The sequence below is a fragment of the Pecten maximus genome, chromosome 1, assembly GCF_902652985.1.
Source record: "Pecten maximus chromosome 1, xPecMax1.1, whole genome shotgun sequence".
Lineage (NCBI taxonomy): Eukaryota > Metazoa > Mollusca > Bivalvia > Pectinida > Pectinidae > Pecten > Pecten maximus.
In genome coordinates, this window is record NC_047015.1 from 58,883,839 (window position 1) to 58,955,927 (window position 72,089).

Consider the following 72,089-nt stretch of genomic DNA (forward strand, 5'->3'; position numbering starts at 1 on the left):
CAGTTATGGTTTGGGCGGGAATCTCCCATGGTTTGAAGACGCCTTTGGTGATAGTCAATGGGAATTTAACGGCCGTACGCTATCGGGATGAGATCCTTAGGCCCCATGTTGTGCCGTTTGTTAGGCAGCATCATCTAACCTTTCAGCAAGATAACGCGAGACCACACGTTGCAAGAGTCTGTAGAGACTTTCTTGCGACACAGAACATTGTTCCTATAGATTGGCCTCCATATAGCCCCGACCTGTCCCCAATCGAGCATTTGTGGGATGAATTAGACAGAAGAATTCGAAATCGCCGTAACCCCCCAAATACCCTCCCTCAGTTAGCAAATGCACTCGTCCAAGAATGGAATAACATTCCAATACGGAAAGTCAATGCCCTGATGAACTCAATGCAACAAAGAATTAGAGATGTGATAACTGTTCGAGGAGGACACACACGATATTAGGGCACGGTTTCAAAACTGCTGCCATTTCAACTTGGATTCACGTAGGGTACTACCAATCATGACCTTCTAGCAAAGTGACCTGTTCTTAAAAATCTCTAAACATTTAAAGGATGTTACATCAATATTCAATATTAACTATTACATATGAAATTTAAACATAATGCTCACAAGTATTATTTTATTAAACCTACAATTTGAAGTTGCGTTTCTTTTTCGTTTCAGTATATATACAAAAAGAGGTAAGTGCTATATCTGTTATACCATATTGGCTTTTAAAATCACTAAGAAGGCAGTTGTGAGGTTTCTACTATACACAGTTACCGCCCTTTATACTCTAATGTTAAAGGCGCGTTCAACATATCCTTAGATAATTACTGTAGCATATACATCGAATATATTTACAATTTATACAAAATATACAGGGCTAACGTCTGGTACATTTTTCCTAACTTTATACAATGTCTATATCTTGAGTCTGGTTTTAATTTCCTCCCTCCCCAACCCGCTAAGTTGGCTGAGTGACAAACCACCCTAACTTTTCATATCTCTAAACTTTCTCAACTTGTATCTAACTTCCGGTCTGACCTGGGCAGTTCCGTTTGGATGCTTGCCCTTATATTATATTTTCCTTTTCTCTTCTCTGATTTACGATGCCATTCCTATAAATGAATATAATTCCTATTTTATATTATGAGCAGACTGTTAGCCTAATAAATCGGAGCTAACATTGTTACTTGGGCTAGTAAAGGCTAGCCCTACCCGGACAAGCCGGGGTGGGTAAATATTCTACCCCATATTATAGTGGCGAATGGAGAGGCAGGGTCTCTCCTAAGCACTCACCTGTTAGGCTGTTTTCAAGCCTCCAGACTGATTTGAACGTGCAATGCACGAGCTTTTATAAGTCCCGCCAATGTGTCTGCGGATGCGATTAGCGGACTATGGACCAATCAGAATCTACCTTTCACACCTCGTTCCTCCTTCCGGTAAAATGGCCGACCCGGCAACATGCCTGGCCTATGTGTAGAACATCCATCTTCGATATGGCTAATTTAACGGCTGTGGCTCCTGAATACCGTCATGATTCAAGTTGGTTTCATCTCCGCTAACTAGCGAATACTCGATTAGGAGCTGACAACTCCCGGTAAGCATGCAATACGACTCTGTTTATCGTCAGACCTGTGACCCAGTTTCGCTAACTGTTACAAATATGTAGACTTAGATTTGTTTAAATGTGTGTGAACTGTTAAGTGTGAATGCGCCGGCAATAGTGTGGAAGATGGATGAAACTTCATTGGATTATATAATGTACCTTCGGGATTTTCATTTGGATTAATAAATATAAGTAAACTTTATATCCTGCGTCGAATTATGTTTATCGCACCACAACCATCCCAAAACGAACTTTCACGTCCCGTGATTATGGAGAGCGGACGTTACAATTGGTGGCAGCGGTGGGATGGGTTTAAAATGTGGTTGTGATAAACTGGAACTAACACTTTGGATGTAACAATTCGACGAAAAACTGTGATGTCTTTCGTTCGACGGAGTTTGGTACGATTGGATTCATACAACTCGTCAAATCCTGTAGTGCTATCGAGAGCACGAAAACTGTGTGTTTTAAGTCCGTTGCTTCTAATTTACAAAGGAACGGCATATATTCGGAAACTTTGTTCCGAAATGGATTTTAACCCTAGAAGTGCTTGCCTCGAGCTTGTGGATTTATCTCCGCTACCCACATTATATAGTTGTGTGTTTCACCAAGGAATCTTGAGTAATGGAACGTTTTGACTGTGTGTTTAGCAGTTGTGTTCTCTATTATATTGAAGTTATAATGAGAGATCTATTTACTCGGGATATGATGCAGGACATAGGTCAGGGATTTTCGGAGGATATTTACCCTCGGGAAGCTGAGGATTTTTCTAGCGGTTTCCGAGTTACTATGGAAGTTAACTCATTGTGTTTTCTCGCGTTAATAGTGCTTAACGGAGAAGTATTTAGGAAATTAAAAGTGAATATTTTCGCTACTTGGAAGTTAAAATCCGACAATTTTCCGGGATTATATACAGGATATATACAGGACATGTATAAGAAATTTTATCCAATGAACCGTGAGTACATTTAAAAATCATCGAAATATTGTCGAATAACGGTTATAAAAGCTGTGACGGTGTCAAAGAACTAGCATTTTAGACACATGTTTTTGACCTTTTAGGAAACTATGATCGTTCATAGATTGTGACAACTCTCAGACTAAGTAGTAAAATGAGCAGGAACTTGATCAGTGTATCGTGTGTCAGTCCTAGATTCGGGAAGGCTCAAATCAGGGAATAACCAAAGTCAAGTATCGCCAATTTCTGGACCTAAAACAGTACGGTTGATGGGGTCGACCATACGGGGAAAGCAAACGGTGGTGCTGAAACAGACATTGGGAGGAAGTAGTAAAGTTTAAAATCTTCCGCGCAAAGTCGCAGACAGGAAGATGTGAAAGCTAAATTCGTGATGTTCAAAGCAATGCGGATAGAAAGTTGATAGCAAAATAGCCGTTAACTTAATTGGAAATTAGACTCTGGGGCCAGGAGTAATTCCATGATTGAAACATCTTTTGGCGTATCATCGAATACAATGTAACACCAGAAGAACGCCCTGTGTTAGTACCGTTTCGCACGCGATTTGAAACTACTTATGTCATGGAGAAATGTACATTATTCAGAATTTGTGAAAATGTGAAATTGAAGAGACAAGTTTTAGCTCGTGTTTTTGGCAAAGAATATTAGGAATTCCTGGAGAATATATGTTAACATAGCAGATGATGTGAATCCTACACGTATTTGGTCGTATAGATGATATTTGGTCGCATTTAGTGGAGCTGTGGTTTAATTCGCTTGTACATTGTATTTATTAATTTGACTCTTTTCATCGATGTCAGATTGAGCCAAGTCCGCGTTCGTTACGTCTCAGATAATGAGGATGTTTAGATGATTTTGGACTTTGAATAGTGCCAATCATGTGTTCCAGGATGGAGTAGGCGCTAAGTGGAACGCTAGTGCATATAATACTATATATATAGTGCTTCATCTGGACGATAATTGTGTACGCGAAGGATTTTAAACAGTTTTGGTATAGTTTGACCGCTGTTTGGTAGCCTCGATATCGCGCGATATTTAAGGGGAATAATGCAACTTCTTGTGCACTGAAGTTTTAGATCCTAGGACAGGTGGTTTCTCAGGATAGCATTGAAAATCCTTCGAAAATCGCGGCAGTTGAAGCGATGTTGCTCCAGTTTAGTATATTACCGAGTTACAGCTATAGAGCGTTAGATCTCGGACTTGCGTCAAATTATCGGAAATTCGTGTTCGGTTTCGCATTAATAGCGAAATGTCTGTGTGACCTCGCCAGGAAAAGGTGTTTAAGTGGTCAAATTATGGACTAAGAAATGCTCAGTGTATGTTTGCATTCAACGAACTGACATAACGACATATCTGCTCCGATTCTCGGATATCCAAGCATGGAAAGTGGAATTTATATTCTTGACACGGACGCTAGTAACATTGTAAACTCTGGATTTACATCAAGATACGTGAAAATTAATGTTTTTCGAAGGACATATCCTGGAAACAATATTCAATTGGAACTCGGTGCATTAGCAATCAATCAATCAATCAATCATATTTTATTAAAGTGTCACATGTCAATACAATCATAATAAAACAGCATTTGAGACTTAGCATAAAATTGATATCGACATCCAGCCAATTTTGGCTTATGAGACACTATTAGAACATTATCTATATACACTATTAAATAAATATATAATATCATACCATATATCAATACGAATCAGAAATCATAATAGACAAACTAAAAGTACAAAGATCTAGTTCTTAAAAGAGTCATTATCGGTTTTAAAATATAACTGCATACGCACATATATGGACGGAATGTATAAATAATTAAAAATGATAGCAACTATATTATGACTAGTACTTGTTTGAAAATACACTTGTACCAAAGCCAGTGATGGGAGAAGCACGAGAGTGGTTGAGCCTATCCCTACCGACAAGTCGCACAAATCCCATCACTGAATACTCTTTCAGAGTGACAGGTTAGATATGGTATAAATATCAACATCTCTATCATTTATGTACATGCTAATACTATCATCATAAAATTTATAAATTTATACATAAGATATATGTGGATATCATTATGACTAAAAAAAACATAGACAACATAAAATAATTATAAAATGCGTCTTAACTATATCAATTTTATGAATTAAAAGGCTATTAACAGACACGGAAAATAAGAAACAGATATTAAATAAATTGCATAAGCGTTCTTCTTCTACGTAACATTAAAAATACAGTTTTGGCAAGTAAAAATTGGACATCTGAATTTGTCATTAATAAATTAAACTTTCCAATATGATCACAATTTTTAAAATTTACATCACTATGTTCCATTTGATTAAAAAGATTAACTCTTAAGTCACTATATGTATTACAGACACACAAAAAATGCATTTCGTTTTCGACTACATCCTCACAGAACGGACAATATCTCTCGTTTAATGGAGTAGGAGGTCTATTGTAGCGACCAGTCTCTACCATTAATGGTGCACTACCACATCTCACCTTGGTTAGCGCGCTTCGGTAAGCTCTAGGCATGTAAATGTTCACATATTGCTCGGTTATTCGGTCTTTCTTATAAATCCTATAAGTCCGTAATTTATTTCCATTAGGGTTGCCACGGTCATTCCACATCTGGCCAAGCCACTCACTTTCGTCTTTATGTCTAATTTTAGATTTGATCATGTTCATGATTTGTTTCGTGGGTTTGACTCCAGATCCTACGATGTCTTGGGAATCATATTTGCGGCTGAGCCGAAGTGCCCGCGAATCCCAGGAAGTTCCTCTCCGCTTGGACCACAAATGAATTTTATTGAGTAAACGATCACTATTAACAGAGTTAACTCGACAGTATAGACGAAATACTTCGATGTGTTGCTTACTTTGCGTAGATAACCATCCCATGTCTCCAAACATGCCGACGTTAGAGGTGTTCTTGGATGCACCCATAAAAACTCTCATAGCGCGATTTTGGACATTGTTTATCTCTTTTCTTTGGGGCTGTCCCCAAATACCGGAACAGTAAAGAAGGACAGGCTCAACAAGACTCTCATATAACTTTGTGAATACTGAATAAGTCATTCCACCGGCACTATAAAACTTAGAGATGAGGAGACCGAGGGCTCGGCTTGCGGATTTAGACAGTTCTTTCACCGCGATGTTCATATCGGCGTAATCGTCGAACCAGAGTCCTAAGTATTTATAACGGTCTGTACGTTCAAGAGAGTGTCCATTACAGGTGAACGAAAACTGAGTAGCAGGTATACTTTTATGTCTAAAATGCATGACTTTAGTCTTTCCAGCGTTAACAGAAAGGCGCCATCGAGAACACCAAGATGAGACAATGTTCAGAAGGGATTGGAGACCCTCTTCTGATGACGTCATTAACACAATGTCGTCGGCGTAAAAGAGACAGCTAAGCAAGACACCATCGATGTCAATACCAAATTCTGAAGCGTTAAGTTCCTCAATCAAGTCATTAATGTAAATTGCAAAGAGTGTTGGGGAGGCTAAACAACCTTGTTTTACCCCACGTGACACAGATAGCCAATCAGTGTGTAGGTTGTTGACGCGCACGCAGCAAGAAACACCATCATAAAGAGCAAAAACAGCCTTGAAAATCTCACCTTTTATTCCAGTCTGTAGAAGTTTATACCATAAACAGTCTCTGACGACCGTATCAAAGGCTTTGCGTAGGTCTATAAAGCATGAATAGGTCGACTGTTTAGCGTTGATGCGATTTTTCACGACGCTGTATAGCGAATACACGTGGTCCTGACAACTTCTATTCTTCCTAAAACCATTCTGCGCGTCGTGTAGGATATTATTTTCCTCTAGCCAGGAAGAAAGACGACGGTTGAGGATATCGCAATAAACTTTACAAGGAACGGACAATAGGGTTATACCTCGGTAAGACAAAGGGTCCATAGGATCAGTACTATTTGGTTTGACAAGAGGGTTGATGATACCCTGCTTCCATTTATCAGGGACGATTCCATGGTCGAAACAATAGCTGATCAATGAGAACATGATATCCACGCAGGCGTCGTTTTTTAACACTTCCGCCGGAATACCGTCGACTCCAGCCGCCTTAACTACTTTGGTACGACATATTGCGTCCAGCACCTCCTGTCGTTGTATAGGTGCGTTGAGGTTTGATACATCCTGGTTGTTGTTTAATGGCACTGTATTATTTGTAACACGACCCTTCACCATCTCAAGGTGATCATCATCATACGTTGTAGCTTCTACGTCGTTTGGCGCGTATAGACTTTCGTAGTCTGTTCGCCAACGTTCCAGAACATCGTGTGTGTTACTAATGATGTTTCCGTCGTCATCTTTAACAAATAGAGGTATATGTGAAGTTCTGTGATTAGCGATTCCTATATTCCCGATATCCTTCCAAAAATCCCTTGAGTTAGGTTGCTCTAATTTATCATGTAGATCATTCACTTGTTTTGCCTGAAACTGACGTTTGACTTTCCTGTGTAACTTATCGAATTCTTTCCGTTCTGTACAAAACAATTGCTTCAAACGGCGTTTTTGAGATTTATTAGTATCTATACATCTAAGCCAAGCACGCTCCTTGGTAGCAACGGAGTTCCATTTACTCTTCAACTCATCGTTCCAATACGGTTTTGTAGTCGGTTTTACGGAAGAGTCGATGTTGGTTTTCGCGTGGACTCTCATACCGGCATTGTCCATATTAAGATGTAAAAAGTCAACAAAATCGTCATATGCAGAATTAACATCTGCTCTATTACTTAAATGGTTTTCCAGGCGTTCAATAGTTGCGTTTATATTGGGTAGGTATTGGTGTCCGAGTAGGAAGTCATTTGGAACTTTTTTGGCGTTATATCGGGTGCCAGAAGTCACGCTACCACCAATCTCGTGATTACACTGCATATTGGAAATATTAACATTCACGGGAAGTAGCAGAGCGCATTCCAATAGAGAGTGATCCGGGTATGACATAACTGGAATTCCGTCAATGCTCTCAATCACTGCAGACATAGTCCTGACTTTAAAGTCCGTAACGGATTGCAGCTGATCGTGCGGTACAATCATATAATCGACTACCGATCTTCCCCTGGCGGATATACATGTGAAGTTATTATCATCGTCATTATAACGGCCGTTCAGAATAAACATGTTTGAATCAATACAGAAGTCAACAAAATGATCACCATAAGAGTTTAAAGTAGTATCTATGGAATGTCTGTGTTGAACACGGTCAACGCCTTCGATATAATCGGATAGGTCACCAGTTCTAGCATTGAAATCTCCAAAAATAAACACGTGACCTTCATTTTGGTACATGTGTACTTGATGTAAAAGTTCTGAATAGGCAATGCAGGGATCATGTGAATGAGTTGAGTTTTCAGGGGGGAAGTAACACACACACACAGGCAGATGGTAAAATCGTCAGACTTAGATCTCATTTTTATCCAATAAACATCGTCTTTGTCTTTATTTAGATCAGATACAACGAAATAGTTCAGTATAGATGTTTTCAGAAGGAATCCTACCCCTCCAGAACCGCGTTTGGCGCGCGTATGAATGTTAGCTCTGTTGTGACCAAAGAAACTATACCCATCAACGGCTATTTGTTCGTTGTTCGTTAAAAACGTTTCACACAATGCAATAACGTCGAGATTAAAGTGTTGAATAACTGTACCTCTAAACCGAGAGTTATCATTTTCATGCCTGGACCAACCGTTTACGTTCCAACCACCTAGTCAAAGACTGGCCTAACGGCGCTCAAAGCAATACTTCGAATTAACTCGGTAAACGTGTTCACAAAGTTTACCAATCATTCAGTACGGCACGGAAAACGGTAGTTATATCAGCAAAACGTCAAAAATTTTAAGGAAAACTCTTATGATATTGGAAATAAAGTACGCAGATTCCAACATAACAGTAGGAACTAAGGCTAAGTTAGTCCGTGATTGGACCGGACCGTGGACAGTAGTCGCACGGTTTGCCCATCAATTCAATTCAATTTTATTCCAGGGGCCTTACAGCCCAAAGGTTTACATAGTTAATTGACATTAATGAACATGTTGTAATAAACATAATTTCACATTTGGAGAGTGATCGATTGCGACGTAAACACAATTTTAAATATATGTTCTTATTAATTATATAAGTATTCTTTGAGTCAAAGTATTACACAAATATTGTGAAAGACACCGATATGTATACTTTGCATATAGATAGATATGTATGTGTACAGTCTGCAGTACTTGTTGTTCCGACTGGAATAAACATTACATCAATACATCTCAATAGAAATGAAATATAATATTTGAAACGAACACAACAAGTATTTACTTATAATGCTTCTGACCTTCGTTTATATGCAAAATGAATACATTTTCCAAGATTACTTAACTCTTTGACATTTTTCACACTCATGAGTTGAATAAGTTTTAAAATGCTAGGTCTACGATAATAGTATGGTTTCAAATATTTAGTACGTAAGTCTATGTAAAAAGAACATTTTAAAATAAAATGGAACTCATCCTCAATATCAATATTATTGCATAATGTACATCTCCTATTTTCTCTTGTTACATTCCTGTATCTTCCACTCTCTTTATTTAGCTGATGCGACGATAATCTAATTTTTGATATGCACTTCTTGTATCGGTGATCGATAGGTTTCCTTAAATAAAATTGCAAGCCAAAATTGTCTATCAAATGTTGATATAAATAACCTTTTGGAGAGTTTCGAATATTACATAGCAGTTCTTGAATATGAATTTCTTGGAATTTGCTTTCGATTAATTTGTAAGTAATTTTACTTTCAAGAGTGCTGTTCCATAAATATCCTAATCCTAGTTTTTCTAGTTCTAGTTTAATATTCACTATCCACTCATCATTATTTAGTAACCTGTGTCCATAGCATGCTCTCAACACACAGTTATCAGTATCTTTAATTTTAGTCCAGTATTTCAAAATTTTCAATTTTCTAACTATATACATAGGTAATCTGCCTAATTCAAAATAAACTAAATCGTGACTAGTACTTATCGAAACACCTAGACTTTTTTTACAAAACAGTAAGTGTACTTTTTCAACCTCGGTAGCTTTGTGAAAGCCCCACACTTCACTAGCATAACTTAAAACACTGGTAACGTAGGTATCAAAAACTGAACATATCGTTTCTATATTAAAATAATGGTTTTTCATTTTATTCACAAGTCTGAAATACGCTTTTCTCCCCTTTTCTGCGGCATGTTGCTGTGTTTTACTAAATTTGCCATTATAGTTAAAAAGCATACCAAGGTACATGTAGTTAAATTCGTTCACAACTTCAATTTCTACCTTATTATAAAACCATTTCTCATCTTCTTTTAAGCGTCCACCATTCCGAAATATTACAATTTTTGTTTTCTGAACATTAAGTTTGAGTTTCCATGTATCATTATATGTAAACATTGCATCGAGCATTGACTGCAAAGCGCTCGGTGATTCTGCAATTAGAACCGAGTCATTGGCGTACATTAATAAAAATATAGATATCATACCCAATTCAACAGATGGACAGTTTTCATTGATGAAGTTGGTTTCACAATCATTTACGAAAAGACTATACAAAATTGGCGATAAAATTTCCCCTTGAAAGAGACCGATTCTGTTAGGGAAATATTCTGAAATGCGGCCATTATATTTTACACGAGATTTGACATTATCATACAATGATTTTATTATCTTTAGTAACTTCCCTTGAATTCCTTGTCTTATTAACTTACTCCATAAGCTGCTTCTATCTATGAGGTCAAAGGCTTTTTTATAATCAACAAAACAACAATATAATCTTCGCTTATTTTTTAAAGTTCTACTAATTAATGACTGGAGTGCAAATATTGCATCTTTAGTTGAACAACCCTCTTTGAAGCCGAATTGAGCGTCAGAAATAACATTTTTGTCTTTATCCCATTTCATAAGTCTTCTATTAAGAACAGATGTAAATAATTTACCTATACAACTGACCAAAGTTATGCCTCTATAATTACCTGTGTCATTAACATCACCTTTTTTATAGATTGGAATTATACAACCACGTGACCACATTTCTGGAAAAAATCCGGAATCAAACAATTTTCCAAAAAGTTTTGTAATGCAAGGAAGTAAAACTTCTTCAAAGTCTAAAAATAATTCATTAAACATAAAATCTTCGCTACAACTTTTATCACGTTTTAGCTTACGAATGGCTATATGTACTTCATCTTCTGTAATTGGCTTATCTAGTTCTTCGAAAACAGCCGACTCTACATTTTCGGATACCATACTTGAATTCTCAGTTTCGTTAATATTACTATCTCCCATGTTTTTGAAATGTTCGACAAAACCTTCTAGGTTTATATTTGACTTTGGTTTACTATTTCGACTCTTTGAAAAGTATTTGTAAAACATTTTTGGGTTTGACTTTCTTAAATACTCTACCATATCACCTTCTTGATGCTTGTATTGTCTTTTTAATCTCGATTCTAGTTTCTTATACTGAGATTTTTTCCTTACGAGATTAGTATGATTTTCAGCCGAATGATGTTTATTGAATTCAGACAAAGCCCTTTTATAACGGCTTAGTGATGTGTTATTTAGAATTCGTCACTCCGAAAGATCACAGCCAGTTGTAATACACAGTGACAATTTGAAGCCTTACGGAGGTACACGTACAGGGGACAGCGCGACCGACGCCAGCCCAGCGGGAGCTTCCACCCCTACCAATAATTTACCTAAGCGTTTGGACTCGCCAGGTCCAACGACTGACCAGTAGTGGACACCCCTTGTTGTCAGGACAACGCGAACTTGGCGAGCCATCGAAACTTAGATACCTCAGTTTTAAACCTCAAAGGACTTACGAAGATCATCGACTATTGCCCTTTATGGACGCATGCCAAGTAGGGATGAAGATTGGATTACGTAGTTAATCATCGACTATTGCCCTATATGAACGCAAACCCCTGGGGGATGAAGAATGGATTTTGTTTTGAATCGGTAAAGATTTCAACTTTTTGAAGTGACTGAACTTATCTAATTCAAAAAGTGATGTTCGTTGAACTCTTATTTTGGATCCTTACCAGAGAAAGAATAAAGTTTTATGAATCGCGAACATTCAGGACTTTTAAAGGATTATTAACTTTTTAATAGGAACTGTGCAAAATGATCAAGGGATTTAAACGTTGATACTTTGATCTGATGTTTGAACTGTGATATTAATTCAAACTTTCGACTTGGATTAGAACATTTAGTGAAATACGGAAATTCGTTACTTTTGGATTTGTAACTTTGAAATGGACTGAATTATGCAGAATTACCAAAGGATTATTACGTGCGTGGATACTTTACAGTGACATTATATAACTGAACTTTGTGATATCAAAAAGTGACTTAATAATTTCCGATGGATATATTATTTAGGACAAACACACTAACTGTGATTATTAGTTATTGTTTCCGTGGATCACATTTATACATGTGAATTTTTGGAATTTATTTCACTGTGTCAAAGGTAATGTACGAATAGCATGTTCATTAATATTATAGTTGTGAGTATTGCCTCCAATGTTAGATTTCTATCTTAGATGTAACTCAAATTAAGGGTTATGGGTGGATTTTACCTCAATATTGTAGTATATCGTATTAGTGGATACGTATACTTGGGGTTTGGACGTTACAACTAAACCATACATATATTTGTTATTTCGTATCAGAAATATGCTTGAAAAATGATACTCGATTGTGTCCGTGTAGCCAAATAGGTAGGATATCGTTGTAAAATCGAGAATTCATATACAGTCTGATGACGTTTTATGTGTGCAGGAGTATAACGTGTGATAGAGGTGTATACGAAGAGTACGGGTTGTATGTTTTTGTAGACTAGGTACACTTTTGAAACGTTACGATCGCGATAAACCAGTAAAATGTATGTTAATATTTTGGTAGACATTAATTTTACGATGTTTGTTTGAACTTCGCGGATAGCCGCCAGGAGCTCGTAAGCGATCGATGTTAGCTATAGGCTTATAAACATTATTTTTATTACGCAAAGAAGTTTTAGTGCCAAAACCTTTTAAAATGCGTGTAGAATGTCAGGAAATAATATTTGACATTGAAGTTTAGACTCGTACATGTCGTAAGAAAAGTTTTGTTAATGCAAACGCAAAATGGTATTTTAATATGTTTTATGTTTTCACGTTAGAATAGATAGATATATGTTTTATGTTTTCACGTTAGAATAGATAGATTGCTTTTGTTACGAAAACTATTAACTATGTATAACGTTTGTGGGGACACAAACTCTTCGAAAGAAGGGGGTTGTGTAGTGAACTAGGAAATAGACAAGTTTTATATGTTATATGTGTTCAAAGTTACCTAGAGTAGTTACAGCTATACGCTATAGTCAGCCAAATCTATTCGAGTTGCTTCCCTTAGATCAGTAGTTAATTAACCCGTTTTAGGTTTACACCCTTCATTCTATATCAAGGTAAAATATAACCAAACGGTAGCACCTGAAAGCCAGTCGTTATTATATTAGGTAGCACACGGTCTGTGGGACTGGTGGTCAGTGCCTAGGGCTGTAATTAGAAATGACGTTATGGGGTGTAGATACGCCCATATTTCGGGGTAAAGGTCACGATTGGTCAATTGACCACATCCTCAATTTATAAATATTAATTAACTTTCAGGAAGTATAAAAAGACTTGCGCGTTTTGCATAAGCAGATAACTCCGCCGTAGCCGGTCCCAAGCCCGTGTTGAGAAAGGAGGAGGGGAACACCAACTGACAACACCTAACAGACACCCCGGACTCTAACCTAGAGTCGCGAGTAGAGGTTGTAACCTTAATCGAGACTTTAAACCAGCAACATCAACAGCATAAGCAGTTTTCCAGTAGTGTTTTGGACTAAACGGGTCTGAGTGCCGTTTGGATGTAAATATGTAGACTTAGATTTGTTTAAATGTGTGTGAACTGTTAAGTGTGAATGCGCCGGCGATAGTGTGGAAGATGGATGAAACTTCATTGGATTATATTGTACCTTCGGGATTTTCATTTGGATTAATAAATATAAGTAAACTTTATATCCTGCGTCGAATTATGTTTATCGCAACACAACCATTTCACGTTCCGTGTTTATGGAGAGCGGACGTTACAATACTATCATTACGTTCCGTAAGGAACGATAACGAGTTATCGTCCCTTACTACACTTCATTCTTTATTTATATGTGATTCTATTGTACTGTTTATGCTTTACTTGAATAAATGTTATTATCATAGCCGAAACGGTCCGATTCTATTCCGATCTTACCCGATCCTGCCCGATCCTGTAATTCGTCTAACCGTACAAAATCACCTCCGCCTTTACAAGCGTCATTTTCACAGAGATCAATCAAGATGACAGAAGGCGCAAGTTTCAAACAGGTAACACATTAAGAATGAACACATTTCACCCTTGTCGATTACGCGAACGATATAAAGGCTAATCAACATTGTTAAGGTAGCATGGTAATTCTTTTGAATTATCTATGGCTGTGCTTTCTTTCCGCTTGCAAGGGTTTCCTCTAGCCCGACACCCAGACACCATGTCTGTGGTCATAGCGAAAACTTGGAATTCTCCGTTTGGTGTCGGTAAGATTTTGGTGCAAACACAATGAAATCATGAGTGACACAACATCTACTTTAGCTATAATTCAATCACCTATTTGGTTATTTTTCAACTTTAAATTTCTGATCGAAATTCGGCTACTGAAGTACTGCCAAGGACCATGATTGTCTATCTGTACAGTCACGATGACACGTGTTATTGAGTTGTATTTATCTATCTATATCCATATTTATATATGTAGATAAAGATCTCGGATGTGATGAAGTTAAAGATGAAGAACTGACGTTGTACCGCTATATATACATGTAGTCGAGTAACTTTCCAGTGTAATACTAGCTCTGGACGACGGACGGACAATTTCTGACAGATGGTCCCACATCAGTAGTAGATTCCCCGTCCCTTAATACTTTTAAATCTAGGCTCAATAAGCATTGGGTCAATCATCCAGTAAAGTTTTTACCTTCTTGCTACTAATGTATATATATAAAAGTTGTATACGTGTCCTCTGCGCAACCTGCAAATGAGTGTACAACCATGAAGATGCGTCGACAGAAGCCACAAGCTTACAAGGACGTCGAATACTATGAACTATGAACTATGGTCGTCGTCAGTCAGATGGTCTGCCGGAGAGCAGTGTAGACAGGGTATGAATGCTGAGTGTACATGTGACTGCCATTCTCATTACATCTGTGGGCCCTTCCTTTGAATATGATGTCTAAATCTATTGTCAAGGAAGTTTTGAAAGTTTTTTTGTGTGACAGAATATAGGAACTTCCCTAATTGCTGGATCAAATCATAAAAACAAAATCCAGTTGTTCAACATGTTGACTTTTAAAAGTTTTTGAGTATGAACTGAAGTTATCCAGTTTCAGTGTATTGGACAATGCCTTAAATGGACACAGTCAAGATTTATTTGGAAAAAAACAAATCAAAATCAGTGTATTTAATACCATGATATATCTTAGTTAACCAACACATAGTGATTAACTTCAAGATAAGTTTGACTGTTGAAACACTAGATATATCTTGTGAATATGCAGTATTCCATGTTAGTATATGTTACCTTTTATCTAAGCCCTTAATAATTTACATTATTGTCATTTTATAAAATAATTATTACCCTTCTATAAATGTCAATATTATATATTGCACATCAATGTTTTCCAAATGTTAATGGATTTTTTCTCAGATAAATTATATCAAAAATACACTATGATTATTAAGAGTGAAATCTCTGCTGATATTTCTGTCGATTAAATATTTGGTGAAAACTTTTTAAGGATGAGCATATATATAATCAATATGTACATGTGCACAAGCTGTATTATGTTGTTAAATGGATTTAGGATCAGTGGCGTAGGAAGTCGTCAAAAAGTGAGGGGGCGACGTTCAGTTGTACGCACTAAACAAATCGTATGCCATCTCCACTAAGTTAGCCAATAATTATCATTTCAACATCCCCATGATAATTTATGTAGTACAAAATAAGTTATTTAGTGATTTAGTGATAATGCGTGCGCCATAGGCGCGAGCCAAATTTTTTTTTGGTGAGGGGTCTGAGCTGGTCCAGGTCATTGCCCTGGTAGGGAGTTCCAGGGGGGCAAAGCCTTCTGGCGGAAAATTAATATAGCAAGTATTACAATAATTCGGGATCAGGCGCAGATTTGTTTTCCAATTTTAAGGCAATAAAAAAATTGTCCACCCCCTAGTGAATCACAGTAACCCTAACAAAAAGACAAAACAAATGGTGATATACAGTACTTATATGGAGGATTATATTGAATGGTTTCCAGTTTGATATAACATATAATTGACGAGTATGACAGAATATCGATATTTTCACGAGTGCGCCATTTTGAAAGGACTGATCAACGCAATTAATTTAAGCGTTTTCTGCTACTATAGGAGAATCTGTGTATGAATAGCTAGCATCAAGTCTTGTATATTGTAATGTTTTTGGAACTTGATGATTTGATGCTGGTTGTATTTGGTGATAATTGATAGATGTAGGGCTATATAGAATGTTATGATTATTTATGAACCATAATTAGGCCAAGCGACATATTTTTCAGCGCATATACATGTATAGCTACGGTTAGGCTGATAGGGATATAAAGCTGGCGGGTTAGTGTAGCTACGGTTAGGCTGATAGGGATATAAAGCTGGCAGGTTAGTGTAGCTACGGTTAGGCTGATAGGGATATAAAGCTGGCGGGTTAGTGTAGCTACGGTTAGGCTGATAGGAATATAAAGCTGGCAGGTTAGTGTAGCTACGGTTAGGCTGATAGGGATATAGTGCTGGCAGGTTAGTGTAGCTACGGTTAGGCTGATAGGAATATAAAGCTGGCAGGTTAGTGTAGCTACGGTTAGGCTGATAGGGATATACTGCTGGCAGGTTAGTGTAGCTACGGTTAGGCTGATAGGGATATAAAGCTGGCAGGTTAGTGTAGCTACGGTTAGGCTGATAGGGATATAAAGCTGGCAGGTTAGTGTAGCTACGGTTAGACTGATAGGGATATAAAGCTGGCAGGTTAGTGTCGCTACGGTTAGGCTGATAGGGATATAAAGCTGGCAGGTTAGTGTAGCTACGGTTAGGCTGATAGGGATATAAAGCTGGCAGGTTAGTGTAGCTACGGTTAGGCTGATAGGGATATCAAGCTGGCAGGTTAGTGTGTATTTTTTATTAGAAGTTTTATAATTGTCTTATAGCTTGAAATCACAGTGTGGTTTTTCTGCAGGTACTCCGGCTTTCCTCCACCTCCAAAACCTTGCACGTCCTTAAATGACCCTGGCTGTTAATAGAACATTTAATAAAATAAACTAAACCAAACAAACACAGGGTATTATGATGCAACATGATGATACTGTAATAGTAAACAGTTAGTTGAGTATTGCCAAAACAAAATATATATTGATGTTTGTCAATTAAGTATGTATTGTTATTTGTATTATTTAATCTTTAGCTTGATAAAATGTTCCCAAACTGATATAAACAACTTCTCTGAAACTAAGTATAGCAGTGTAAATCCTGTTAGCCAGGTAAATTATGTAAGTGCTCTTAATTGCGATTTGGGTTAGGGTAGGTAAGTGTCATACTGGCCCAGCATCAAGATGGTCAGATGGGTGGCTCCCCACAGGGACAGAGATAGGATTGACACTTTACCTGAATAAATAGTTGTTTTTGTATTTTGAATTAAAGTTATTTTTTTCTAATTGATAATAATCATTTAGACAATACTATTGGTATCATTTGATAGTGCAAGTTATGTAGTTTATGGAACTGTTTTTATTATTTTAAACAATACAGTAGTTTGGGCACTGCATTGATCTATATGTCATTGAGGTATCTGATAAGTACTTAAAGTCTAAATTGAATTAATATGAAATGTTTGAAGTAAAATGTAATTAATATAGTTTTAAACTAGAGTGTCATCTAGAGATGCTAGATTATAGATTTTGGATATCAGTATTGGTTGGTAAATAATGAAGTCTAAAGATGATAGAGAAACACAGTACTGGGGATTCAGAGGTCAACCTGTGGATTGGTAGGTGGCCTTAGGGGGTGACTTCTCTGAGGGTCAGAGAATCTTTATATGTATGTGAGATGTATGTGCGAAAAAGGAAAGGGAGATTAGAAAGGAAAGAGAAGAGCGTAATAGATAGAAGAGAAGAGACGGAGAGAGAAAAAAGAAGTGAAGAACAGAGAGAGACCTACAGAGAATGATAGAGAACAACAAGGACAGAATATTGGAGAGTTAGAAAGAACAGAGATTTAAGAGATACAGAAATAGAGAGGATACTAGAAAGGAGAATGTTGTGAAAATTGGATATATATGTTTGGATGAATAAGAAAATAAAGAGGAAAAACCTAAAATTGGAATTGGACTTATTTATAAACGTGACAACAATTATTAAAACGCGACAACATAAGCAATGGACTGAAGGTCTGATGAATTCAAAGGTGACTGTGTAATCATCGAAACGTCACGCTCTTAAATAACATATTGGTTGTGTCCAATATAACTTTTATCATATTAGCAAGCGTACAGTTCCGAAAATGACTGACAGACAAATATCTTGAATTTGGCAGTTTAACTATTTCATCTTCATTTCTCAGAAAGCACTTCTTAGATTTTTCAAATAATGGTTTTCCTTATTATCACATGATTATGAGGGAACAAGTAGAGAAAAAGTCTGTAAAACTGATAAAGTCAGTGGTGGGCGCCAAGATATAGGTATACACTGTACGGTGAACCTGTGGTTGCCACAATTTTCTCTTGGTTTCAGTGATTTATGGTCACTGTGTCCTGGCTGTTGAGCAAATCTGACCTAAGTTTTTTATGTAAAATGTGGGGAGCGTATACACACTTCTCTTATTTCTTAACTCAGGCTGATAGAATTAACATGTGGAAAATTATGCAATTTTACAATGTATACACTTATTTATATTAATGAAAAATAAAATAAACACACAAATTTTAATTGAATTACTCTCATTAAGATTAATACTTAAGTATCAGGTGGCACATGTTATATAGCTCAGATAAACATGGTTTGATTCCCCAATCATAAGTTAATCAAGTGTCATAAGTTAAAGGGAATCCACATGTACAGGGGATGTGGACGATCACTGCCCAATAATGGGCGTTTTATCTATGTATTCATGTTTCGATCCTCCTACAGTAGTAATACTTGTCGTGTTAATACAGTAGATAACAATTGACACATTAATGTTGTACTTCCTTGATTTCTTTCAGCGAACTATCCAGATAATTTTGCAGGATTTTTTTAGAGATGAGAAAACAAAGGGTAAGTTCATTATAACCTTGTTGTTGGTATGTTACTGATCCCACCACTGTCACCATTACCTTGTTGTTGGTATGTTATTGATCTCACCACTGTCACCATTACCTTGTTGGTATGTTATTGATCTCAGCACTGTCACCATTACCTTGTTGTTGGTATGTTACTGATCCCACCACTGTCACCATTACCTTGTTGGTATGTTATTGATCCCACCACTGTCACCATTACCTTGTTGGTATGTTATTGATCCCACCACTGTCACCATTACCTTGTTGGTATGTTATTGATCCCACCTGTCACCATTACCTTGTTGTTGGTATGTTACTGATCCCACCACTGTCACCATTACCTTGTTGTTGGTATGTTACTGATCCCACCACTGTCACCATTACCTTGTTGTTGGTATGTTACTGATCCCACCACTGTCACCATTACCTTGTTGTTGGTATGTTATTGATCCCACCACTGTCACCATTACCTTGTTGTTGGTATGTTATTGATCCCACCACTGTCACCATTACCTTGTTGTTGGTATGTTACTGATCCCACCACTGTCACCATTACCTTGTTGTTGGTATGTTACTGATCCCACCACTGTCACCATTACCTTGTTGGTATGTTATTGATCCCACCACTGTCACCATTACCTTGTTGGTATGTTATTGATCCCACCACTGTCACTATTACCTTGTTGTTGGTATGTTATTGATCCCACCACTGTCACCATTACCTTGTTGTTGGTATGTTATTGATCCCACCACTGTCACCATTACCTTGTTGGTATGTTACTGATCCCACCACTGTCACCATTACCTTGTTGGTATGTTATTGATCCCACCACTGTCACCATTACCTTGTTGGTATGTTATTGATCCCACCACTGTCACCATTACCTTGTTGTTGGTATGTTATTGATCCCACCACTGTCACCATTACCTTGTTGGTATGTTATTGATCCCACCACTGTCACCATTACCTTGTTGTTGGTATGTTATTGATCCCACCACTGTCACCATTACCTTGTTGTTGGTATGTTATTGATCCCACCACTGTCACCATTACCTTGTTGTTGGTATGTTATTGATCCCACCACTGTCACCATTACCTTGTTGTTGGTATGTTATTGATCCCACCACTGTCACCATTACCTTGTTGGTATGTTATTGATCCCACCACTGTCACCATTACCTTGTTGGTATGTTATTGATCCCACCACTGTCACCATTACCTTGTTGGTATGTTACTGATCCCACCACTGTCACCATTACCTTGTTGGTATGTTATTGATCCCACCACTGTCACCATTACCTTGTTGGTATGTTACTGATCCCACCACTGTCACCATTACCTTGTTGGTATGTTATTGATCCCACCACTGTCACCATTACCTTGTTGTTGGTATGTTATTGATCCCACCACTGTCACCATTACCTTGTTGGTATGTTACTGATCCCACCACTGTCACCATTACCTTGTTGGTATGTTACTGATCCCACCACTGTCACCATTACCTTGTTGGTATGTTACTGATCCCACCACTGTCACCATTACCTTGTTGGTATGTTACTGATCCCACCGCTGTCACCATTACCTTGTTGTTGGTATGTTATTGATCCCAACACTGTCACCATTACCTTGTTGGTATGTTACTGATCCCACCACTGTCACCATTACCTTGTTGGTATGTTATTGATCCCACCACTGTCACCATTACCTTGTTGGTATGTTATTGATCCCACCTGTCACCATTACCTTGTTGGTATGTTATTGATCCCACCACTGTCACCATTACCTTGTTGTTGGTATATTATTGATCCCACCACTGTCACCATTACCTTGTTGGTATGTTATTGATCCCACCACTGTCACCATTACCTTGTTGTTGGTATGTTATTGATCCCACCACTGTCACCATTACCTTGTTGTTGGTATGTTATTGATCCCACCACTGTCACCATTACCTTGTTGTTGGTATGTTATTGATCCCACCACTGTCACCATTACCTTGTTGTTGGTATGTTATTGATCCCACCACTGTCACCATTACCTTGTTGTTGGTATGTTATTGATCCCACCACTGTCACCATTACCTTGTTGGTATGTTACTGATCCCACCACTGTCACCATTACCTTGTTGGTATGTTATTGATCCCACCACTGTCACCATTACCTTGTTGTTGGTATGTTATTGATCCCACCTGTCACCATTACCTTGTTGGTATGTTACTGATCCCACCACTGTCACCATTACCTTGTTGGTATGTTATTGATCCCACCACTGTCACCATTACCTTGTTGTTGGTATGTTATTGATCCCACCACTGTCACCATTACCTTGTTGGTATGTTATTGATCCCACCACTGTCACCATTACCTTGTTGTTGGTATGTTATTGATCCCACCACTGTCACCATTACCTTGTTGTTGGTATGTTATTGATCCCACCACTGTCACCATTACCTTGTTGGTATGTTATTGATCCCACCACTGTCACCATTACCTTGTTGTTGGTATGTTATTGATCCCACCACTGTCACCATTACCTTGTTGGTATGTTATTGATCCCACCACTGTCACCATTACCTTGTTGTTGGTATGTTATTGATCCCACCACTGTCACCATTACCTTGTTGTTGGTTTGTTATTGATCCCACCACTGTCACCATTACCTTGTTGTTGGTATGTTATTGATCCCACCACTGTCACCATTACCTTGTTGTTGGTATGTTATTGATCCCACCACTGTCACCATTACCTTGTTGGTATGTTATTGATCCCACCACTGTCACCATTACCTTGTTGTTGGTATGTTATTGATCCCACCACTGTCACCATTACCTTGTTGTTGGTATGTTATTGATCCCACCACTGTCACCATTACCTTGTATCTTTATCATTTTACAGTTACTGCGGATGCTGCTGCATTGGTTGTTGAAGTAATGAACATTTTCGTGTCAGGTAAGTGATAAATGACTTAATATAATAACTTATATTTAAGCAACACATCACTTTCCTCCACAATAGCTACTGACCTATATATCTATTTTCTAAATATAATAATCTCTAATCTCTAGATCTATTTCCCCACTATAGTGATATCTAGATCTATTTCCCCACTATAGTGATATCTAGATCTATTTCCCCACTATAGTGATCTCTAGATCTATTTCCCCACTATAGTGATATCTAGATCTATTTCCCCACTATAGTGATATCTAGATCTATTTCCCCACTATAGTGATATATAGATCTATTTCCCCACTATAGTGATATCTAGATCTATTTCCCCACTATAGTGATATCTAGATCTATTTCCACACTATAATGATATATAGATCTATTTCCCCACTATAGTGATATCTAGATCTATTTCCCCACTATAGTGATATCTAGATCTATTTCCCCACTATAGTGACCCCTAGATCTATTTCCCCACTATAGTGATATCTAGATCTATTTCCCCACTATAGTGATATCTAGATCTATTTCCCCACTATAGTGATCTCTTAATCTATTTCCCCACTATAGTGATCTCTAGATCTATTTCCCCACTATAGTGATATCTAGATCTATTTCCCCACTATAGTGATATCTAGATATATTTCCCCACTATAGTGATCTCTAGATCTATTTCCCCACTATAGTGATATCTAGATCTATTTTCCCCACTATAGTGATATCTAGATCTATTTCCCCACTATAGTGATATCTAGATCTATTTCCCCACTATAGTGATATCTAGATCTATTTCCCCACTATAGTGATCTCTAGATCTATTTCCCCACTATAATGATATCTAGATCTATTTCCCCACTATAATGATATATAGATCTTTTTCCCCACTATAGTGATCTCTAGATCTATTTCCCCACTATAGTGATCTCTAGATCTATTTCCCCACTATAGTGATCTCTAGATCTATTTCCCCACTATAGTGATATATAGATCTATTTCCCCACTATAGTGATATCTAGATCTATTTCCCCACTATAGTGATCTCTAGATCTATTTCCCCACTATAGTGATCTCTAGATCTATTTCCCCTCTATAGTGATCTCTAGATCTATTTCCCCACTATATTGATATATAGATCTATTTCCCCACTATAGTGATATCTAGATCTATTTCCCCACTATAATGATCTCTAGATCTATTTCCCCACTATAGTGATATCTAGATCTATTTCCCCACTATAGTGATATCTAGATCTATTTCCCCACTATAATGATCTCTAGATCTATTTCCCCACTATAGTGATCTCTAGATCTATTTCCCCACTATAGTGATCTCTAGATCTATTTCCCCACTATAGTGATATCTAGATCTATTTCCCCACTATAGTGATCTCTAGATCTATTTCCCCACTATAGTGATCTCTAGATCTATTTCCCCACTATAGTGATATCTAGATCTATTTCCCCACTATAGTGATATCTAGATCTATTTCCCCCACTATAGTGATATCTAGATCTATTTCCCCCACTATATTGATGTATAGATCTATTTCCCCATATATAGAGGACCATGTGTAGATGTGCATGCCACTTTATTTTTCTCAAAATTATGGTTGCTATGGCAACTGGTCACTATAAACAGGTTTTCTGATTAGAACCATAACTTTAAGTTTGTCCGGACAACTCCTCTTAAACTGAAGGGCTGATTTCAATGAAACTTCACACAAATATAGAGGACCATGTGTAGATGTGCATGCCACTTTATTTTTCTCAAAATTATGGTTGCTATGGCAACTGGTCACTATAAACAGGTTTTCTGATTAGAACCATAACTTTAAGTTTGTCCGGACAACTCCTCCTAAACCGAAGGGCTGATTTCAATGAAACTTCACACAAATATAGAGGACCATGTGTAGATGTGCATGCCACTTTATTGTTCTCAAAATTATGGTTGCTATGGCAACTGGTCACTATAAACAGGTTTTCTGATAAGAACCATAACTTTAAGTTTGTCCGGACAACTCCTCCTAAACCGATGGGCCGATTTCAATGAAACTTCACACAAATACAGAGGACCATGTGTAGATGTGCATGCCACATTATTTTTCTCAAAATATGGTTGCTATGGCAACTGGTCACTATAAACAGGTTTTCCGATAAGAACCATAACTTTAAGTTTGTCCAGACAACTCCTCCTAAACCAAAGCGCCGATTTCAATGAAACTTTTCACAAATATAGAGGAACATGTGTAGATGTGCATGCCATTTTTTTTTCTTTCTTTTTTTTTTAAATATGGTTGCTATGGCAACTGGTCACTATATTACCAGGTTATCTTATTAAGCCTTCCATTTCACCATTGCAGATTGCGGGGGTATTAGTCAGCCATCTTGGCGACAGTTCTAGTTTATCCGTGATTTCACCTTTATGATATATTACCTGTATTACTTTCGTGTGATTCAGTAAAATTTAGCCCAGTATTCAAACCACCCTGCATCTGTGGTCCGTCGTCGGTCCGTCTGTCTGTCCCTCAATAAACAATTTTTGCTATCGCTATTTCTAAAAAAAGTATTGATTAAAAATGATCTTTCTCAAAATTCCATGTATAGGTTACCCTTGATCCCTAGTTATGCATATTGCATTTTGGGACCAGTCAGAAAACAACATGGCTGACTGGCGACCATCTTGGATTTTGACTATTGCAGGTTGCTTCTGCTCTATTGTACTACAATGTATATCAAGTTATTAAATGTTTTTAAAGAGGAGGGAAAAAAGGAAAAAGAAATGAAAGATCAATCTTTCATTTGACTGATATAGATCATTCAATGTTGGACACCAAGATTCCTCAGGGATCTCTTGTTGTGGATGTGTTTCATATCCATGGAGGAAAACAAGTTATTCAATAATAAGCAATTTCAATTTTTAATGGCTTAAAATCATGAATGAATGGACTACAATTTCAGATAACGGTAGGGAATTATATATAGTTTACATGGATTTTATGAAGGCAATCGTTTACGTTCCACATACATAGACGTCCTAAATAAGAACAAACTTGGGGGTTATGGGTTTAGCACACAATTAGTAGCATGGATTGAATGTTTCTTGAGAGTACAGTAATTGTAAATGGGACATCGTCAGTAGAACACTCCGTCATTAATGGAATACAAAATGTACCTCATGAAAGTGTTCTAGGTCTGATACTCTTCGTCATATACATCAACGATCTTCCAACGTACATGTTTGCAGATGACACTAAATTATATAGGCCCATATCTGATGAAACTGATGGGTGTTTACTCAAGGAGGATCACTGCAACTTGATGAAATGGTCAGATATACGCGTGTACCATCGTTAGTACATTTAGACGAAAACATGTTCAGGAATCTATTTTAAGAGCTAGGTCGACCTCATTTAGAGTATGCAATGAAATCCTCACCAAATCGAATGAATAGAGAATGCCCAAAGGAGATCGACAAAATTACTTCTCAGATTCAAGGCCATAAGCTACAAAGAGACTATACACCGATTAAATCTCCCAACTTTATCATACAGACATTTGCGTGGAGCCATGATAAACGTGTTCAAGTTTAGGAATGGAATATTTAATCAGTATTTGGTGGGGGGAATGTTCCAACTTGCTTCATATAGAAAAACCTGTGGACATAGTAAAAAAAGGCAGATGGAGATCAAATCTTAAAAGTAGAGTTCAGGTTGACTATTTGTTCAATTTTAAGTTCATCATGGAAGAAAGCAGACGCTATTTTGTAAGCCTATAGTATTTGGAATTATTTGTTTTTCTGAAATTAACTCAATCTCATATTTTGGTTTTAAATTCACATTTCAAATTAACATTTCAAAAACAATATTTACAAGTTGGCAGTGGAATATCACCTTGAGAATATTCTAACTTGACTATGTACCAGTACATAATGTTTATATTTTGAAGATTTCATACTCGTTAAACATTGATTTCATCATGATAAATATTGAATTGGGTTTAAGATATAACAATAGACAAGGCTAAATATTCTGATGAAATACACTTATCTCGGTAAGATGTTTGTAAATAATATCACTTATCTCGGTAAGATGTTTGTAAATAATGTCACTTATCTCGGTCAATGTTTGTAAATAATATCACTTATCTCGGTCAATGTTTGTAAATAATATCACTTATCTCGGTAAGATGTTTGTAAATAATATCACTTATCTCGGTCAATGTTTGTAAATAATGTCACTTATCTCGGTCAATGTTTGTAAATAATATCACTTATCTCGGTAAGATGTTTGTAAATAATGTCACTTATCTCGGTAAGATGTTTGTAAATAATGTCACTTATCTCTGTAAGATGTTTGTAAATAATGTCACTTATCTCGGTCGATGTTTGTAAATAATGTCACTTATCTCGGTCAATGTTTGTAAATAATGTCACTTATCTCGGTAAGATGTTTGTAAATAATGTCACTTATCTCGGTCGATGTTTGTAAATAATGTCACTTATCTCGGTCAATGTTTGTAAATAATGTCACTTATCTCGGTAAGATGTTTGTAAATAATGTCACTTATCTCGGTAAGATGTTTGTAAATAATGTCACTTATCTCGGTCAGATGTTTGTAAATAATGTCACTTATCTCGGTCGATGTTTGTAAATAATGTCACTTATCTCGGTAAGATGTTTGTAAATAATATCACTTATCTCGGTAAGATGTTTGTAAATAATGTCACTTATCTCAGTAAGATGTTTGTAAATAATGTCACTTATCTCGGTAAGATGTTTGTAAATAATGTCACTTATCTCGGTAAGATGTTTGTAAATAATGTCACTTATCTCGGTCGATGTTTGTAAATAATGTCACTTATCTCGGTCAGATGTTTGTAAATAATGTCACTTATCTCGGTCGATGTTTGTAAATAATGTCACTTATCTCGGTAAGATGTTTGTAAATAATATCACTTATCTCGGTAAGATGTTTGTAAATAATGTCACTTATCTCGGTAAGATGTTTGTAAATAATGTCACTTATCTCGGTAAGATGTTTGTAAATAATGTCACTTATCTCGGTAAGATGTTTGTAAATAATGTCACTTATCTCGGTCGATGTTTGTAAATAATATCACTTATCTCGGTTGATGTTTGTAAATAATGTCACTTATCTCGGTAAGATGTTTGTAAATAATGTCACTTATCTCGGTAAGATGTTTGTAAATAATGTGTGAGTGATGAGCTCAAGTCCACGTGCAGTATTCTGCTAACAAGTTGTAACATTGGCATTCTTGTAGGACAATCCAATTGTTCTGCACTGATTTAGGTATTTACTAAACACAAGTGCAGACTCTTTTAATATCCGTTAAGTGAAAGTCTTAATATTATGATCAGTTTTTTTTTAACTGTAACGCATGAATATATTTTAAATCATTCTGTGAATTTTACAGTGATATAGTCACTTAAATGATACAACTCTGATTGTTAATGAGGAAAGGGCAAATTACTACAGTATTGAAAACATAATATTTACCCCAGTATTGAAAACATAATATTTACCCCAGTATTGAAAACATAATATTTACTCCAGTATTGAAAACATAATATTTACCCCAGTATTGAAAACATTATATTTACCCCAGTATTGAAAACATAATATTTACTCCAGTATTGAAAACATAATATTTACCCCAGTATTGAAAACACAATATTTACCCCAGTATTGAAAACATAATATTTACCCCAGTATTGAAAACATTACATTTACTCCAGTATTGAAAACATTACATTTACCCCAGTATTGAAAACATAATATTTACCCCAGTATTGAAAACATAATATTTACCCCAGTATTTAAAACATAATATTTATCCCAGTATTGAAAACATAATATTTACCCCAGTATTGAAAACATAATATTTACCCCAGTATTGAAAACATTACATTTACCCCAGTATTGAAAACATTATATTTACCCCAGTATTGAAAACATAATATTTACCCCAGTATTGAAAACATAATATTTACCCCAGTATTGAAAACATAATATTTACCCCAGTATTGAAAACATTGTAATACATTTACCCATATTGAAAGCATTATATTTACCCCAGTATTGAAAGCATTATATTTACCCCAGTATTGAAAACATAATATTTACCCCAGTATTTAAAACATAATATTTATCCCAGTATTGAAAACATAACATTTACCCCAGTATTGAAAACATTATATTTACCCCAGTATTGAAAACATTGTAATACATTTACCCATATTGAAAGCATTATATTTACCCCAGTATTGAAAACATTATATTTACCCCAGTATTGAAAACATAATATTTACCACAGTATTGAAAACATAATATTTACCCCAGTATTGAAAACATAATATTTATCCCAGTATTGAAAACATTATATTTACCCCAGTATTGAAAACATAATATTTACCCCAGTATTGAAAACATTACATTTACCCCAGTATTGAAAGCATAATATTTACCCCAGTATTGAAAACATAATATTTACCCCAGTATTGAAAACATAATATTTACCCCAGTATTGAAAGCATTGTAATACATTTACCCCAGTATTGAAAACAAAATATTTACCCATATACATGTATATGTTCTGAAAAATTGCAAAAGTGCAATGGACCAGTAGAATTCTGATCAGCTGATCAAGAGCTAGTGGAAACAAGGGGCTAGTAGAATTCTAACTAGGGTCAGAATAAACAAGGAGCCAATAGAATTCTGAAATTCCTAATCAAGGGTCCAGTAGAATTCTCATCAGGGCTAGTGAAAACAAGATGTTGACAATGACCATAATTATTTGATGTTGATGACAACTATAATTTTGTGATGTTGATGACAATCATAATTATTTCATTTCCGATATTTTTTTTTCAGAGGCAGGATGCAGGGTCATCAAGGAGGCAAAGGTATAGTAATGATAACACTACCTGGCTGTAGTTCTAACGCCACAACAAAGGTCTAGTAATGATAACACTACCTGGCTGTAGTTCTAACGCCACAACAAAGGTATAGTAATGATAACACTACCTGGCTGTAGTTCTAACGCCACAACAAAGGTATAGTAATGATAACACTACCTGGCTGTAGTTCTAACGCCACAACAAAGGTATAGTAATGATAACACTACCTGGCTGTAGTTCTAACGCCGCAACAAAGGTATAGTAATGATAACACTACCTGGCTGTAGTTCTAACGCCACAACAAAGGTATAGTAATGATGGCACTACCTGGCTGTAGTTCTAACGCCACAACAAAGGTATAGTAATGATAACACTACCTGGCTGTAGTTCTAACGCCACAACAAAGGTATAGTAATGATAACACTACCTGGCTGTAGTTCTAACGCCACAACAAAGGTATTATGATAACACTACCTGGCTGTAGTTCTAACGCCACAACAAAGGTATAGTAATGATAACACTACCTGGCTGTAGTTCTAACGCCACAACAAAGGTATAGTAATGATAACACTACCTGGCTGTAGTTCTAACGCCACAACAAAGGTATTATGATAACACTACCTGGCTGTAGTTCTAACGCCACAACAAAGGTATAGTAATGATAACACTACCTGGCTGTAGTTCTAACGCCACAACAAAGGTATAGTAATGATAACACTACCTGGCTGTAGTTCTAACGCCACAACAAAGGTATAATGATAACACTACCTGGCTGTAGTTCTAACGCCACAACAAAGGTATAGTAATGATAACACTACCTGGCTGTAGTTCTAACGCCACAACAAAGGTATAATGATAACACTACCTGGCTGTAGTTCTAACGCCACAACAAAGGTATAATGATAACACTACCTGGCTGTAGTTCTAACGCCACAACAAAGGTATAGTAATGATAACACTACCTGGCTGTAGTTCTAACGCCACAACAAAGGTATAGTAATGATAACACTACCTGGCTGTAGTTCTAACGCCACAACAAAGGTATAGTAATGATAACACTACCTGGCTGTAGTTCTAACGCCACAACAAAGGTATAATGATAACACTACCTGGCTGTAGTTCTAACGCCACAACAAAGGTATAGTAATGATAACACTACCTGGCTGTAGTTCTAACGCCACAACAAAGGTATAGTAATGATAACACTACCTGGCTGTAGTTCTAACGCCACAACAAAGGTATAATGATAACACTACCTGGCTGTAGTTCTAACGCCACAACAAAGGTCTAGTAATGATAACACTACCTGGCTGTAGTTCTAACGCCACAACAAAGGTATAGTAATGATAACACTACCTGGCTGTAGTTCTAACGCCACAACAAAGGTCTAGTAATGATAACACTACCTGGCTGTAGTTCTAACGCCACAACAAAGGTATAATGATAACACTACCTGGCTGTAGTTCTAACGCCGCAACAAAGGTATAGTAATGATAACACTACCTGGCTGTAGTTCTAACGCCACAACAAAGGTATAGTAATGATAACACTACCTGGCTGTAGTTCTAACGCCACAACAAAGGTATAGTAATGATAACACTACCTGGCTGTAGTTCTAACGCCACAACAAAGGTATAGTAATGATAACACTACCTGGCTGTAGTTCTAACGCCCCAACAAAGGTATAGTAATGATAACACTACCTGGCTGTAGTTCTAACGCCACAACAAAAGTTTAGTAATGATAACACTACCTGGCTGTAGTTCTAACGCCACAACAAAGGTATAATGATAACACTACCTGGCTGTAGTTCTAACGCCACAACAAAGGTATAGTAATGATAACACTACCTGGCTGTAGTTCTAACGCCACAACAAAGGTATAGTAATGATAACACTACCTGGCTGTAGTTCTAACGCCACAACAAAGGTATAGTAATGATAACACTACCTGGCTGTAGTTCTAACGCCACAACAAAGGTATAATGATAACACTACCTGGCTGTAGTTCTAACGCCACAACAAAGGTATAATGATAACACTACCTGGCTGTAGTTCTAACGCCACAACAAAGGTATAGTAATGATAACACTACCTGGCTGTAGTTCTAACGCCACAACAAAGGTATAGTAATGATAACACTACCTGGCTGTAGTTCTAACGCCGCAACAAAGGTATAGTAATGATAACACTACCTGGCTGTAGTTCTAACGCCGCAACAAAGGTATAGTAATGATAACACTACCTGGCTGTAGTTCTAACGCCACAACAAAGGTATAGTAATGATAACACTACCTGGCTGTAGTTCTAACGCCACAACAAAGGTATAGTAATGATAACACTACCTGGCTGTAGTTCTAACGCCACAACAAAGGTATAGTAATGATAACACTACCTGGCTGTAGTTCTAACGCCGCAACAAAGGTATAGTAATGATAACACTACCTGGCTGTAGTTCTAACGCCACAACAAAGGTATTATGATAACACTACCTGGCTGTAGTTCTAACGCCACAACAAAGGTATAGTAATGATAACACTACCTGGCTGTAGTTCTAACGCCACAACAAAGGTATAGTAATGATAACACTACCTGGCTGTAGTTCTAACGCCACAACAAAGGTATAATGATAACACTACCTGGCTGTAGTTCTAACGCCACAACAAAGGTCTAGTAATGATAACACTACCTGGCTGTAGTTCTAACGCCACAACAAAGGTATAGTAATGATAACACTACCTGGCTGTAGTTCTAACGCCACAACAAAGGTCTAGTAATGATAACACTACCTGGCTGTAGTTCTAACGCCACAACAAAGGTATAATGATAACACTACCTGGCTGTAGTTCTAACGCCGCAACAAAGGTATAGTAATGATAACACTACCTGGCTGTAGTTCTAACGCCACAACAAAGGTATAGTAATGATAACACTACCTGGCTGTAGTTCTAACGCCACAACAAAGGTATAGTAATGATAACACTACCTGGCTGTAGTTCTAACGCCACAACAAAGGTATAGTAATGATAACACTACCTGGCTGTAGTTCTAACGCCCCAACAAAGGTATAGTAATGATAACACTACCTGGCTGTAGTTCTAACGCCACAACAAAGGTATAATGATAACACTACCTGGCTGTAGTTCTAACGCCACAACAAAGGTATAGTAATGATAACACTACCTGGCTGTAGTTCTAACGCCACAACAAAGGTATAATGATAACACTACCTGGCTGTAGTTCTAACGCCACAACAAAGGTATAGTAATGATAACACTACCTGGCTGTAGTTCTAACGCCACAACAAAGGTATAGTAATGATAACACTACCTGGCTGTAGTTCTAACGCCACAACAAAGGTATAGTAATGATAACACTACCTGGCTGTAGTTCTAACGCCACAACAAAGGTATAATGATAACACTACCTGGCTGTAGTTCTAACGCCACAACAAAGGTATAATGATAACACTACCTGGCTGTAGTTCTAACGCCACAACAAAGGTATAGTAATGATAACACTACCTGGCTGTAGTTCTAACGCCACAACAAAGGTATAGTAATGATAACACTACCTGGCTGTAGTTCTAACGCCACAACAAAGGTATAGTAATGATAACACTACCTGGCTGTAGTTCTAACGCCGCAACAAAGGTATAGTAATGATAACACTACCTGGCTGTAGTTCTAACGCCACAACAAAGGTATTATGATAACACTACCTGGCTGTAGTTCTAACGCCACAACAAAGGTATAGTAATGATAACACTACCTGGCTGTAGTTCTAACGCCACAACAAAGGTATAGTAATGATAACACTACCTGGCTGTAGTTCTAACGCCACAACAAAGAGTACAGGCGCATGGTTAGTATTGATAGAAATAGAATATATAAAAGGAGTAGGCGCTATGAATAGTAACCAGATGCAGGTGGTTAGAGGGTACTGCAAGGGGTCCTCAGGGGAATACTGGGGTGGCCCAGGGGTAAAACATTGGGTGGCCCAGGGTATAGAGCCGGTGCCCAGGGGTATACTGGAGGTGCTCCGGGGGTATATAGGGGGCTGTTGGTATAGAGCCGGTGCCCAGGGGTATACTGGAGGTGCTCGGGGATATACAGGAGGTGCTCAGGGGGTATATAGGGGGCTGTTGGTATAGAGCCGGTGCCCAGGGGTATACTGGAGGTGCTCGGGGATATACAGGAGGTGCTCAGGGGATATATAGGGGGCTGTTGGTATAGAGCCGGTGCCCAGGGGTATACTGGAGGTGCTCCGGGGTATACAGGAGGTGCTCAGGGGGTATATAGGGGGCTGTTGGTACTGTTGCCTCTCCGGGGTATACTGGGGGCATCTTTAAACAATCCTTGTTATCACTATTTCTTGGGAAGTATTTGGAGGATATTTCTCATACATCACATGTAGGTTCCTCTAGCTTAATTCCCACTAGTTTGCACAATTTTGAGTCTGATAACAAAATGGCTGACAGATATAGGTGGCCATCTTTGATTTTGACAGCTTACTCTTTATCTGTTGTTGCATAAATAATCCTTTTTATCAATATTTCTTGAGATTTGCTGGAAGAATATTTCTCATATCAATGTTTCTGTCCTGATTTCAGACAGATACTAGTCATATAAATTTAACTATTTTGATTTCAGACAGATAATTCAGAGGAAGTGACTATTGAACATTTTGAAAAAATTCTTCCCCAGCTGGTAAGTTTTTCGGCCAACATTTGATGGACTGATGATCTTTCATCAAGGTAGTCCTTTATTTCCTTTTGTCACTTTATCACTTATTATTAGATACTGAAGTACTGAAGGATAATGATATCACATGTGGTTTGCCCTCAGTCTTTAGATGTGTACGTTTAATTTTGAGAATGATCAGTAAAACATAATGGCAGAGAAGCAGCCATATTGGAATATTAGGGTATGGTGTTGCCCCGTCCTTCCGGTGTAAATTTGTTTGTCCGGCAGTCTCCACCTACTTTGTTCAACCCATCTCTTTGAAACATGGTATACATTATAATAATGATGTGTTAGCTGTGTTTCCCCAGAAAGAATTTTGATTCATCTATTTTCAGGTCACATCTGGCTTTGTCTGTCTTTAGTTAACATTTTCACATTTTCGACTTCTTCAAGCTCCTGAACCATTTTTTGGTGAAATTTTTCAGAAACCATCCTTGACTAAAGTCTACCAAAATTATAAATTATTGTCCCTTCTCCTCAGGGGCCTAAGGTGCAGGTTAAATTGACTTATATTTCAAAAATCTTTCTTATCCTCTAATCACCACCGCACGTAAAACCTGTTGCTGTGACCCACCTAATTAAAGTCGTTTAAAAGTTATCTTTACTCACATTTAAATGATCTGACTTACCTTATTCTATTTATCTATCATAAATACACAAAGTTACACAACATGTGTCCATATCTATATCCAAGATCAGTGATTATTAGCCTCTTTTGTCGTTTAAGCGTAGGTCACATTTGTATATACCGCCATACTTGTTTTGATTGTGACCTCTCGAGGTTATTTCCGGTTTATACAAATTTGGAGTTGAAATAGACGAAACAAACGAAACGCTGTGAAAATATTACGTTACGCTATCCGTTTTATTTGTATTCCATATTTTATAATAACCGGAACAGCAAAGTTGTTTTAGTGACCCAATATTTAACACAGTAGGTTGCAAGTGAATTATTGTGGATATAATTATATTTAAGAGGTGTCCATCAACAGTTTGTGCATAAATGGATTGATACTTCATCAACAAGTAAGCGTACACATATTTGTTAACATGAATTATCGTTTTAGATGGTTTATGACACTTTTTTTGTCGCGCCCCAGAATCAGGGCGCTGGCAGCTACAAGAAAAACATGCTGAGGGGATATGAGGTCGCAATATCCACCAATGTAATCAGGTGGAATAAGACCTCATATACGTATAGGAGTAGGCCTTGCTTTGAAGTCAAAAGCAGGTAAAAAATAAAAATCTCTTAGCTCACCTGGTGAGCTTATGCCATACTGTGGGGTCAGGTGTCTGTCCTCCGTCAGTCCGTCCGTCCGTCAGTCCGTCCGTCAACACAAGTTATTTTTCTGAACCACTGATCAGAATTTAACCAAATTTGATAGGAAGCATACCTAGGTGGGTGGAATACAAATTTATACATATGATGGGGCTGACACCCCCCACCCCCCAGGGACCCGAGGGGCGGGGCCAAACTGGGTCCATTTTGCAATATTGATATAAACAATTTCTTTTCTGGACCTAAGCAATGTATGACATGGATATTTCAGTGGTAGCATCCCTAGGTGGCTGGGATTCTAATTTATACATATGATGGGACTAACTCCCCAGGGGCCTGAGGGGAGGGGCCAAAAGGGGTCCATTTTGCAATATTGATATTAACGACTTCTTCTCTGGACCTAAGCAATGCATGATGTTGATATTTCAGTGGTAGCATCCTTAGGTGGCTGTGATTCAAATTTATACAAATGATGGCACTGACCCTGCAGGGGCCTTAGGGACTGGGCAAAAGGGATCAATTTGACTATATTGCTATAAAGGACTTATTGCATTTTTGAAACAATTCAGATCAAGAGATGAACACTATCCTGATGTAAAAATAAGCCCAGGGGTCTTTCCCCACCCCAAGGGACTTAATAGGTGTCTTTAAACACAATCATGTTGAATCTTGACTTCGTTTCTATCTTTGAAGCAGTTGAGATCTTCAGCCCATAATCATACATATACAATGTAGCATTGTTAGACATTAACAAATATAACATGAACATTATTTTTATGCTCAAATAAAAAAGGTGAGGGATACAGACCCTCTGAGCCTCTTGTTTCATAGCTTATGGAAGAATATGATCCACTGAAACAGAATATGCAAGTTTTATGATCATCACATGAAAAATGACAGATATGGCATTTTGATCAATGTTTTCCCACCAATATTCAAAAATTGTCATTCAAATGTTTTCTTGTGTCGCCTGCCAAAAGCAGGAGACATATAGGTATCACTATATCAGCGGCATCGGCACAGAGTTTTCCATGCCATAACTCAAGTTTCCTTTGACTGATCAAAATCAAACTTCATGCAAATCTTCCTTCCCATAAGTGCTTACTTGGGATTTTTCATGTTCCAAGGTCAAAGGTCAAGGTAACTGTTAGTAAACTCTTGTAATCTCCCAGCTTTCTGCGCAGGCGACACATCCACTTCTGTGAAATTCTTGTCTTTCATTACTTTGAAATATGCACACTTGATTATTAGCACATTTTCAGCATGAATTGATGGCTGCAATAGCTATGCAAATAATTGACCTTGACCATCATAGTTCAAGGTCACAGTCATCAAATGACCAGTCAAAAACAGAAGTGAAGAGAAAACACAAAGAAATCATAGGTAAAATGTATAAAGGTGACCGTTAGATCAATAACATATCTCAGATCATTTCCTGGATGGAAATCCAATGTTTTGGGTGACCGAAATTTCAAAAATCTTCTCAAGATCCAGATTTGCAAGAGTTAAATTCTCTTCATGGGCCTCTTGTTGGCTGTGGTATATGGTGGGCATCTGTCATCCATCTTTCTAAAATACTATAACTAACAGAAAACTGATATATGGGCTGGAGGTACACAATTGGAAGGGTACATTATACTTTCCTCATATAAATGACCTTGGCCTATTTCCAAGGTCAAAGGAGTCATATGTTTAAAACTTCAAGAATCTTCTTCTTCAGTTCTATAAGGCCCAGAGGGCTGATATTTTGCCAGCAGAGTGGGATAAAGTTTCCTCATGAATATCCTTAACCTATTTTCAAGGTCATAGAGGACACAAGGTTACCACTAAAAAATTTGTGACTAATACCAGTTCACCTGGCCCAAAGGGCCGATAAGCTTATGCTATGGCCTGGATTCAATCCATCATCTGTCAATATTTGCTTCAAATCGCTACTAGTCAAAAAGTAATGAATGGTTTTTATACGCCCGACAAAAGACGGGACGTATTATGTTATCATGTTGTTGGGCAGGCGGGCGGGTGGGCACATATGGTGTCTGGACCATAACTCCAATACTACTCGACCCAGGCTCTCCATACTTGACACAAATATTCATCTTGATGAGCCGGAATGTCGCATACCAAAATCATGCCCCTTACCCCCGTATTTGCGGAGTTATTCCCCTTTGATGATTTTGTAATTGCTCACCATTCACTTAATAATGGTATTAGGAGGCTGATTCTTTGCAAAGAGGTTCTTTTAATGTATATATTCTGTATATAAACATGTGAACTAATTTTTGTGTTGTTGTGTCTAAACCAAGGTTTCCCATATTTCCAACATATATACATCTCATCATTTAAAGTTGCCCTTCGGTTTCGACTACACACCATCATGTGTATCAATATCTCCTTCCAACTTTCCAACAATGATACTTCATTTTAAAGCATTACAACCTGTGAAACTACCCCCTTCCAAGTGTCAAATATTGCGGCAGGCATATGTTGTGGCCCTCCAACGGGCCCTTGTTATAAATAAATAGAGGATATCTAACAGTGTCTTCAGTAATACCAAATATATTTCACGAGTGGGGCTAATATTTTGATATTTTTCACGAGTGCGCAGCACTCGTGAAAAATATCAAAATATTAGCCACACTCGTGAAGTATATTTGGTATTACTGAAGACACTGTTAGATATTCTGTTTATTACATTTTTTATCAACGAAAAACCTACCCCGTATGCTAACTAGGCCTGCAGCGATAATTTGTAAACAAAAAAAGTAGTTTCCCCTGTCCAGGTGCTGACATATATGTCGGGCTTTCTGATTGGTCAATTATTTTGGTATTTTCTAATCATTAATTTGATTGGTCAAATCAGCAAAAGTGATATTTTTCACTAGATAATGAAAAATATGATCTGAAAATATCACTTTTATAGAATGAATAATTTTTGATATTTCACTGGTAAAAATGTAATAAATCAGATTCATATCAATTATTTGTTATACAGCTATTGGATCTCTGATGAAAGAAGAGCACCCTGCTGTCTAGTGAGATACTGGATATAATGGGTTAAGGTAGGGGAAAACAACAGTACACTACGGACATTGTGGTGGCGAGGATTATCTTGGAGTGACTTCAGTACAGACATTTTGTTTGTGGTCGCGAGGATTATCTCGGAGTGACTTCAGTACAGACATTTTGTTTGTGGTCGCGAGGATTATCTCGGAGTGACTTCAGTACAGACATTTTGTTTGTGGTCGCGAGGATTATCTCGGAGTGACTTCAGTACAGACATTTTGTTTGTGGTCGCGAGGATTATCTCGGAGTGACTTCAGTACAGACATTTTGTTTGTGGTCGGGAGATCAAGATCAATCATTTGATCCTAATTCATATATGTACTGTGTATATTGAAACAATAAAGATAATCCTTTACATGTTTACTGGACTGTAGCCTGGTTTGTATGTATGTACCCCAAATAGACAGGGAAAGACTGTAGTCTGGTGTGTATGTACCCCACACAGACAGGGAAAGACTGTAGTCTGGTGTGTATGTATGTACCCCACACAGACAGGGACAGACTGTAGTCTGGTATGTATGTATGTACCCCACACAGACAAGGAAAGACTGTAGTCTGGTATGTATGTATGTACCCCACACAGACAGGGAAAGACTGTAGTCTGGTATGTATGTATGTACCCCACACAGACAGGGAAAGACTGTAGTCTGGTATGTATGTATGTACCCCACACAGACAGGGAAAGACTGTAGTCTGGTGTGTATGTATGTACCCCACACAGACAGGGAAAGACTGTAGTCTGGTGTGTATGTATGTACCCCACACAGACAGGGAAAGACTGTAGTCTGGTATGTATGTATGTACCCCACACAGACAGGGAAAGACTGTAGTCTGGTGTGTATGTATGTACCCCACACAGACAGGGAAAGACTGTAGTCTGGTGTGTATGTATGTACCCCACACAGACATGGAAAGACTGTAGTCTGGTATGTATGTATGTACCCCACACAGACAGGGACAGACTGTAGTCTGGTATGTATGTATGTACCCCACACAGACAGGGAAAGACTGTAGTCTGGTGTGTATGTATGTACCCCACACAGACAGGGAAAGACTGTAGTCTGGTATGTATGTATGTACCCCACACAGACAGGGAAAGACTGTAGTCTGGTATGTATGTATGTACCCCACACAGACAGGGAAAGACTGTAGTCTGGTGTGTATGTATGTACCCCACACAGACAGGGAAAGACTGTAGTCTGGTGTGTATGTATGTACCCCACACAGACAAGGAAAGACTGTAGTCTGGTATGTATGTATGTACCCCACACAGACAGGGACAGACTGTAGTCTGGTGTGTATGTATGTACCCCACACAGACAGGGAAAGACTGTAGTCTGGTGTGTATGTATGTACCCCACACAGACAGGCAAAGACTGTAGTCTGGTGTGTATGTATGTACCCCACACAGACAGGCAAAGACTGTAGTCTGGTGTGTATGTATGTACCCCACACAGACAGGGAAAGACTGTAGTCTGGTGTGTATGTATGCATGCTTACCTATAAACGGGTTGACATACTTTCAGTGTTAAATATTCCATTTCCTGGTAGTCTGTTATTGATCATACACCAGGTATGAAACATAAGTACTCCACTTCATTTGTAAAATAACATTCACTCTGCATATGTGAGGAAAGCCTCATGGTTGTCATGTATTGGAACTCTCCTGCTGGAGGTAGAATTGTGGTTATTGGGCAGGAAATTTGAAGTTTTCTTATTGTAAAGGGGTTCAGTAAGCCTGTACATTTTTAGCTCACCAGGACCGAAGGTCTGGTGAGCTTATGTCATGGCGCGGCGTTCGTCCGTCCGTCGTCCATCTGTCGTTCGTCCGTCGTCCGTCGTCCGTCAACATTTGCTTCAAATCGCTACTAGTCAAAAAGTTCTTATTGGATTTTGCCCAATCAGATTTTGCATAAATGGTGACTCTGACCCCCAAGGGGCCCGAGGGGCGGGGCCCAATAGGGGAAATTGAGGCAATTCCTTTAAATCGCTACTAGTCATAAAGTTATGAATGGATTTGAACCCAATTTGGTCAGAAACATTCTTGGGGGAAGGGAAACAGATTTTGCATAAATGGTGACTCTGACCCCCCAAGGGGCCAAAAGGGCAGGGCCCAATTGGGGAAATAGAGATAATTCCTTTAAATTAATACTAGTCATGAAGTTATGAATGGATTTAAACCCAAGATGGTCAGAAACATCCTTAGGGAAAGCGAAACAGATTTTGCGTTAATGATGGCTTTGACCGTAAAGAGGCCAAAGGGGTGGGGCCCCAGAGGGGAAATAAAGATAGTCATACAGTTATGAATGCATGTTGTAAACTTAGAGAGTCTGGACTTCGTTATTTCTTTAAAGCAGTGAATTGGATTCCCCACATTATAACCATATATAGCATTGTTCGAGATTGACAAATAAACAAATTGAACATTATAATATTACATACACATTTTGGTCAAATCCAACCAGGTGAGCGATATACAGGCCCCATGGGCCTCTTGTTCTCTTTTTACCTCCCTTTGTTGACACTAATCACGGTTACCTCCCCTTGTTGATACTAAGCATGATTTTCTCCCCTTGTTGATACTAATCATGATTATCTCCCCTTGTTGACACTAATCATGATTAACTCCCCTTATTGACACTAATCAAGACTACCTCACATTGTTGACATTAATCATAATTACCTCACACTATAAAACACGTTACGACCTGACATCACACTATAACGCACCTTACGACCTGACATCACACTATAAGACACGTTACGACCTGACATCACACTATAACGCACCTTACGACCTGGTGTCACACTATAAAACACGTTACGACCTAACATCACACTATAACACATGTTACGTCCTGACATCACACTATAACACACGTTACGACCTGACGTCACACTATAACACATGTTACGACCTGACATCACACTATAACACATGTTACGACCTGACGTCACACTATAACACATGTTACGACCTGACATTACACTATAACACATGTTACGACCTGACGTCACACTATAACACATGTTACGACCTGACATCACACTATAAAACACGTTACGACCTGACGTCACACTATAACACACGTTACGACCTGACATCACACTCTAACACGTTACGACCTGACATCATGCTATAACACACATTACGACCTGACGTCACACTATTACACACGTTACGACCTGACATCACACTATAACACACATTACGACCTGACATCACACTATAACGCACCTTACGACCTGACGTCACACTATAACGCACCTTACGACCTGACATCACACTATAACACACGTTACGACCTGACATCACACTATAACGCACCTTACGACCTGACGTCACACTATAACACACGTTACGACCTGACATTACACTACAACACACGTTACGACCTGACGTCACACTATAACGCATGTTACGACCTGACATCACACTATAATACACGTTACGACCTGACATCTCACTATAACACACGTTACGACCTGACATCTCACTATAACACACGTTACGACCTGACATCACACTATAACACACGTTACGTCCTGACATCACACTATAACACACGTTACGACCTCACATCACATCAAGCTAGCTTCGTGTTTGGTAGTGAACAAAAATATACAAAACCAAATTTGTAACATCGTATTGGGCCCCAAGGGATCGTATCCCGGACCTCCGGCTGACTAAAGCGTACCAGAGCTACATTCGTAACTAGACGGTGTTGAATGCTTGGTAATAAGCCATCTATTTATCAGTTCAGCGGAAATAACAATTTTTTTACCTGGATTAAGTGCTATATTAGCTCTCTAGGTTCATCAAATATTGTAAGTGGAAATTGTTTGTAATGACATGCGAAGTAATCGTTTTTAATGACACATGAGGGAATCGTTTGTGATGACACATGAGGGAATCGTTTGTGATGACACATGAGGAATCGTTTGTGATGACAGGCGAGGGAATCGTTTGTAATGACACATGAGGGAATCGTTTGTGAGAACGTTAGGAAATCGTTTGTGAGAACGTGAGGAAATCGTTTGTGAGAACGTGAGGAAATCGTTTGAGAACGTGAGGGAATCGTTTGAGAACGTGAGGGAATCGTTTGTGATGACACATGAGGGAATCGTTTGTGATGAAACATGAGGGAATCTTTTGTGATGACACATGAGGGAATCGTTTGTGATGAAACATGAGGGAATCGTTTGTGATGACACATGAGGGAATCGTTTGTGATGACACATGAGGGAATCGTTTGTGATGACACATGAAGGAATTGTTTGTGATGACCCTTGGTCAGTTTTCAAAGTTGAACATGGACCATGAATGTCGTTGGAAATGGGTCGTGTCGTTAAAAAAGGAAAGCTTAAAATGTAAATTCTCTACGGATGGTCAAAAAATTGACCGTTAAAAATTTACTGTTCAACACAAGCTGCACCAATCTACTCCATTTGACATCAAGTGTATGGGTTCATTGATCGCCTTTCTCCCAGTAAGCACACTCTTCTGAGTAGGTATTGGAATTACATAGGCTCCCAATTCATCGTCCCATAGTAATGTCTTATCCGGTCGTCCACATATTTTGTTCCGACGAATAATTTTGATATTTTAAGCACATTCTCAGGCCATAGAATATTGGGGCTTGGTTGTTTAATACGGCAGTTTCGAGATAGTGACAATGACGTAAACTTACGTGGTTTGAGTACGATATTCCACCAAAATATGACGTCACAATCACCGGAATGTGGGACAATCCGTATGGTTCGCACAGCCTTGAAAAGTACTCGAATTTAGAGGATGTGCTTTAAAAGTCCTTGAAAATAATTTTGGCCCTTGAAACTTCATATATTGAACATTGATGAAAACTGACCCCGGGTCAATTTTCAACGAGGGTCCGATTTTCAACGTTACACCGGCATAAACTTTTGTTTGAAAAACCCGGAGATCTCCAATATTTATTAACCGGTCTTTTTCAAACTTTGTAGAATTTATAATTATGATATCAGGTTGTGTTCATGAGAAACTGTTTCAATAACTGCTGATTAATAGTATTCCCAAATTTTAAGAAAATTAAGCCTTGACATAGTAGTGGAGTTTGAGGGTTCAAGTATGCCCCCTAACAAATCGTAAGGTGATGTACATACATCGCTGTACTAGCATGGCGTTCGGCGGCCGTTACAGAGTACCGTGGGGCAATATTTACCTTCTAAACGTGAGCCCAAACAAACTGATTCTCGGAACACGATTCGGTCTTGTACTGCCTAATTAGGACTTATCTTTGGCAGTTTCTAGGAAAGTGGGGTGTGAAACCATAGAATCGTGACAAAAACCGTATGTGTGTGCGTGCATGTTATGTGAATATAAAATGAAAGTACCTGCACATATAGGAAACAACCTTCTCCTTCACATACACACCGTACAGTGTGTACGGTCAGTACTCGGTTATCATTACGTACACTGTACAGTGTGTACGGTCAGTACTCTGTAGTTATCATTACGTACACTGTACAGTGTGTACGGTCAGTACTCGGTAGTTATCATTACGTACACTGTACGGTCAGTACTCGGTAGTTATCATTACGTACACTGTACAGTGTGTACGGTCAGTACTCGGTAGTTATCATTACGTACACTGTACGGTCAGTACTCGGTAGTTATCATTACGTACACTGTACGGTCAGTACTCGGTAGTTATCATTACGTACACTGTACGGTCAGTACTCGGTAGTTATCATTACGTACACTGTACAGTGTGTACGGTCAGTACTCGGTAGTTATCATTACGTACACTGTACGGTCAGTACTCGGTATTTATCATTACGTACACTGTAAAGTGTGTACGGTCAGTAGTCGGTAGTTATCATTACGTACACTGTACGGTCAGTACTCGGTTATCATTACGTACACTGTACAGTGTGTACGGTCAGTACTCGGTAGTTATCATTACGTACACTGTACAGTGTGTACGGTCAGTACTCGGTAGTTATCATTACGTACACTGTACAGTGTGTACGGTCAGTACTCGGTAGTTATCATTACGTACACTGTACAGTGTGTACGGTCAGTACTCGGTAGTTATCATTACGTACACTGTACAGTGTGTACGGTCAGTACTCGGTAGTTATCATTACGTACACTGTACAGTGTGTACGGTCAGTACTCTGTAGTTATCATTACGTACACTGTACAGTGTGTACGGTCAGTACTCGGTAGTTATCATTACGTACACTGTACGGTCAGTACTCGGTAGTTATCATTACGTACACTGTACAGTGTGTACGGTCAGTACTCTGTAGTTATCATTACGTACACTGTACAGTGTGTACGGTCAGTACTCGGTAGTTATCATTACGTACAGTGTGTACGGTCAGTACTCGGTAGTTATCATTACGTACACTGTACAGTGTGTACGGTCAGTACTCGGTAGTTATCATTACGTACAGTGTGTACGGTCAGTACTCGGTAGTTATCATTACGTACACTGTACGTGGTACGGTCAGTACTCGGTAGTTATCATTACGTACACTGTACAGTGTGTACGGTCAGTACTCGGTTATCATTACGTACACTGTACAGTGTACGGTCAGTACTCGGTAGTTATCATTACGTACACTGTACAGTGTGTACGGTCAGTACTCGGTAGTTATCATTACGTACACTGTACAGTGTGTACGGTCAGTACTCGGTAGTTATCATTACGTACACTGTACAGTGTGTACGGTCAGTACTCGGTAGTTATCATTACGTACACTGTACAGTGTGTACGGTCAGTACTCGGTAGTTATCATTACGTACACTGTACAGTGTGTACGGTCAGTACTCGGTAGTTATCATTACGTACACTGTACAGTGTGTACGGTCAGTACTCGGTAGTTATCATTACGTACACTGTACGGTCAGTACTCGGTAGTTATCATTACGTACACTGTACAGTGTGTACGGTCAGTACTCTCGGTACTTCACATGTATCATACGACACTGGACAGTGTGTACGGTTACAGTACTCGGAAGTTATCATTAGCGTACACTGTACACAGTGTGTACGGTCAGTACTACTCGGTAGTTATCATACGTACACTGTACAAGTGTGTACGGTCAGTAACTCGGGTAGTATCATTACGTACACTGTACAGTGTGTACAGGTCAGTACTCGGTAGTTTATCATTACGTACACTGTACGAGTGGTGTACGGTCAGTACTCAGGTAGTGTAGTATCATTACGTACACTGTACGTGTTCAGTACTCGGTAGTTATCATTACGTACACTGTACAGTGTGTACGGTCAGTCCTCGTAGTTATTCATTACGTACACTGTACAGTGTGTACGGTCAGTACTCGGTAGTTATCATTACGTACACTGTACAGTGTGTACGGTCAGTACTCGGTAGTTATCATTACGTACACTGTACAGTGTGTACGGTCAGTACTCGGTAGTTATCATTACGTACAGTGTGTATCGTCAGTACTCGGTAGTTATCATTACGTACAATGTACAGTGTGTACGGTCAGTACTCGGTAGTTATCATTACGTACACTGTACAGTGCGTACGGTCAGTACTCGGTAGTTATCATTACGTTCACTGTACAGTGTGTACGGTCAGTACTCGGTAGTTATCATTACGTACAGTGTGTACGGCCAGTACTCGGTAGTTATCATTACGTACACTGTACATTGTGTACGGTCAGTACTCGGTAGTTATCATTACGTACAGTGTGTACGGTCAGTACTCGGTTATCATTACGTACACTGTACAGTGTGTACGGTCAGTACTCGGTAGTTATCATTACGTACAGTGTGTACGGTCAGTACTCGGTAGTTATCATTACGTACAATATATAGTGTGTACGGTCAGTACTCGGTAGTTATCATTACGTACACTGTACAGTGTGTACGGTCAGTACTCGGTAGTTATTATTACGTACACTGTACAGTGTGTACGGTCAGTACTCGGTAGTTATCATTACGTACAGTGTGTACGGTCAGTACTCGGTAGTTATCATTACGTACAATGTACAGTGTGTACGGTCAGTACTCGGTTATCATTACGTACACTGTACAGTGTACGGTCAGTACTCTGTAGTTATCATTACGTACAGTGTGTACGGTCAGTACTCGGTAGTTATCATTACGTACACTGTACAGTGTGTACGGTCAGTACTCGGTAGTTATCAATGCATACATTATACAGTTTGTATAGTCAGTAATGCAAGATGTGACGTAAATGTGAAGAAGGTTATTTCCTATTTGTTGGGGTACTTTCGTTTTATATTCACATAACATGAACGCATAAAAATTGGCGTTGTGTCAACACTGGCGCGCTTCCTAGTAAAGATCAACTGCCAACGGCACCACTGTGCATTGGAGCTACCGACAGAACTGACATCCAAGTGGGTCCGACATGTTCTTCCTAAATGTTGGTGAAATTTTCCGAAACGTCCGAACAAATCAATTTTGAACTGAGGATTTCCACAACAACAAACAAGCGTGGTATTGTTGATAAACACTGTGACAGATGTGAGTCATATTTTTGTTGTAGACTTACAGGAAAGACTTCGATAAACTGATACGGATTTTTTTGTGACAATTCAAAAAAATCGTATGTTTATACATGTATATCTATATGAAAGATTGCACCTTTACCTAGATAAGTACTGAGGTCGAATGCTGGCATTGAAAACACTGTGAAATAACACACTCGTTGTATGACTATTAAGATGTTAACGTCGGTAAGAGAGGAGATAGGCCTGGGATCTCCGGACACGGAGCTCCTGGAGATTACCGACCCGAGTCAGCATCTCGACTATGCATTACTGCAGTCACTAAGTGACGAGAAACCTACTCCATCAATTAAACTGGACCTGCGCGAGAAAATACGAAAACGACGTCAGTCAGAAGGCCTGGGAGAACTGGAGGTGAATTTCGAAAACCAAAAGGAGTACAAAGTAAGTTACTCCGATTAAACGAAACTGTTTATAGTAGTAAACCTGGTTGATACGAGTTTACTGTACTAAACCTGATTGATACGAGTTTACTGTACTAAACCTGGTTAATACGAGTTTACTGTCCTAAACCTGGTTAATACGAGTTTACTGTACTAAACCTGGTTAATACGAGTTTACTGTACTAAACCTGGTTAATACGCGGTTACTGTATTAAACATGGTTAATACCAGGTTACTGTACTAAACCTGGTTAATACAAGGTTGCTGTACTAAACCTGGTTAAATCGAGATTACTGTACTAAATCTGGTTGATACGAGGTATCATACATGTTGATTTCTAGTCGGTTATCATACATGTTGATTTCTAGTCTGTTGTATATGTTGATCTATAGTCGGTTGTTGTATATGTTGATTTCTAGTCGGTTGTTGTATATATATGTTGACATGATTGTGAATTGTAGATGAGACCAGAGGAGATAACAAAACTTGAGACACGTAAGGCGCGAAACAGGAAGTCGGCGCACGCGAGTCGCGAGAAGAGGAAACAACAAGAGGAACAACTTAACAGGGTAAATGTCGGATTTCTGTATCTGCAGCTTCTGATTAATTTTTCTCGTATTTACTCTAATTCTGCATCATCAACCCAAATACAGCATCATCAACTCAAATACAGCGTCAATAAAAATCTGTATTGTCAAATAAAATTGTGCAGTATTTACTCACCTGATTAGCATCTAATTCTAAAGAATTAACTCAACTTCTCTCTCTAACAACCCAACTTTTCTCTCTAACAACCCAACTTCTCTCTCTCTAACAACTCAACTTCTCTCTGTAACAACCCAACTTCTCTCTCTCTAACAACCCAACTTCTCTAACAACTCAACTTCCCTCTGTAACAACCAAACTTCTCTCTCTCTAACAACCAAACTTCTCTCTCTCTAACAAATCAACTTCTCTCTCTAACAACCCAACTTCTCTCTCTAACAACCCAACAGCGCGCGCGAACAACGCAACGGCGGCGCGAACAACCCAACCCCGCGGACAACCAACGGGCGCCGAACAACCCAAAGGCGCGCGAACAACCCAGGGCGCGCCGAACAACCAAGGGCGCGCGAACAACGCAACGGCACGCGCGAACAACCAACGGCAGCGCGCGAAAACCACGGCGCAGCGGGAACAACAGCAACGGGCGCGACAACCAACGGCGAGCGGAACAAACGCAACGGCGCGCGGAACAACAACGGGCGGCGCGAACACCCAACGGCGCGCGCGACAACCCAACGGCGCCGAGCGAACAACGCAATGCGCGCGCGAACAACCAACGTGTCGCTCGAACAACCCAACGGCGCGCGCGAACAACCCAACGGGAGCGCGAACAACCAAACGGCGGCGCGAACAACCCAACGGTACGCGAAACAACCCAAAGCGCTCTCGAACAACCCAACGGCTCGCGCGAAACAACCCAAGGCGCGCGGAACAAACCCAACGGCCGCGCGCAAAACGAACCCAAACGGCGCGCGGCGAACAACGCAAACGGGCGCGCGAACAACCCAACGGCGCCGCGCGAACAAAACTCCAAACGGCGCGCGCGAACAACCCAAGGCGCGCGGGAACAACCCAACGGCGCGCGCGAAACGAAGCTGAGCCGAAAACCCAACTGCTCTCGTAACAACCAATTCTGGCTCTCTCTAACAACTCAACTTCTCTCTCTAACAACCCAACTTCTCTCTCTAACAACCCAACTTCTCTCTCTAACAACCCAACTTCTCTCTGTAACAACTCAACTTCTCTCTGTAACAACCCAACTTCTCTCTGTAACAACCCAACTTCTCTCTGTAACAACCCAACTTCTCTCTGTAACAACCCATCTTCTCTCTATAACAACCCAACTTCTCTCTCTAACAACCCAACTTATGTGTAGTAACACAACTCAATAATATTTACTTTGACTTGATAATATATATTGTCACCTCTTAATGGAAAAGCATGGTCTATTTCATTATCTTTATTCCATATTCTTCAAAACGACTGGCGCGTCACGATTAGAGACAACATTTCACGTTACTATAAGTTACATTTTGGATTTGAGATATCTTACAGGTATGCATAAAATCTGTTGTTTATTTTTAGGAGATAAAAGCTTTAGAAGACGAAAACCAGAGACGGAAGAACTATGTCATTAATCTCCAAACCTTTGAAAGGAAGCTCCGCCTGAGGTTTGCTGATCACCTAATCCGGTGTAAGTCGGCGGAAGTGACGCGCCTCCGACAAGCCACCAATAGTTTCCAACTCTCTATGTCCGACACAGTGACTGTGGGTGACAGTGTCAACACCACCTGAGAGACTCTACACACGTCCCGACACATACGGGTGATTATTACGTCATCAGCATTTGTTGCTTTCGTCAAAGTTTGTCATTCTACAGTTTGGGACTAATTCGCGCGACACCCTTTTGAGTTTCAACCACAATGGAGTAATGCAGGAAACTAGTACACGTATCTTAGGATTCTTATCTTGAAGCTTGAAGAGTCACCTTCTGTGAAATCAGTGTTTCATTGCCTTCCTTGTGTACCTAGACTATACAGCAAGTGCCACTACTAGTAGATTTGTGTTTGGCTCCAGGAGTCAAATCAAGGGATAGTCCTGAATATTGTAAAACTTATCCCAGGCGCGTAGCCAGGCGTACGCCAGTACGCCCGGGCTTCCACAATATTTTGTCAAGATTTTTTTTTCATTAGATAATTAACAAACAAATATTGTTTTAATAATATTATATGAAAATATTGAAATTCATGTGGATAGTTTCCCATCAAACCCTACAATTAATGTAGGTCTATTCATCGGCGTCTAGATTGTTTGACACTGTATCCGAACGTCTCCAGGTGTCTAGAGATTCTACATATATATATATGTTACGTCTTCAGCATCGGACTGATTGATATGTTGTGCGCCTCATATTGAAGGAGGCACTCAATGATGTTCTTTTTAGGTCAAACTATCTGATTATATAGAGCCTTGTACCCAAGGACTGGTCTCATTTGGTTAGTTTATATCGACGAGGTAGCACTCTAAAGTAAACAAGACAAGCGGCTTTTACAAAATGGACAAAATCGGTGAAAGAGCAATGATCCAATATTTACATAAAAATGGTTTAACACATAAGGATATCCATAATGATATGCAAGCAACACTAAGGAAAGATGCCCCTTCATGTGCTTCAGTGAAAAGGTTGGTGGCGGAATTTAAGCGCGGCCGACAGAGCCATGAGAATGACTCCGTCCTGGATGGGCTGTCAATGGTCAATAATGTTAATGATATTGTTATGACTGACAGACGAGTCAGAGACATATATATATATAGCCAGTATAATTGGTATTTCACAGAGAGGAGTACATTTCATTCTGGCCGAGGATTTTTTCGGCCCGAAGGGTACCGAAGACTTCTGACATTTGATCAGGAGCACACCAGGCGTATATCATCGCGTGCTAATCTTAACCTTTTTGAGGAAGATCCTGCTCACTTTCTTCAGAGATTTGTCACTATGGATGACACATGGGTCCATCATTTTACCCCAGAGGCCAAACAACAATCAAAACAATAGAAGCACCCTGGCTCTCCCCCGGCAAAGAAGGCAAAGAGTGTTCCATCAGCTGGGAAGGTTATGGCCTCAGTTTTCTGGGATGCGAATGGTATTCTGCTTATATAGTATCTCAAAAAGGGACAAACAATCAATGGCACATACTACGCTTCACTTCTGAAGCAGTTACAGGAAAATATTAAACTTAAGCGGCGAGGAAAGCTCACTAAAGGTGTGTTATTCCATCAGGACAATGCTCCTGTTCACAAGTCTGTTAATGCCATGACTGCCATTGACGATTGTGGCTTTAAATTGATTGAGCATCCGCCTTATTCACTAGATCTCGCTCCATCAGACTTTCATCTATTTCCAAAACTGAAAACAGCTATTTCAGGCACCCACTTTCAGTCCGATGATGACGTCATACATGCAGTGGATGACTTTCTGAACAGCCAAGAAAAGGAGTTCAATAAAAGTGGCATTGAGGCCCATAAACACCGTTTTAAAAGTGTATAGATACTGAAGGGGATTATGTTAAAAAATAATACAATATGAGGCTCACAACATATCAATCAGCCCTCGTACCTGAGATCAACCATGGACGGAGAATGAGTACATCTCTGACATTGTTGCATGTGTGTTGCGATATTGTAGATTGAGACACAGTGGTGACCATGTTTGTTAATCATTTATAAAAGCTATTAATCCATCGTCTATTAAAACACACACCTTAGTTTCCATATACTTGTATATGACAATTGTATGATTTATCACCTGAATATGTACACGATCTATATGTTCAATCAACATCATTTTCAATTATTTACAAATTATAAGTCATGACTTTCACGGTATATGTTTTGTGTTAATATGTTTTTTGTAAAATATGCTAATTAAAATATTATCTAAAAATACGAGGGAGTATGGGGGTACGTCTGGCTGTGTCTAATGTAGATACGAGGGAGTATGGGGGTACGTCTGGCTGTGATACGAGGGAGTATGGGGGTACGTCTGGCTGTGTCTAATGTAGATACGAGGGAGTATGGGAGTACGTCTGGCTGTGATACGAGGGAGTATGGGAGTACGTCTGGCTTTGTCTAATGTAGATACGAGGGAGTATGGGGGTACGTCTGGCTGTGATACGAGGGAGTATGGGGGTACGTCTGGCTGTGTCTAATGTAGATACGAGGGAGTATGGGAGTACGTCTGGCTGTGATACGAGGGAGTATGGGGGTACGTCTGGCTGTGTCTAATGTAGATACGAGGGAGTATGGGGGTACGTCTGGCTGTGTCTAATGTAGATACGAGGGAGTATGGGGGTACGTCTGGCTGTGTCTAATGTGGATACGATGGAGTATGGGAGTACGTCTGACTTGGTCATAGACAAACATTACGTCTTTGTACTGATATTTTACGCCCGGACGTTTTCCCAGTTAGATTGTATTCTGTCTGGCAGGTTCAATCGACCGCTTAGGGAAACAATAAGTTTTAAATAGAAACACACATGGTTTTCCACGAACCTATCCAAATATCTTTCGGGGAAAACCCATATCATTCTAAATATAGATACTTAACAAATATAACTATATCCAACAATCAAGCCGTCAGTTTCGAAAAACTTTCTCGTTTGATTAACGATGGCAAACTTATATTGATTTAAACTTTTGGAAAGTAATTATTGACATCAGCCTTTAGAATGCAGGACTTTACCAGTATAACTAGGTCAGACACTATCACATCTCAGTATATCAATCTCCCGGTTAATGTTGTATTTCTCTCATTAAATAAACATCGTCCTGTCTTAACATTGTAATGTACAACGTAAGTTAGTTACAAACGTTACACGGCTCTAGTAAATCACCCTGGTTAAACATTGTACAACGTAAGTTACAAACGTTACACGGCTCTAGTAAATGAAAATTATAAGAAGGAAGTCATTCAAATCGCTTCTTGCCACTGAATGGATTTTTAACTAAATATCGTGTGGAGCCTTGTTGGCGAAAGCAGACCTTGTGTTGTTAATACATTTGTATGAGGAGTCTGACTCCCCCGCGGCCAGAGAGAGGGCCCAATACTGGCTCCCCCGAGGCCTGAGAGAGGGGCCCAAAACTGGCTCTCCCGAGGCCAGAGAGAGGGGCCGATATTAGCTCCCCTGAGGCCAGAGAGAGGGCCCAATACTGGCTACCCCGAGGCCTGAGAGAGGGGCCCAAAACTGGCTCCCCCGAGGCCAGAGAGAGGGCCCAATACTGGCTCCCCCGAGGCCTGAGAGAGGGGCCCAAAACTGGCTCCCCCGAGGCCAGAGAGAGGAGCCGATACTGGCTACCCCGAGGCCAGAGAGAAGGACCCAATACTGGCTCCCCGAGGCCAGAGAGAGGGGCCCAATAAGGGAACTACTCATAACAAATTGCAGCATCTCTCTCTAACAACTCAACTTCTCTCTCTAACAACCCAACTTCTCTCTCTAACAACCCAACTTCTCTCTCTAACAACCCAACTTCTCTCTCTAACAACCCAACTTCTCTCTCTAACAACCCAACTTCTCTCTCTAACAACCCAACTTCTCTCTCTAACAACTCAACTTCTCTCTCTAACAACCCAACTTATGTGTAGTAACACAACTCAATAATATTTACTTTGACTTGATAATATATATTGTCACCTCTTAATGGAAAAGCATGGTCTATTTCATTATCTTTTTTTCATATTCTTCAAAACGACTGGCGCGTCACGATTAGAGACAACATTTCAAGTTACTATAAGTTACATTTTGGATTTGAGATATCTTACAGGTATGCATAAAATCTGTTGTTTATTTTTAGGAGATAAAAGCTTTAGAAGACGAAAACCAGAAACGGAAGAACTATGTCATTAATCTCCAAACCTTTGAAAGGAAGCTCCGCCTGAGGTTTGCTGATCACCTAATCCGGTGTAAGTCGGCGGAAGTGACGCGCCTCCGACAAGCCACCAATAGTTTCCAACTCTCTATGTCCGACACAGTGACTGTGGGTGACAGTGTCAACACCACCTGAGAGACTCTACAAACGTCCCGACACATACGGGTGATTATTACGTCATCAGCATTTGTTGCTTTCGTCAAAGTTTGTCATTCTACAGTTTGGGACTAATTCGCGCGACACCCTTTTGAGTTTCAACCACAATGGAGTAATGCAGGAAACTAGTGCACGTATCTTAGGATTCTTATCTTGAAGCTTGAAGAGTCACCTTCTGTGAAATCAGCGTTTCATTGCCTTCCGTGTGTACCTAGACTATACAACACGTGCCACTACTAGTGGATTTGTGTTTGGCTCCAGGAGTCAAATCAAGGGATAGTCCTGAATATTGTAAAACCTATCCCAGGCGCGTAGCCAGGCGTACGCCAGTACGCCCGGGCTTCCACAATATTTTGTCAAGATATTTTTTTTCATTAGATAATTAACAAATATTGTTTTAATAATATTATATGAAAATATTGAAATTCATGTGGATAGTTTCCCATCAAACCCTACAATTAATGTAGGTCTATTCATCGGCGTCTAGATTGTTTGACACTGTATCCGAACGTCTCCAGGTGTCTAGAGATTCTACATATATATATATGTTACGTCTTCAGCATCGGACTGATTGATATGTTGTGCGCCTCATATTGAAGGAGGCACTCAATGATGTTCTTTTTAGGTCAAACTATCTGATTATATAGAGCCTTGTACCCAAGGACTGGTCTCATTTGGTTAGTTTATATCGACGAGGTAGCACTCTAACGTAAACAAGACAAGCGGCTTTTACAAGATGGACAAAATCGGTGAAAGAGCAATGATCCAATATTTACATAAAAATGGTTTAACACATAAGGATATCCATAATGATATGCAAGCAACACTAAGGAAAGATGCCCCTTCATGTGCTTCAGTGAAAAGGTTGGTGGCGGAATTTAAGCGCGGCCGACAGAGCCATGAGAATGACCCCGTCCTGGATGGCCTGTCAATGGTGAATAATGTTAATGATATTGTTATGACTGACAGACGAGTCAGAGACATATATATATATAGCCAATATAATTGGTATTTCACAGAGAGGAGTACATTTCATTCTGGCCGAGGATTTTTCGGCCCGAAGGGTACCAAGACTTCTGACATTTGATCAGGAGCACATCGCGTACTAATGTTAACCTTTTTGAGGAAGATCCTGCCCACTTTCTTCAGAGATTTGTCACTATGGATGACACATGGGTCCATCATTTTACCCCAGAGGCCAAACAACAATCAAAACAATAGAAGCACCCTGGCTCTCCCCCGGCAAAGAAGGCAAAGAGTGTTCCATCAGCTGGGAAGGTTATGGCCTCAGTTTTCTGGGATGCGAATGGTATTCTGCTTATATAGTATCTCAAAAAGGGACAAACAATCAATGGCACATACTACGCTTCACTTCTGAAGCAGTTACAGGAAAATATTAAACTTAAGCGGCGAGGAAAGCTCACTAAAGGTGTGTTATTCCATCAGGACAATGCTCCTGTTCACAAGTCTGTTAATGCCATGGCTGCCATTGACGATTGTGGCTTTAAATTGATTGAGCATCCGCCTTATTCACCTGATCTCGCTCCATCAGACTTTCATCTATTTCCAAAACTGAAAACAGCTATTTCAGGCACCCACTTTCAGTCCGATGATGACGTCATACATGCAGTGGATGACTTTCTGAACAGCCAAGAAAAGGAGTTCAATAAAAGTGGCATTGAGGCCCATAAACACCGTTTTAAAAGTGTATAGATACTGAAGGGGATTATGTTAAAAAATAATACAATATGAGGCTCACAACATATCAATCAGCCCTCGTACCTGAGATCAACCATGGACGGAGAATGAGTACATCTCTGACATTGTTGCATGTGTGTTGCGATATTGTAGATTTAGACACAGTGGTGACCATGTTTGTTAATCATTTATAAAAGCTATTAATCCATCGTCTATTAAAACAGACATTTTAGTTTCCATATACTTGTATATGACAATTGTATGATTTATCACCTGAATATGTACACGATCTATATGTTCAATCAACATCATTTTCAATTATTTACAAATTATAAGTCATGACTTTCACGGTATATGTTTTGTGTTAATATGTTTTTCGTAAAATATGCTAATTAAAATATTATCTAAAAATACGAGGGAGTATGGGGGTACGTCTGGCTGTGTCTAATGTAGATACGAGGGAGTATGGGGGTACGTCTGGCTGTGTCTAATGTAGATACGAGGGAGTATGGGGGTACGTCTGGCTGTGTCTAATGTAGATACGAGGGAGTATGGGAGTACGTCTGGCTGTGATACGAGGGAGTATGGGGGTACGTCTGGCTTTGTCTAATGTAGATACGAGGGAGTATGGGGGTACGTCTGGCTGTGATACGAGGGAGTATGGGAGTACGTCTGGCTGTGTCTAATGTAGATACGAGGGAGTATGGGGGTACGTCTGGCTGTGTCTAATGTAGATACGAGGGAGTATGGGGGTACGTCTGGCTGTGTCTAATGTGGATACGATGGAGTATGGGAGTACGTCTGGCTGTGTCTAATGTGGATACGAGGGAGTATGGGAGTACGTCTGACTTGGTCATAGACAAACATTACGTCTTTGTACTGATATTTTACGCCCGGACGTTTTCCCAGTTAGATTGTATTCTGTCTGGCAGGTTCAATCAACCGCTTAGGGAAACAATAAGTTTTAAATAGAAACACACATGGTTTTCCACGAACCTATCCAAATATCTTTCGGGGAAAACCCATATCATTCTAAATATAGATACTTAACAAATATAACTATATCCAACAATCAAGCCGTCAGTTTCGAAAAACTTTCTCGTTTGATTAACGATGGCAAACTTATATTGATTTAAACTTTTGGAAAGTAATTATTGACATCAGCCTTTAGAATGCAGGACTTAACCAGTATAACTAGGTCAGACACTGTCACATCTCAGTATATCAATCTCCCGGTTAATGTTGTATTTCTCTCATTAAATAAACATCGTCCTGTCTTAACATTGTAATGTACAACGTAAGTTAGTTACAAACGTTACACGGCTCTAGTAAATCACCCTGGTTAAACATTGTACCACGTTAGTTACAAACGTTACACGGCTCTAGTAAATCATCCTGTTTTAACATTGTACCACGTTAGTTACAAACGTTACACGGCTCTAGTAAATCACCCTGGTTAAACATTGTACCACGTTAGTTACAAACGTTACACGGCTCTAGTAAATCACCCTGTTTTTAACATTGTGCCACGTTAGTTACAAACGTTACACGGCTCTAGTAAATCACCATGTTTTAACATTGTACCACGTTAGTTACAAACGTTACACGGCTCTAGTAAATCACCCTGTTTTTAACATTGTGCCACGTTAGTTACAAACGTTACACGGCTCTAGTAAAACACCCTGGTTAAACATTGTACCACGTTAGTTACAAACGTTACACGGCTCTAGTAAAACACCCTGGTTAAACATTGTACCATGTTAGTAACAAACGTTACACGGCTCTAGTAAATGAAAATGATCAGAAGGAAGTAATTCAAATCGCTTCTTGCCATGAACGACTGAATATATTTTAACTAAATATCGTGTGGAGCCTTGTTGGCGAAATGAGATCTTGTGTTGTTAATATGAGGAGTATGACTCCCCGGAGGCCAGGGAGAGGGCCCAAAGTGGCTCCCCCGAGGCCAGAGAGAGGAGCCCAATACTGGCTCGACCGAGGACAGAGAGAGGGCCAAATACTGGCTCTCCCGAGACCAGAAAGATCGGCCCAATACTGGCTCCCCCGAGGCCAGAGAAAGGGGCCAATACTGGCTCCCCTGAGGCGAGAGAGAGGGGCCAATACTGGCTCCCCTGAGGCGAGAGAGAGGGGCCCAATACTGGCTCCCCCGAGGCCAGAAAGATCGGCCAAATACTGGCTCCCCCGAGGCCAGAGAGAGGGGCCAATACGAGCTCCCCCCTAGGCCAGAAAGATCAGAAAGATCGGCCAAATACTGGCTCCCCCGAGGCCAGAGAGAGGGGCCAATACGAGCTCCCCCCTAGGCCAGAAAGATCGGCCCAGTACTGGCTCCCCCGAGGCCAGAGAGAGGGGCAAATATTGGCTCCCCTGAGGCCAGAGAGAGGGGCCAATACTAGCTCCCCCGAGGCCAGAGAGAGGGGCCAATTCTGGCTGTCCCGAGGACAGAGAGAGGGCCCAATACTGGCTCTCCCGAGGACAGAGAGAGGGGCCCAATATTGGCTCTCCCGAGGCCAGAGAGAGGGGCCCAATATTGGCTCTCCCGAGGCCTGAGAGAGGGGTCGATATTGGCTCTCCCGAGGCCTGAGAGAGGGGCCCAAAACTGGCTCCCCCGAGGCCAGAGAGAGGGCCCAATACTGGCTCCCCCGAGGCCAGAGAAATGGGCCAATACTTGCTCCCCTGAGGCGAGAGAGAGGGGCCAATACTGGCTCCCCCGAGGCCAGAAAGATCGGCCAAATACTGGCTCCCCCGAGGCCAGAGAAAGGGGCCAATACTGGCTCCCCTGAGGCGAGAGAGAGGGGCCAATACTGGCTCCCCCGAGGCCAGAGAGAGGGGCCAATACGAGCTCCCCCCTAGGCCAGAAAGATCGGCCCAGTACTGGCTCCCCCGAGGCCAGAGAGAGGGGCAAATATTGGCTCCCCCGAGGCCTGAGAGAGGGGCCCAAAACTGGCTCCCCCGAGGCCAGAGAGAGGGGCCAATTCTGGCTGTCCCGAGGACAGAGAGAGGGCCCAATACTGGCTCTCCCGAGGACAGAGAGAGGGGCCCAATATTGGCTCTCCCGAGGCCAGAGAGAGGGGCCCAATATTGGCTCTCCCGAGGCCTGAGAGAGGGGCCGATAATGGCTCTCCCGAGGCCTGAGAGAGGGGCCCAAAACTGGCTCCCCCGAGGCCAGAGAGAGGGCCCAATACTGGCTCCCCCGAGGCCAGAGAAATGGGCCAATACTTGCTCCCCTGAGGCGAGAGAGAGGGGCCAATACTGGCTCCCCCGAGGCCTGAAAGATCGGACCAATACTGGCTCCCCCGAGGCCAGAGAGAGGGGCCAATACAAGCTCCTCCGAGGCCAGAGAGAGGGGCCAATATTGGCTCCCCTGAGGCCAGAGAGAGGGGCCAATACTAGCTCCCCCGAGGCCAGAGAGAGGGGCCATTTCTGGCTCTTCCGAGGCCAGAGAGAGGGGCCCAAAACTGGCTCCCCCGAGGCCAGAGAGAGGGGCCAATTCTGGCTGTCCCGAGGACAGAGAGAGGGCCCAATACTGGCTCTCCCGAGGACAGAGAGAGGGGCCCAATATTGGCTCTCCCGAGGCCAGAGAGAGGGGCCCAATATTGGCTCTCCCGAGGCCTGAGAGAGGGGCCGATAATGGCTCTCCCGAGGCCTGAGAGAGGGGCCCAAAACTGGCTCCCCCGAGGCCAGAGAGAGGGCCCAATACTGGCTCCCCCGAGGCCAGAGAAATGGGCCAATACTTGCTCCCCTGAGGCGAGAGAGAGGGGCCAATACTGGCTCCCCCGAGGCCTGAAAGATCGGACCAATACTGGCTCCCCCGAGGCCAGAGAGAGGGGCCAATACAAGCTCCTCCGAGGCCAGAGAGAGGGGCCAATATTGGCTCCCCTGAGGCCAGAGAGAGGGGCCAATACTAGCTCCCCCGAGGCCAGAGAGAGGGGCCATTTCTGGCTCTTCCGAGGCCAGAGAGAGGGGCCCAATAAGGGAACTACTCAAAAACAAACTGCAACATCCCTTTTCTTTAAAGAATGATGGTATTTTGTCGACATTTGAATTAAACCATCGAAACAGTCCAAAAAATAGGAACATACTATGCTATGATTACTGAAATATCCAGGTTAGAGATACAGGCCCTCTAGGCATCTTGTTTGATGAGATATCAAGATGAAGGAACCGTGATCAAAGGGGATTAAAACAGGGAGCTGTGGGATGTGAGCTGGGGACTACGGATACGGAATACCGATGTGGACTATGAATTTCGAGATATATTCGGGACACCATATCGACAAGAAATGCACTAATTCATAAAGGATAGTTTCTGACTTAGAGATTGCTACTTATATGATATGAAAAATTCAATAAAATATCCTGCCCAGGTTGGGACTCCAACCAGCAAGTCTGTATGGTAAGCAGGTGATAGGTGTAAGGTTTGTATATGTATTACGGCTCTGATCGACCTAATGCTGAGCATGTGTTGACCTTTGACCTTTTGTGGTTGGTTTCCAAGAACCCAGTTTCTGACGATCGCGTTGTGTAACAGCTACGATAACGTAGCTCTGGACGACGGGCGGCGATTTCAGTAGCGAATATGTTATGTACAGGTCATAGCTTTCCGACACCTTCCTTTCTTCATTCTCGCAGTCATATTGTTGAATATCATTATTAACACACATGATAATGGATTGTCACGAACATACTACTGTTTAAGGGTTTTTTGTGAATTGCTAAATAACGTAAAAAAATATTACAGTTAACCCTTATAATTTAATTAACAACGATAAGAAACATTTTCATTAAGTTTAACATGTTTATTTTGCTCCAGATATTTAAAAACGCATCGATAAATACAAAAATCCCGTGAACAACGATTACTCCACTGACGTCACAGTTTATTTTTTTTATGTTATGAGATGATAACATAATTTTTTGAGCCAATGAAAATGCTTGTTACAAGCAAAATTAAATTATCAATGAATAAATAAATACATCTGCTGATGGAACAAAATTTTCACGAAATTCCAACGTACCGACTGGCACAGTTAATATACGGTGATGTAAGGTGATAAGCAGGCGTTAGGTGACGTGTACACAAGTGATAGGTGACGTGTACACAGGTGATAGGTGACGTGTACACAGGTGATAGGTGACGTGTACATAAGTGATAGGTGACGTGTACACAGGTGAAAGGAGCACGTGTAACGGAGATACGTACCCTGCCCGTGCTGGGGTTCGAGCTAGTGACCTGGTCTCTGACCTTGCCCGCGCTGAGTTTGAGCTAGTGAATTAATCATTGACTCTGCCTGTGCTGGGGCTTAAGATAGTGACCTTGTCTATGACCTTGCCGCGCTTGGGTTCGAACTACTGATTTGATATCTGACCCTAGCTGTCGTCGCTGGGGCTCGAACTATTGACTTGGTCACCGACACTACCCGGGCAGAGTCTCGAGCTAGTGACTGTGGCTCTGTGCGTGCCCGTACTGGAGCCCAAGCTAGTGATTTGGTATCTGACCCTGCCCGTGCCGGGACTTGAGCTAGTGACTCCCTGTCGTGTGTGCGAAGCTTGACCTCTGGTTTTGTCTGCGAGACTCGGCCCCCGGGTTCTGTCTGCGAAGCTCGGCCCCCGGGCTGTGTATGCGAAGATCGACCCCCGGGTTGTGTCTGCGAAGATCGGTGCCCGGGTTGTGTATGCGAAGATCGACCCCCGGGCTGTGTTTCCGAAGCTCGGTCCCCGGGTTGTGTCTAAGAAGCTCGGCCCCCGGGTTGTGTCTGCGAAGATAAACCCCCATGGTTGTGTCTGCGAAGATAAACCCCCGGGCTGTGTTTCCGAAGCTCGGTCCCCGGGTTGTGTTTCCGAAGCTCGGTTCCCGGGTTGTGTCTAAGAAGCTCGGCCCCCGGGTTGTGTCTAAGAAGCTCGGCCACCGGGTTGTGTCTAAGAAGCTCGGCCACCGGGTTGTGTCTAAGAAACTCCATCCCAGGGTTGTATACGTGGCTCGACCCCCGGGTAGTAGACAAAGTTCGACCTCAGCCAATACACGATTCTCGACCCCCGGTTTGTATCTTCTGGACTGAACATCAGATGTTAGGTAAAATGAGAGATTGGTGTATCAGTGAAGTGTGTATCAGTGAAGTGGGTTTCGGTGAAGTGTGTATCAGTGAAGTGTGTATCAGTGAAGTGTGTCTCAGTGAAGTGTGTATCAGTGAAGTGTGTATCGGTGAAGTGTGTATCGGTGAAGTGTGTATCAGTGAAGTGTGTATCAGTGAAGTGTGTATCAGTGACGTGTGTATCAGTGAAGTATCAGTGAAGTGTGTAGCAGTGAAGTGTGTCTCGGTTGTTCTCGGTGAAGTGTGTAGTGAAGTGTGTATCAGTGAAGTGTGTATCAGTGAAGTGTGTAGCGGTGAAGTGTGTATCGGTGAAGTGTGTATCAGTGAAGTGTGTATCAGTGAAGTGTGTATCGGTGAAGTGTGTAGCGGTGAAGTGTGTATCAGTGAAGTGTGTATCGGTGAAGTGTGTAGCGGTGAAGTGTGTATCAGTGAAGTGTGTATCGGTGAAGTGTGTATCAGTGAAGTGTGTATCAGTGAAGTGTGTATCAGTGAAGTGTGTATCAGTGAAGTGTGTATCGGTGAAGTGTGTATCAGTGAAGTGTGTATCAGTGAAGTGTGTATCAGTGACGTGTGTATGAGTGAAGTATCAGTGAAGTGTGTAGCAGTGAAGTGTGTCAGGTTGTTCTCGGTGAAGTGTGTAGTGAAGTGTGTATCAGTGAAGTGTGTATCAGTGAAGTGGGTTTCGGTGAAGTGTGTATCGGTGAAGTGTGTATCGGTGAAGTGTGTATCAGTGAAGTGTGTATCAGTGAAGTGTGTATCAGTGAAGTGTGTCACAGTGAAGTGTGTATCAGTGAAGTGTGTAGCGGTGAAGTGTATCGGTGAAGTGTGTATCGGTGAAGTGTGTATCAGTGAAGTATCAGTGAAGTGTGTAGCAGTGAAGTGTGTCTCGGTTGTTCTCGGTGAAGTGTGTAGTGAAGTGTGTATCAGTGAAGTGTGTATCGGTGAAGTGTGTATCGGTGAAGTGTGTATCAGTGAAGTGTGTAGCAGTGAAGTGTGTATCAGTGAAGTGTGTATCGGTGAAGTGTGTATCAGTGAAGTGTGTATCAGTGAAGTGTGTAGCAGTGAAGTGTGTCTCGGTTGTTCTCGGTGAAGTGTGTAGTGAAGTGTGTATCAGTGAAGTGTGTAGCAATGAAGTGTGTATCAGTGAAGTGTGTATCGGTGAAGTGTGTAGCAGTGAAGTGTGTAGTAGTGAAGTGTGTATCAGTGAAGTGTGTCTCGGTGAAGTGTGTATCAGTGAAGTGTGTATCAGTGAAGTGTGTAGCAGTGAAGTGTGTATCAGTGAAGTGTGTATCAGTGAAGTGTGTCTCAGTGAAGTGTGTATCAGTGAAGTGTGTATCGGTGAAGTGTGTATCGGTGAAGTGTGTATCAGTGAAGTGTGTATCAGTGAAGTGTGTATCAGTGAAGTGTGTATCAGTGACGTGTGTATCAGTGAAGTATCAGTGAAGTGTGTAGCAGTGAAGTGTGTCTCGGTTGTTCTCGGTGAAGTGTGTAGTGAAGTGTGTATCAGTGAAGTGTGTATCAGTGAAGTGTGTAGCGGTGAAGTGTGTATCGGTGAAGTGTGTATCAGTGAAGTGTGTATCAGTGAAGTGTGTATCGGTGAAGTGTGTAGCGGTGAAGTGTGTATCAGTGAAGTGTGTATCGGTGAAGTGTGTATCAGTGAAGTGTGTATCAGTGAAGTGTGTATCAGTGACGTGTGTATGAGTGAAGTATCAGTGAAGTGTGTAGCAGTGAAGTGTGTCAGGTTGTTCTCGGTGAAGTGTGTAGTGAAGTGTGTATCAGTGAAGTGTGTATCAGTGAAGTGGGTTTCGGTGAAGTGTGTATCGGTGAAGTGTGTATCGGTGAAGTGTGTATCAGTGAAGTGTGTATCAGTGAAGTGTGTATCAGTGAAGTGTGTCACAGTGAAGTGTGTATCAGTGAAGTGTGTATCAGTGAAGTGTGTAGCGGTGAAGTGTATCGGTGAAGTGTGTATCGGTGAAGTGTGTATCAGTGAAGTATCAGTGAAGTGTGTAGCAGTGAAGTGTGTCTCGGTTGTTCTCGGTGAAGTGTGTAGTGAAGTGTGTATCAGTGAAGTGTGTATCGGTGAAGTGTGTATCGGTGAAGTGTGTATCAGTGAAGTGTGTAGCAGTGAAGTGTGTATCAGTGAAGTGTGTATCGGTGAAGTGTGTATCAGTGAAGTGTGTATCAGTGAAGTGTGTAGCAGTGAAGTGTGTCTCGGTTGTTCTCGGTGAAGTGTGTAGTGAAGTGTGTATCAGTGAAGTGTGTAGCAATGAAGTGTGTATCAGTGAAGTGTGTATCGGTGAAGTGTGTAGCAGTGAAGTGTGTAGTAGTGAAGTGTGTATCAGTGAAGTGTGTCTCGGTGAAGTGTGTATCAGTGAAGTGTGTATCAGTGAAGTGTGTAGCAGTGAAGTGTGTATCAGTGAAGTGTGTATCAGTGAAGTGTGTATCAGTGAAGTGTGTATCGGTGAAGTGTGTATCGGTGAAGTGTGTATCGGTGAAGTGTGTATCGGTGAAGTGTGTATCAGTGAAGTGTGTATCAGTGAAGTGTGTAGCAGTGAAGTGTGTAGCAGTGAAGTGTGTATCAGTGAAGTGTGTCTCAGTGAAGTGTGTAGCAGTGAAGTGTGTATCAGTGAAGTGTGTATCAGTGAAGTGTGTAGCAGTGAAGTGTGTATCAGTGAAGTGTGTATCAGTGAAGTGTGTATCAGTGAAGTGTGTATCGGTGAAGTGTGTATCAGTGAAGTGTGTATCAGTGAAGTGTGTATCAGTGAATTGTGTAGCAGTGAAGTGTGTATCAGTGAAGTGTGTATCAGTGAAGTGTGTATCGGTGAAGTGTGTATCAGTGAAGTGTGTATCAGTGAAGTGTGTAGTGAAGTGTGTATCAGTGAAGTGTGTCTCGGTGAAGTGTGTAGTGAAGTGTGTATCAGTGAAGTGTGTATCGGTGAAGTGTGTAGCAGAGAAGTGTGTATCAGTGAAGTGTGTATCAGTGAAGTGTGTCTCAGTGAAGTGTGTATCAGTGAAGTGTGTCTCAGTGAAGTGTGTATCGGTGAAGTGTGTATCGGTGAAGTGTGTATCAGTGAAGTGTGTATCGGTGAAGTGTGTATCAGTGAAGTGTGTATCAGTGAAGTGTGTAGTGAAGTGTGTCTCGGTGAAGTGTGTATCAGTGAAGTGTGTAGCAGTGAAGTGTGTATCAGTGAAGTGTGTCTCAGTGAAGTGTGTATCAGTGAAGTGTGTCTCAGTGAAGTGTGTAGCAGTGAAGTGTGTCTCGGTGAAGTGTGTAGCAGTGAAGTGGTTGCGATATATTGTGTTTATGAATTGAAAGCAGGATTCATTACTGCATATTCATTGCATTTTTTTGCATTTTATTAGATCAATAAAGTACTAACATGTAGCGTCATTCAAGATATTTTTATATATTGGCGCTTTTCTGTTTCACTGTCTTCGATTACGATACTGTTATTAGCGTATACAACTATGATACACAATAAACAAATTTACATAACATTGACAACATCATAGCATAATAAATACGAGCCGGAGACAATATACTCGGAGATCATAACTAAGTTAATGAAATTCTGTTTGGCATTTGTCGCTTTAAAATATTTGGCCAGTTTTTCTTTGGTATTTTGTCCGTTTAATAACTGTATCAATTTAAACATACTAAGTTTTTTAAAATAATAACTTTTCAAATATTTCTTACGTATATCAGAATGACATGGGCATTTTAGAATGAAATGAAATTCATCCTCGACATCATTTAAATTCTCAAGTGTCGCTGAATATTTTGATAACGACCTTTTTCTACATTTAAATAATGAGCTGACAGTCGAATTGTAGTAATTTCTTTTAAATATACCCTTTCCCTAATGGTTTTCTGAAAAAGCCCTGAATACTAAATTATTGTTAAGACATGTATAAAAAAAAAACCTTTGAAGATGTTCTTATTTGTTCTATGCAATCCTGTCTGTTAATATCTAAAAGTCTGTTTTTAATTACAATGTAAGAAATATTGTCATTATTTTCTGTTTGCCATATAGCGTAAGCCTATTATATATAATTTGTTTTTTTTTATATTTAGCACCCATTTATCGTTATGCTCTAACATGTCCTTATAACATGATCTTAAAATACAATTATCAGTGTTTACTATCTTTATCAAATATTTAAACATTCTTAATTTCCTTAACAATGTCAATGGACATCTACCTAGCTCTAAATAAACCATAGTATCACAAGTATTATATCTACCTAGCTCTAAATAAACCATAGTATCACAAGTATTATATCTACCTAGTTCTAAATAAACCATAGTATCACAAGTATTATATCTACCTAGCTCTAAATAAACCATAGTATCACAAGTATTATATCTACCTAGTTCTAAATAAACCATAGTATCACAAGTATTATATCTACCTAGCTCTAAATAAACCATAGTATCACAAGTATTTATATCTACCTAGCTCTAAATAAACCATAGGATCACAAGTATTTATATCTACCTAGCTCTAAATAAACCATAGTATCACAAGTATTATATCTACCTAGCTCTAAATAAACCATAGTATCACAAGTATTATATCTACCTCGCTCTAAATAAACTATAGTATCACAAGTATTATATCTACCTAGCTCTAAATAAACCATAGTATCACAAGTATTATATCTACCTAGCTCTAAATAAACCATAGTATCACAAGTATTATATCTACCTAGCTCTAAATAAACCATAGTATCACAAGTATTATATCTACCTAGCTCTAAATAAACCATAGTATCACAAGTATTATATCTACCTAGCTCTAAATAAACTATAGTATCACAAGTATTATATCTACCTAGCTCTAAATAAACCATAGTATCACAAGTATTATATCTACCTCGCTCTAAATAAACTATAGTATCACAAGTATTATATCTACCTAGCTCTAAATAAACCATAGTATCACAAGTATTTATATCTACCTAGCTCTAAATAAACCATAGTATCACAAGTATTATATCTACCTAGCTCTAAATAAACCATAGTATCACAAGTATTATATCTACCTAGCTCTAAATAAATCATAGTATCACAAGTATTATATCTACCTAGCTCTAAATAAACCATAGTATCACAAGTATTATATCTACCTAGCTCTAAATAAACTATAGTATCACAAGTATTATATCTACCTAGCTCTAAAAAAACCATAGTATCACAAGTATTATATCTACATAGCTCTAAATAAACCATAGTATCACAAGTATTATATCTACCTAGCTCTAAATAAACCATAGTATCACAAGTATTTATATCCACAAAAATGCGAACATCTAAAAGAATAAATGTTCCGATAAAGTAAAATGCGCGAGACTTCCAATTAAATCACTCCTAAAATGTGATACACATTCACTACCATGCAGACTTAACTAAATCGTTAGCTAAGCAACGTAGAATTGTGTTTATCACATAATATTGCTATAGAAACCGACAGAAAAAAAAATTGCCTGTTATAATATATATTGTAATAACTTTGACTAAACTTAGATTGAGGACGGATTTTATTTTCTATTTACATGTCCTAGACATTCAGAATTAAGGAAGAATTTCATTTACAAACATTGTTGGTATAAGCCATCTGTCTTCAAAGTTTTAAATTTACTAAATACAAATGATTTAAGAGAATTGAATGGATTCGGGAAATACACAATACAGGCAAACAAACACAAAACAATGTAGTAATATATTATATATTCTATCATATATTGTATTATATTATATATTCTATCATATATTGTATTATATTATATATAGTATTATATTATATACAGTATTATATTATATATTATATTATATTATATATTATGATATATTGTATTATATTATATATTCTATCATATATTGTATTATATTATATATTCTATCATATATTGTATTATATTATATATTATATTATATAGTATTATATTATATATATTATTATATTATATATAGTATTATATCATATATTATATTATATTATATATAGTATTATATTATATATAGTATTGTATTATATATAGTATTGTATTATATATGGTAACACATTTATATTCCGAATGTCCTTTAGTCAGAAGTCCCAATAGTCCGAAGGCCTGGTAATCCGAAGGCCTGGTAATCCGAAGGCCCAATATACATGTTGTTCTATGATAATTCATTACGTTCTATCATAGAACACGACTTTGTATTGTTTATTTCACTTGAAGCCTTACGGCTCATAAGTGTGCAAGTATAACAACATATCAATAACCGTTGATGATAATACATATTACATGATTACATTCCCATCATGAAACATGGACTTGTACAACAGATATCATTACAGCTAATAAACAGTATAGAAAATCGAAAAACTACATTCGTACACGAAAAACTTACATATGAAGATGGATAGCTTTTAAATTTACATTCGTACATAATAATTATGAATAAAGAATAGATGAGTTCAGTGAATTTATTTCTAAATATTCTAGGCTCAATGAAATTTAATGTGTGTTAAAGACAGGAAGAGCAGGAACTGTAACTATTGTAGTCAGGGGATAAACTACAACAAAGTATTGAAAACCTGGATAAGATAATATCATATATAGATTCGGGTTGGGATACTGACCGTGTTAATTAGCTTGATTATTAATACTGTCCAAGATTACAAAGTTCTTTAAAGTTTCGTGTCGATGGTAGCTGAACCGGTTTGAATGATAATGGACGCTTCCAGTAAAACTTTTTGATAAATCTTTAACGAAAATCGATATAGCGTGGATAGATCAAAATAAAATGGAATTCTTCCTCTACTTGATGTTGGTTACAAAAACGACACACCCTGTGACCCTCCCTTGTACATGTCACGCTAGCCACCGCCTTCGGCCCACGCCTATACACGCCAGCCGAAGGGTTCATAGTGTTATTTAAACTACTACCGAAAATACTTCTCTCACTGTATGTTTGTATTTTCTAGTACTGTTTATATATCATGTGATTGTATTCTCCTCGTCTTGATAAAGGGTCGGATTTCCTCGAAAATTTTACATTTTTCATTGTCCACACTGTTAGAATTACTTCTTTGCCTATTTATTTTTTATATTATATTTATATCATATTTATATCTATATATTAAGCATTATATTTATATCTATATATTACATTTTAATTGACACAAGTTGGATTCGATTCCATACTGCCTGGGAAATAGAACACAGTTTGATTACATTCATTTACATACACATACGACAGATGTATAAATAGTTTTGCCTAAAATAGAAACAGGAAAACACGTTATATAAATAGACGTGGCGGGCTTCCCCTTGTCAGAATATAACAGTCCAGCTACTGCCGGCTACTCGCACGAATGCTGAGAATGCATTGGAAATTTACGTTTTATGATCTATAAATAGAGTTCAGTCATATGACGGGAATACCATGTAGTCCCGGTTCAGCTAGACATTCTCGTTACCCGTGCATGTTGGTGGCTCGTTGCCCATTCACCACGAGGGCGTTGACCGGGACAGCAGTGTAGACGTAGACATAGGGTTGGAGTGACTGTCACAGTGAATGTAAGTAACAATGTCAGTCTCTAAACTTTAAACTGTAATCTAAGTCGTGTTGTAAGTCAGTCTCTAATCTTTAAACTGTAATCAAAGTCGTGTTGTAAGACAGTCTCTAAACTTTCAACTGTAATCTAAGTCGTGTTGTAAGTCAGTCTCTAAACTTTAAACTGTAATCTAAGTCGTGTTGTAAGTCAGTCTCTAAACTTTAAACTGTAATCTAAGTCGTGTTGTAAACCTGCTGGTGTAGGTCATAACATTTCAGCTTATTAGAGCTATTCATATATGAAATCCACCATCGATACACAGGGGTTACAAATGATACACAGGGGTTCGTTACAAATGATATGATATATGTGATGTGTTGTACGTACACGGGGGTTCGTTACAAATGATATGATATATGAGATGTGTTGTACGTACACAGGGGTTCGTTACAAATTATATGATATATGAGATGTGTTGTACGTACACAGGGGTTCGTTACAAATTATATGATATATGAGATGTGTTGTACGTACACAGGGGTTCGTTACAAATGATATGATATATGAGATGTGTTGTACGTACACAGGGGTTCGTTACAAATTATATTTGAGATGTGTCGTACGTACGTGAATGTGTTTTATTACCCTGTAGCTGTTACAAACGTTGGATTCTCGGAATGTCCTACAGTATGATAACATATAATCAGCATGCAAACACACTCATCACACTGGTATATCTGTGTTCCAGAATTCAATATGGCCGCCATGACAGATTATTACCCTGTACGTCTGCCGTCAGATGTTGGAAAACTTGGCGAGGAAACGCCGATTCTCACCAGGGCGTATTCCGAGTCCTTCCAAACTGGATCCTTTCTTCCAATACTGAAGCAAGAACTTCGTTACAAAATCCAGAGCAGGCGGATGGAAAATGGGCAGCCGGAACTGCATGTAAAGTTTGAGGGCGAAACGAAACATCCAGTAAGTTTGTCAGAGGCTGACACCTATGTCACAACTTTCACTAATTCAATGCAGAACAAAATATTTCAAGTAGATCAAATCGAGATACATTTCAGTATAACATTATTAGATGGGTATCTTATTAAAATACTCATTGTATTTCACGTTCCGAAGCATGATGTTAAACATTAGCAAAGATGTTTTTTTTTTTTTTTTTTTTTTCGATGATTAGAATATAGATAATCGGATTATCGTTACTCACGTGTTGACGTCAAGTATAATGATGATGTGTATTTTAATCAGCTTGAACTGGAAGGTTTGTTTGTAGGTAACAGTTTTCTGGGATTTGTTCTATTGAGCGTAACACTAGACCACGATTATGATTTTATTAGATGTCTCGTTTCTGGACTTAAGATGAGGCCATTATATGATAAGTTGTGTAACCACATTATCTACTGTTTCACTGTAAAATTTTCGTTGCTATAGTTGACTCGGCTGGAATTGGAAAAATTGGAATCTAGGAAGCGTCACAACCGACACTCGGCCAAGAAATGCAGGGAGAAAAAGAAGTCTGAAGAAAAAGAATGTGTACGGGTATGTACGATTATTATCCCTAAGTGTGTACGGGTATGTACGGGTATGTACGATAGTGTGTACGGGAATGTACGATAGTGTGTACGGGTATGTACGATTATTATCCCTAAGTGTGTACGGGTATGTACGATAGTGTGTACGGGTATGTACTGGTATGTACGATAGTGTGTACGGGTATGTACGATAGTATGTACTGGTATGTACGATAGTATGTACTGGTATGTACGATAGTGTGTACGGGTATGTACGATAGTATGTACAATAGTGTGTACGGGTATGTATGATAGTGTGTACGGGAATGTACGATAGTGTGTACGTGTATGTACGGTAGTGTGTACGGGTATGTACGATAGTATGTACGGGTGTGTACGAGTATGTACGATAGTATGTACGGGTATGTACGATAGTATGACTGGTTCGCCCGTTGTCAGTATAATGTGACCGGGTGGGGTGTGCTGCTGGGTGTCTTCGGCAGTATGCTCCAGTGAGGTAGCACTATAAATCGGCAAAAGTTCCGGCCTATCACAAGGAGACTTAACACGAATATTCCGCAGCCTCCCAAAACACATTCGCACTCGCCACACGCATGCATGTCGCACGCACGGGAGGCCGTCCTTAAATGACCTTAGCTGTTAATAGGACGTTAAACAAAATAAACCAAACCAAACCAAGTGTGTACATCTGCTGTGGCACATTTTTTGGATTAAAACAAATAAGCTTTTGTCAGTTTTATTAACTTTGTGTCATTTTTCCTTTCAGGAGCTTGACTATCTGAGGGCAAAAAACAAAGAACTTTGGGCACAATTTCATAAGCATACACACTGGAAACAAATTCTAATCAAGAAACTATTGAAACAGCTGTTAGGGGGAGGATCGAACGTAAGCGAGGCAGAATTCCTAAACCTCCTACCAGATCTGGTCCAGCTACGACAGGCGGAGAAGGATTTATTCGTAAAAAATAACGTAGAGCGGCCGGAGTTTGTGGGAAATCAAAACTCAGAATGGAACTCCGAGGTAGGAAAACCGTCCATAAAACCGTCCATACCCCACAACGCCATGTTACAGCATAGCCACGTTCTGGACTGGCTGAAACAATGTGAGGGGGTTCAACCGGAAGTGGGGATACAACCAGAAGTTGAGTTACAGGCGGAAAGGGATTTACAGCATAAATCTTGTAAAGTAATGGGGGAAGTCAATTCACAGCCGGAAGTCCAGTCACAACCGGACATCTTCGTACAGGAAAACATGGAAATACAACCAAACTTTACAGTTTTTCAACAAATCGCTCCATTACAAGCGTTACAGCAGACAGGCATACCGTTTATACAGGAAGTCGAGATACAGCAGGACTCTGTGATACATGAAGTAGAAATACAGCTACAACAGGACTCTGTGAAACAGCAAGTAGACTTACAGCAAGACTGTAGAACTCAGGAAGTAGAATTACAACAGGGACTCGTAGTACAGGAAGTAGAATTACAACAGGGACTCGTAGTACAGGAAGTAGAATTACAACAGGGACTCGTAGTACAGGAAGTAGAATTACATGTGGACTCACTGTTGCGTGATTATACAGAATTTCCATACCAACAGACGAACGCTGTGCTACAGGGACTAGATTTCTTACTGAGTGATACCACGTAATGTTACATACAACACG

The 72,089-nt window shown here is 39.6% G+C and overlaps 4 protein-coding genes across 6 annotated transcripts in view; all 4 read left to right on the forward strand.

Annotated features, from left to right (window-relative positions):
- The first annotated feature begins 13,922 nt into the window (after positions 1-13,922).
- On the forward strand, positions 13,923-38,320 carry LOC117339447 (centromere protein X-like). Its single transcript, XM_033901030.1, has 6 exons — positions 13,923-14,010; positions 18,951-19,002; positions 21,904-21,957; positions 28,848-28,879; positions 33,525-33,581; positions 37,889-38,320. Exons 1-6 carry the CDS (start codon positions 13,984-13,986, stop codon positions 37,901-37,903), a joined length of 237 nt encoding a protein of 78 aa, XP_033756921.1. The 5' UTR covers positions 13,923-13,983; the 3' UTR covers positions 37,904-38,320.
- A 7,791-nt stretch (positions 38,321-46,111) lies between these two features.
- Positions 46,112-50,017, forward strand: LOC117339453 (transcriptional activator hac1-like). Its single transcript, XM_033901042.1, has 3 exons — positions 46,112-46,900; positions 47,361-47,468; positions 49,030-50,017. Exons 1-3 carry the CDS (start codon positions 46,661-46,663, stop codon positions 49,237-49,239), a joined length of 558 nt encoding a protein of 185 aa, XP_033756933.1. The 5' UTR covers positions 46,112-46,660; the 3' UTR covers positions 49,240-50,017.
- Positions 50,018-61,317: 11,300 nt separating this feature from the next.
- Positions 61,318-64,694, forward strand: LOC117321617 (keratin-associated protein 16-1-like). Its single transcript, XM_033876105.1, has 2 exons — positions 61,318-62,407; positions 63,562-64,694. Exons 1-2 carry the CDS (start codon positions 61,318-61,320, stop codon positions 64,692-64,694), a joined length of 2,223 nt encoding a protein of 740 aa, XP_033731996.1.
- A 3,990-nt stretch (positions 64,695-68,684) lies between these two features.
- LOC117339464 overlaps positions 68,685-72,089 on the forward strand; it is a 3,710-nt gene continuing 305 nt past the window's right edge. For 2 of the 3 annotated variants that reach the window (XR_004535219.1, XM_033901053.1), the window contains exons 1-4: positions 68,687-68,900; positions 69,627-69,856; positions 70,322-70,429; positions 71,189-72,089. The exon at positions 71,189-72,089 is cut by the window's right edge. Coding sequence is in view for 2 of the 3 variants with exons in the window: in XM_033901053.1 (XP_033756944.1) it covers positions 69,635-69,856; positions 70,322-70,429; positions 71,189-72,073 (1,215 nt within the window). In the remaining variant the exon portion in view is untranslated. Of the gene's footprint in view, positions 68,901-69,626; positions 69,857-70,321; positions 70,430-71,188 lie in introns of all 3 variants that reach the window. The other variant, XM_033901069.1, reaches the window with a different exon arrangement.

Coding starts and splice junctions, on each gene's coding strand:
- LOC117339447 (XM_033901030.1), top strand. CDS start 13,984: ATGACAGAAGGCGCAAGTTTCAAACAG. Junction 19,003..21,903: donor TAGAGATGAGAAAACAAAGG/GTAAGTTCATTA, acceptor ATCATTTTACAG/TTACTGCGGATGCTGCTGCA. Junction 28,880..33,524: donor GGGTCATCAAGGAGGCAAAG/GTATAGTAATGA, acceptor TTTTGATTTCAG/ACAGATAATTCAGAGGAAGT.
- LOC117321617 (XM_033876105.1), top strand. CDS start 61,318: ATGAGAGATTGGTGTATCAGTGAAGTGTGTATCAGTGAAGTGGGTTTC. Junction 62,408..63,561: donor TAGCAGTGAAGTGTGTCTCG/GTTGTTCTCGGT, acceptor TTCTCGGTGAAG/TGTGTAGTGAAGTGTGTATC.
- LOC117339453 (XM_033901042.1), top strand. CDS start 46,661: ATGACTATTAAGATGTTAACGTCGGTAAGAGAGGAGATAGGCCTGGGA. Junction 46,901..47,360: donor AAAACCAAAAGGAGTACAAA/GTAAGTTACTCC, acceptor TGTGAATTGTAG/ATGAGACCAGAGGAGATAAC. Junction 47,469..49,029: donor AAGAGGAACAACTTAACAGG/GTAAATGTCGGA, acceptor GTTTATTTTTAG/GAGATAAAAGCTTTAGAAGA.